Below are 55,121 nucleotides of genomic sequence, written 5' to 3'. Positions count from 1 at the left end.
ATGAGCAAACAGGATTACGACCGGGCCCTGTGGGCACCTGGCCCTTGGACTTTGCTCTGTGCTTTCTACCTCCTCAAAATGTGAGGGAACCAACTAACTGCTGTGCTTCACAAGAAAAGTCAAGTCACATTCAAACTCATGGAGAAATGCTCCCAGAAACTGCTAGTTAAAAAATGTTCTTTGCTTTCTTTGCCAATAAATTTAGACCTCAAAGCCATCAAAAGCGTAGAGTTATAATCACAGGACTGTTTATATGTTTATATGTGGTGTGGGGGACTCATCTTATTGTTCAGCAAGTTGATTGAGGTGTGTGGTTTGTTTCAAGCACTTTTTTTCACCCAGAGAGGACTCTTATGTCACCCAGGATGAAGAAAAAAGGAAGGGGGACTGAGTGGGAGACTCTGCTCCTGTCTGCATGTGTAATTTGATGAATCTACCACGTCCCCTTGGTCCCACTGTGTGTTTTCACATCATACCCTGGACCTCTGGATGTCTCTCTCGCTTCTCTGCATCCCCTTGGCTGTGCCTCTGAGACTGCCGCTGAGGTGACCTGTGACCTGGCCTTTCCTGCTGAGGGCAGTGGGTCTCTGCTCTTTGTGAGGTGTCTGCCTTCCAAGGAGTGACTCTGCGTCAGGTGAGCAAAGGTCAGCCTGAGCCTGTGGAACCTTGTGACCTGTGATGGCTGCTTCTAGTAGTCCCTAAATCGTGGCTTAGCGTGACTAAGCAAGAGACTCGAGAGCAGAAGCTGGTTGTGAGCAAGAAAGGGTTATCTCGTGTAAGGTGCTTTTTTGGCCACAGGTAACAGAATGTGCCACCATTCACTATCTTACATTGCCTGAAGTCCAGAGGCAAGGGCTTCTGGGGATGGTTCCTGGGCTCAACTGTCACCCTTGGCCAGCCAGTGCCCATCTCTTGGCTCAGTCCTCCTCAGCGTATTGTCCTGGTTATTCCTAAGGCTTGTGTCCTCCTGATGTCAAGGTGGTTGTCACAGTTCCAAGCATTGCATGTAGCCATACAACATTTTGCTAAAGATGTTGGCATCGGGGGTATATTTTATTTGTTTCCTTTGTCACTGTAACACATTACCGCAACACAAATTTATCATCTCACAACTCTGGAGATCAGAAGTCCAAAATGGGTCTCACTGGGCTAAAATCAAGGTGTTGGCAGGGCTGCATTCCTTCTAGAAGCTCTAGGGGAGAACACATTGCCTTGCCTTTTCCGGCTTCTAGAGACCGCCTGCATTCCTTGGCTCGTGGCCTGTTCCTCTGTCATCAAAGCCAGTAGTGTAGCATCTTCAAGTCTCTCTCTGATTCTGACCTCTGCTTCCATTATCTCATTGCCTTCTCTGACTCTGACTCTCCTGTCCCTTCTTAAATGAGGACGATTGTGATGACATTGGGGCCACCACAAGTAATCCGTGATACTCTCCCATCTCGAGATCCTTAATTACACCTATAAAGTCCCTTTTGCCCTGTAAGATAACGTACTCACGTGTTCCAGGCATTAGGATGTGGGCATCTTTGGGGAGCCATTACACTACCCACCATGGGGAAGGAATAAAATCTCTTCGGAAGCCCGCTTGTAGACTTTCTCAGATCCCGTTGGCCAGGACTGACGTGTGTCCATGTCCTGGCGGTGAGAAAAGCTGGAAAAGAGTGGCTGGCATTTTAGGATCTGTAGAGGAAGCTGGACTCTCCACAGTGAAGGACTCTCCACAGCCACAGTGGCTGGCACAGAAGTCTGTGTGGGTGAAGCTCATCTGCCCCAGAGGCCTCTCAAGTTGGTTTGTGAGGCCACACGCCCAATCTGAGAGCAGCTGCTGCTGGAAGTTTCTGGACTTGCTGCCAGCAGAGATCCAGAACTGAAGGAAGTCTCAACATATAGGGAGCATCAAGGAGATGGGGGTCCCGGTAGAGGGTTTGATGGTAGTGCTGGAAAGGAAAAGGGGCATTTCTGTGAGTGTAAGGGAAAAGCAGGCACTCTCCCTTGGGTCCAGGAGGAAAGCTAGCATTTCAGAGGATTCTCATAAAGGCAGAGGGAGAAGAAGGTCTTCAGGATTCACATGTGGGATCTTACTGCTCATCTCTTCCCCAGAACACTCCAGATGCTCTTCTGCATCTACGGGTGAGGTTGCCTCCCAACCCCAGCTTTGCAAAGGATTCTAGTTGAAGCTTCTGAGGTTTGCATCATCCTTGGAGTATGGATGCTTCGCAGGCTTTTTAATCCTGTGTGGACCCCGGCTGTGCCCCTAGAGTGTGAAGATGCACACAAGTCTTCACGCTACCTCTCAAAGGTGATGGTAGAATGCCATTTGTGAAACATTGGTGAGTTAGTATCAGGCTCTCTGATTTGTTTGAAGTGACAGCATTTGAATCATGCAGGAAAAAAATGGTGGCATGTTCTTCAGCCCTCTTCTGTGAATGCTATAAAATTACACATATATCGACCCCCATGATTCTAAAAGATGAGTGATCTCTGCATGACCCTTCAAATTTGGTGTTCTCTGATTCATATATGGTGTAAAAAGATAGATATGCTGTTGTCATTAACATTTACATTTTATTATCTATGGCAATCATTTCTATGAGACATTGTTCATCAGGCCTAGACCTGAGTCCCAGTAAGTGGTGTTTCTGTGGCAAATCAAGGGCGTACGTGAAGCATACCTGCTCCCACCTGCTCCTCCGTGACTGCAGGGACCCACAATGCAAAGTCTGATTACATCCAGGTACCTGTTTATGGGTCAAAAATAACTTGTGGATCCTGCCTCCTTTGCAGTTTATTTCTTTTTTTTTTTCTTTTGTGAGGAAGATCAGCCCTGAGCTAACATCCTTGCTAATCCTCCTCTTTTTGCTGAGGAAGACTGGCTCTGAGCTAACATCTATTGCCAATCCTCCTCCTTTTTTTCCCCCAAAGCTCCAGTAGATAGTTGTATGTCATAGTTGCACATCCTTCTAGTTGCTGTATGTGGGGATGCCACCTCAGCACGGCCGGAGAAGCGGTGCGTTGGTGCGCGCCCGGGATCTGAACCTGGGCTACCAGTAGTGGAGCGCATGCACCCAACCGCTAAGCCATGGGGCTGGCCCCTGCAGTTTATTTCTGATGTCAAATAAAATGGAATTCCAACCAACAGCTTTCCCATATTATGTTCAATGAGTTTTTCTAATCTATTTGAATTTCCTGGTGTCAAATAAGGTGAAAGCCATAATTGGAAGCCTGCCAACATTGACCCTCTTTGTCGTGTTCTCTAGTGTGAGTCCTCTTGCGTTGACTGGTGAGAGCGCCTCCTGAAGGCTCGTCCTGCTGCTGCATGTACTGGGTTCTTCCCAGTATGAGTTCTCTGACGGAGCCTCACAAGTGCTGAGCTGTGGTTAAAGCCTTTCCCACAATGACTGTATCCATAGGTTTCTCTCCGTTGTGCATTCTGTGATGTCGAGTAAGGAAGGAGAAAAGCGTGAAACCTTTCCCTGAATGATTACATTGTAGGGTTTTTCTCCTTTATAGACTCTTAGGTGTAGAGTAAAGCCATCACTCCTTAAAAATAATTTCCTGAATTCACCGCAAGTATAAAGTTTCTCCTAAGTCGAAATTCTCTCGTACTGAGTATGGGAAAATTTGTGCCTCTGCATTTATAGGGTTTTTCTCCTGTGTGACTTCTGAAACTTACTGAGAGGCTGTCTTTCTCAGTAAATACTCTCCCGCACTAACACATTTGTAAGGTTTGTCTCCTGGGTGAATTTGCTCATAGTTAAAAGGATTGAGCTCTGTTCAGACTTCTCTACACGTTGCATTTACATAATCTCTCTCGACTATGAGTTCTCTGATGTCATTGTACATCAGAGACGGAAGGACTGAGTGGAGGAAGGATTGAGTTCTAATTAACCTCCCGCAAATTCATTATTCTTGCAGTCTCTGTCCTGGATCAGCGTTTCCTGCAGGGCCGGATCTTCCGCTTGTCTCGCCTGGTTCTCCTGCTGCTGCTTCAAGTGGGCTTCACATTCCTGGTGCCTGCCAAATGTGGAGAGATATAGTCCCTCCCTTGTGAATCTTTCTATTTTCAGGGTCACATATGGTTCTAAGAGAAATGCCTTGCTTTCTGGTTAACTCCTTACTTTTGATTCTAGTTGCTCAACCTGGGGGAAAAAAAAACATAATTTTAAGTGTTTAGAGAAAAACTCCTGGAGAGAATATAGTGAGATCAAGTGAAGAAGCACATCTGAAACATGTGGATTTGTTTTCAAATCTGCCTTGCAAGGAGTGAATGAGCTGTGAGCGGAGATGAGCCTAGCCCCTTGAGGTGTGAGGGGTTGATAGGTCGTCTCTGCTCTGGATCACCCCTCACTCTCTTTTTCCAGATGCTCTTCTAGACTCCAGTTCTTTGGGGACTGGTCCTGAGCCCTCTTCTGTCTCCTGCCAGTGCAATTTCTTTCATTCCCCTGGATTCAAATGCCATCTGAACGTTGATGAATCATAGTTCTGTAACTTCACCCCAGATTCTTTTCTGAGCATTGGACACATTCATTTGCCTACTGGGCATCTCTGCTTATTCTGCAACCATAACCTGTCAAAACTGAACACGATCCCACATCCGCACCAGCTCTTACCGCAGCTGCTCCCTGTCAGTGGACAGCATCACCACCAACCCACTTCCTTGTGCCAGGAGCCAAGGACCCCTCCACCTCCTTGAATCGATCACCAGATTTTGAGTCCACCGTAAATACATTGAATTGGTCCCCTTTCTGTTTCCATTGACCCATCCTAGGCTGAGTCACTGCACTTCTCAGTGGAACTACTGAAGTAGTGGCATCACTGTCATCCCTTCTTCTGTCCAGACCCCTGTCCCAACACATCCAGAGTGATCTTACAAAAATGTAAACCAGGTCACGCCATTTTCCTGCTTAAACTCAACCAATGGTTTCCCACTGTCTTTGTAACTTTTTGTGGAATATCCCCCTCCACTCTGCTGATGACTCCCTCCTGGCAAGTTTCCTGTCTGTCTGTCTATCCCTTTAGCCTCGGCACCTGGCCAGGAGAGCCATGACTATCTGTCGCCTGACTGTCTGAGGTCACCTTCACTCCTCACCACTTCACACGTAGTTGACTTCCAAGTCGAGATCATGAACCTCCAGCTTCTAAATTTCCAAGCTTGTGATGAAACATCTGCAGGAGATCTTTCCCACACAGCAGGCAGTGACCATGTAATGATGTAAATCAGACCGCGTCACTCTCCTGGGTAACCCCTCCTCCGGGGGCTTCCCATTGCATTCAGAACGAAGCCTAAACCCCCAAGGAAAGCCCACAAGGCCTGGTGCATCTGAGCCTCATTGCACCTGCCCCTCACCCTTCTGTTCCCTCCTCTCACCCATCCGTTCTGACCTCACCGCCTGCCATCAGTTTCTTGATTGCACCAAATTCTTTCCACCTCAGAGCCTTTGTTAGAGCTTCCTTCTGCCAAAATGCTCTTCCCCAGCTCATCATATGCTGGCACCTTCTCATGCTTGAGAGGTCAGATTCAAGTTGACCTCCTCAGAGAGGCCTTCTTGGACTGTGTAGTGGGCTTAGTAATAGTCCCCAAAGATGTCCACATACTAATCCACAGAACCTAAGATTATATTACCTAACGTGGCAAAAGGGACTTTGCAGATGTAATTAAATTAAGGAGCTTGCGATGGAGAGATTATCCTGGATTATCTGGGTGGGCCCAATGTAATCACAAGGGTCCTTAAAAGTGGAAGAGAGTGGCTGGCCTGGTGGCGGAGTGGTTAAGTTCATGTGCTCTGCTTCAGCGGCCTGGGGTTCAAATCCCAGGTGCAGACCTATGCACTGCTCATCAAACCATGCTGTGGTAGTGTCCCACATACAAAAATAGAGGAAGATGAACACAGATGTTAGCTCAGGGCCAATCTTCCTCACCAAAAACAAAACAAAACAAAACAAAAAACTAGAAGAGGAATGCAGAAGAGTCAGAATCAGAGAAGGAGTTTTGATGATGGAGTCAGAGGTTGGAGTGATTTAGGGTCACGAACAAAGCAATGCAAGTGGCCTCTAGAAGGTGGAAAAAGCAAGGAAATGGATTCTCCCGGAGAGCCTCGAGGAGGAACACTAACCCATTTTAGACTTATGACCTCCGGAATTGTAAGATAATAAATGTGTGTTGCTTTAAGCCCCTAAATTTGTGGTAATTGGTTACAGCAGCCACAGAAAACTCATGCAAACCATATGATCTCAAGTTCCTTCCCCTTTGCTCCCTCATAGTTCCGTGTTCTTTTCACTTGCCATGTTTATCAGGAAATGTGACAATGACTTGTACCTGTGAAGATTTTCCAGGGAAGATGTAGCCCCTGGCACAACAGCTGCCTGCCACAGAGAGGAGCTGAGTGGTGCTGGTAAATGAACAGAGGGGATGGTGTTAAAAGGAACTGTGAGGGACGAGTCTGGACCCTGTTACCTCATACTTGGATTATTGAAGCAGAGTCTTAATCTGCTCTCTTTAATGTTTTGTCTGTGACTCACACTGATGCTGAAGTAATCTTCCTACACCCCAGGAACATCGTATCTTCAGGACACTCTAACCCAGTGATCTTGAACTCTGATCCCTCCAGCACGGTGACCGGAGCTCATTGGCAGCCATGGGGCTTCCACTTTTCTCCTTACTGAATTACTTGAGTGTTCAAGTGAGAGACATAAGAGATGCATGTAGCCTACAGTCCTCAAGGAAGATTCAACCAAGGGACATGCAGCCGCAGCCCTCAAGGAATCTTTCGTGGAGGAGGGACAGAGTGGAGATACCAGGGCAGGAATGACTCTGGGCAGGGAAGAAGGCTGGCCTGCAAACTTCAGGGAGCACAGATGACAGAAAAGCATCCTGAATTGCACCATGAGGGTGTGATCAGCAGAATCCAGACCCTGGGAAACTTTACAGTCCCACAGCCCAGGTTTCACAACAGCTCAAGTAAAAGGAAAGGAAACGGATGGTGGTGTGGTTTGCAGCCTCCAAGATGACCTCTAGTGATCCCCACCAGAGTTCACACTTTCCCATGGTTCCCTCCTCCCATGCTGTTCCCTCCTCCCAACAGACCATGGGTTGGTCTGTGTGACTCACAGGATGTGGCAGAAGTGATGGTACATCACTTCCAGGAGTAGATTATAAAAGACATCGTGGCTTTAGTCTTTTTTTTTTAATGGCTCCATTATAGTCAATTTTTTTTTGAGGAAGGTTGGCCCTGAGCTAACATCTGTTGTCAATCTTCCTCTTTTTTTTTTCTTTTTTCTCCCCAAAGCCCCAATACATAGTTGTGTATCATAGGTGTAGGGTTTTAGCTCTTCTGTGTGGGACGCTGCCTCAGCATGACTTAGATGAGCAGTGCATAGGTCCGCCCCCAGGATCCAAACCGGCGAACCCCGGGCCACCAAAACAGAATGTTCGAACTTAACTGCTATGCCACAGGGTCGGCCCCATGGCTTTAGTCTTTTTTTTTCTTTCTTTCTTTCTTTTTTTTTTTTGTGAGGAAGATAGGCCCTGAGCTAACATCCATGCCAATCCTCCTCTTTTTGCTGGGGAATACTGGCCCTGAGCTAATATCTGTGCCAATCTTCCTCCACTTGACGTGGGATGCTGCCACAGCACAGGCTGATAAGTGTGCTCTCCAGATCTGAACCCTGGCCGCCAGCAGTGGAGCACACACACTTAACCGCTACGCCACGGTGCCGGCCCCCCCATGGCTTTAGTCTTGATTGTTTCTCTCTCTCTTCTTGCTCTGGAGGAAGCCAGCTGCCATGCTATGAGGATACTCAAGTAGCCATGTGGAGAGGCTCAAGTAATGAGGAACTGAGGCCTCTTGCCAACAACCACATAAATAAACTTGTAGGTGTGTCCTCTATCACAGTTAGGGCTTCATATGACCGCAGCCCTGGCTAATATCTTGATTACAACCTTGTGAAAGACTCTGAGGTAGATCCATCCGGTTAAGCTGCTCCCAAGTTCTTGACCTGCAGAAACTGTGAGGATATCAAATGTTTGTTGTTTTAAACTAGGAGTCAGAAAACTGCAGCCTCCAGGCCTAATCCAGTCTGCTGCCTTTTTTTGGGTGGCCCACAAACAATAATTTTACATTTCTAAAAAAATCAAATCAAAAGAATTGTACTTTGTGATGTGTGAAAATTATATGAGATTCAAATTTCAGTGTCCATAGAGTTTTATGGGAACACAGCCATGCCCATTCCCTACTTATTGTCTGTGGCTGTTTCTGTGTTACAAAAGCAGGGTTGGTAGTTGCCACAGAGGCTGTGTGGCCCACCAAAGCTAAAATATTTACTATTTGGCCCTTTGTAGAAAAAGTTTGCTAGCATTATTTTCAGCCACTATGTTTTGGGGTACTTTCTTACACAGCAGTGGATGACTAATACACCATATCTCCCTGCCCCTCAGTTTTGGACCAAGACATGAGACTTACTTTGGCAAACAAGATGTTAGCAGTTGTGATGTGAGGAGAGGCTGGGAATGTGCTGACATTGCCAGACTTACCCTTTCATGCTTCTGCCATTGCCATGACAAGAACGTGACCTAGCTAACCTGCTAGTCTAAGGGGATGGAGGCAAGGGGCGCAGATCTGCTCCTCACCTGAGCCTGAAGGCCAGCTCAGCTGAGCCCAGCCTAGATCAGCAGATGCCCTGGTGACCTGCGGACATATGAGCCAGAATAAATGACTATTGTCTTAAGCAACTGAATTTTGGGGGCAGTTTGTTGCACAATCTCATTGTGGTAACAACGGACCAATATGTATTCCCAGCAGCAATATAAACAAGAGCTTTTCCCCTTGGCTTATGGCCAACACAGGAATGGTCATTGTTTTTTTTGTTGTTGTTTGTTGTGAAATTTCTGTTGTACAGTATTGTTTATCAGTCACCATATAAATGTGCCTCTTCACCCCTTGTGCCCACCCACCACCCCCTTGCCCCTGGTAACCACCAAACAGTTCTCTCTGTCCATGTGTTAGTTTATCTTCCACTTATGAGTGAAATCATGCAGTGTTTGTCTTTCTTTTTCTGGCTTATTTCACTTAACATAATACCCTCCAGGTCTATCCATGTTGTTGCAAATGGGATGATTTTGTCTTTTTTTATGGCCGAGTAGTATTCCATTGTATATATATATATATACCACATCTTCTTTATCCAATCATCAGTCGAGGGACGCTTGGGTTGCTTCCATGTCTTAGCTCTAGTGAATAATGCTGCAATGAACATAGGGATACACAAGCCTCTTTGGATTGTTGATTTCGGGTTCATTGGGTAGATACCCAGTAGTGGGATAGCTGGGTCATAAGGTATTTCTATTTTTAATTTCTTGAGGAATCTCCATACTGTTTCCCATAGAGGCTGCACCAGTTTGCATTCCCACCAGCAGTGGATTAGGGTTCCCATTTCTCCACAGCCTCTCCAGCATTTGTCGTTTTTTGTCTTGGTGATTAAAGCCATTCTAACGGGTGTAAGATGATATCTTAGTGCAGTTTTGATTTGCATTTCCCTGATGATTAGTGATATTGAGCATCTTTTCATGTGCCTGTGGGCCAGCTGTATATCTTCTTTGGAGAAGTGTGTGTTCATTTCCTCTGCCCATTTTTTGCTCGGGTTGTTTTTTTGTTGTTCAGTTGTGTGATTTCTTTATATATTATGGAGATTAATCCTTTGTCGGATATATGGTTTGCAAATATTTCTTCCCAGCTGGTGGGTTGCTTATTCATTTTGATACTGGTTTCATTTGCCTTGTAGAAGCTCTTTAATCTGATGAAGTCCCACTTGTTTATTTTTTCTTTTGTTTCCCTTGTCGGAGTAGACATGGAATTCGAAAAGATCCCTTTATGAATTGGTCTTTATTGTTAATCTTGATATAATGTTACATGATAACAAGAAAAATTCTACATGGTATGATCTTAACTAGGGCAAAAAAAAAAAAAAAAAAGCGCAAGGAGAAGAAAACGAGCGAAAGAAAATACGCTACAATGTTCACAGAGATCATGTTCCAAATAGGACTCGTGCAGTTGTCACCAGTAGTAACTCACTGTATGTCGTTGAGGAAAGAAAGGGAATTTGTTCTGGAGTCCAAGAAAGCACTGAAGAGCTTTGCGACTACAAAGCCAGCTCCTGGCCTGCAGCTGCCAGCACTTCCGCTCCCTGCGAGGAGAGCTTCTCATTAATGGGCCCAGCTTGTCTCTCTGCTGGATCCCAGGCTCCCAACTATAGCAGTGGGGTGAGGGAGGGCGGGCTGTGAATGGCCCAACTGAGGTCGGGCGCCCACATCTGCACCCACGAGCCAGAGCAGGACGTGGGTCCTGCTGCACTGACCTGGCCGCGTGCCCGACCCCTCGGGGACGTGCTGGGTGGGGGTGCTGCAGGAGAGGCAGATGTTGAGGAGGAAAATGGGAGTCCCCACAGGCTGTCCTCAGGGAGGCCCTGGGGTAATTTCCTTCCACTTTTCTCTTTTTACCAAACATTTCAAAATGAATTTTAATGAAGAATATTAATTTAAGAAGATTAAACTGTATTTCTCATTGATAAGGTCTTTTAAAAATTTAAATTCTGTAAGCCAATTATATGGTGCCAAAGTCAAAATTAGGGAACAATATATGCTCAGAGAAGTCCCCCTCCCACCCTTGTCCTTTCTACCCTGCTTCCTGTACCACCTGAGGATAAGTCATTTTGCATTCATTTTTGGTATATTCTTCCATTGTTCTTTAAATATATATTTATGAATAAATATATAAACAAATGTGGACATATATGTATATCACATGAATAGATAGATATACATACATTTCACATAAATATACCTCCTCCCCACCCCCACAGGGAGGCCTTGCAAGTCACTAGCAACATGCAGGGACATGTAATCCTCCTTCAGGGAGAGCAGTGAAAAATTGGGACCAACAATTCATTTGATTTATTTTCAGTCAATGAACATGCATTAAGCACCTAGTATGTGCCAGGTATGAGGGTGAAGGAAAGAGCTGGGCAGATATCTGGGGGAAGAGTGTTCCAGGCAAGGGGGAACATCACGTGCAAAGGCCCTGAGGTGGGAGCATACTGTGCATATTTGAGCACCAGGGAGAGGACCAGTGTGGCTGGAGCTGAGTGAGGCAGAGGGAAGGGAGTGGACAGTGGGCTCAGAAAGGCCAGAGGGGCTGACCTGGCCAGGCCTTGCATGCTGTGATGTAGACTTTGGCACCACTTAGGCTGTAGTGTGGACTTTTACCCTTAGGGAGCTGAGAGCCCTTGAATACTCTGAGCAGAGGAGGGAGGTGCCATAGGAACTCTCTGGCTGCTGTGGGGAAATAGACGTGGGGACAAGGATAGAAGCAGGGAGGTTGGTGACACGATCACTGTAGGAGATGCTGGCAGCCAGGCAGACAGTAGGAGTGCCTGCCTTCTGGGTAGGTAGGAGTACGACGCCGGCAGACCTGCTGCCCAGTCCGGTGTAGGATGTGAATTCGGGGAGTCCAGATACCGGTGAGGTGTCGGCCTGCACCGGGGAAGAACAGAAACGCTGGTGACGGAGACACGCACGGCTGGGAGAGGAGCGGGATCGAGGGCAGTAAGATGCTCATTAGACCTTCAGGTGGAGTGTCAAGGAGGCAGTGACTGTTTTAGGCTGGAGGTCAGGGAAGAGCCTAGGCTGGTATTATACACTGGGGGTCATCAGCAATAGAGAATCTGAAAAAAATGAGGCGCAGACCAGAGGAAGGGGTAGGAGGAGAGTGCCATGGGCTGAGGAGTCCGATTCTGGGAGGAGCTGGTGTGAGGAGGGGCCGGCGGGCAGCAACTGACTTCCTTTCCCACCCTGAGGCACTTTGGCCTTTGTGGGCTCTTTCCTCCATCAAAAAATATAAAAAATTATATTTTATAACTACATTGCTATAAAGAGGAATATAATCCAGATTGAATTATATTCATTTTTTTCTTCTAATTTTAAAAGAAAAGATACATTTTTGTGGACCCTTAAAAGTATCGTGAGACCTGGGCACTGTGCCTGCTGTGCCTGATGGAGAAGTCTAGGCACTGACTGAAGATCAGAGGCCGCACACCAAGTGGCTAGAACCTGATGGAGCTGGGGGCAGGGCTCTGAGCAGCCGTGGCTTTGTATATTGAGTGAAGAATCTTATTCTTTAAGAGCAATACATGAAATGACAGAGGAGAAGGCACCAAATAAACTGAGGGACCTTATTATTTCAGAGCAGTACGTGTACTGACGGAGAAGGAGGCACCAAGGAGAGAGACGGTCTGGTTGCTGCCGGGGTTCCCCTTCAAGGAGGGACTGCTGTTAGCTGCCGACTCCTTCGAGAGCCATAGTCACGCTCCTTTCCCAGCAGCCTCTGGCCACTAAGCAAGCAAGGCTGGGGTCCAAGGGCCTGGGTGTTTGCCCCAAACACGACAATCCTCTACGGGCGGTCTTTGCTCTGGAGCTTATCGCTGGGCAGCAGTGTGGTCTGATAGCACCTCCTGCCCAATCCTGCTTTCTCCCTTTTTTTCTTTCTTTTACCAGTGTTATTCCCCAATAAACCTTTTTGCACTTCTAACTCCATCTCAGTGTATGCTGACCTCAAACTGGCACACTTGAAGCCAGGCAGTTAGGAAAATCAGAGGAAAAGGAGGCAGGGGTGCTGGTACGTAAAAGTTCATGCACATTTATGGGATAAACAGACTCCAGCATAGAAAGAGATAAACAATATGAAGTGACCAGTTGCAAAAGAGATGTGGTAGCTGATGAAAAGACATACAGGAAATGTGCGAACTTGCTGGTTATTAAGGACATGCAAGGTAAATCGATGATGCATTTCAGTGTCTGGATTGGATATTGTGGTAGGCAGAATTCTAAGATGGCACTCATGATTTCCACCTCCTGGTGTCACATGATGATTAGTTTACGTTGTATGGCAAAGATGACGGGATTTTGAAGATGTAATTAAGGTCCCAAATCAGTTGACTTGAAGCTAATTGAAAGGGAGATTATTCTGGGTAGGCCTTAGTCAGAAGCCTTTAAAAGAGTGCTCAGTTTGAGACTGTCCTGCTGGCCTGGAAGAATCAAGCTGCTGTGAGCTCTGCGGCTGCAAGGAAATGTGTTCAGTCACACCCTGAGTGAGCTTGGACGCAGATTCTTCCCCAGTCAAGTTTATGGATGAGAATGTGGCCCACTGACACCTTGGTTGCAGCCTTTGGAGACCCTAAGACAGAGGACCCAGTGAAGCTATGCCAGACTCCTGACTCATAGGAACTGAGGTAATAACCACACATTGTTTTAAGCTGCTAAGTTCATGGTAGCTTGTCACCCTGCAACAGAAAACAATAGACATGAAAGGCTGCAAGAAAGTGAGTCCCTGCTGGTGAGTGTGGGTGGCAGTGACCTTCTCCACACTGTAGGTGGCAGATGTATGAAGGGAAATTTCATAATATGCAACTAAAACTGTTTAGAATGTTCATACTACTCTCCTAGCATTTAGGAATTCCACTTGTAGCAGTTCCTCCTAAAAGAGCCTTGGTAGGTAGTAACGAGAGCGAATGTGCACAGAGGGTTTACTGTATGCAGAGGGCAAGGGTATTAGCAAATACAGACCTCACACAGCCTCTAGTTACTCCTATTTTCAAATGATAAAGGTGAGTTTTAGGAAGTTGAAGTCTTTTGACTTGAGTTATGGAGCTAGAAATCATCTATGCTAATCTGAGGAGAAGCTGTGTCTGAAACCATAGTCCCTCTTAATCCTATTTGTCATAAAAATAAACCCAGTAATGGATAGTGATAAAGCACATATTATCAAATGTTAATTGTCTAATCTAGGGGCTGGGTACATGGATGTTCACACAATTCTGTTAGGTTTTTTTTGAACATTTGAAAGTGTTCTTAATAGAATGTCGAGGAAAGGTAAATCCAATAAATGCAATGTTTTTAAGGTTCATATATCTTTGGCTGTGGGAATTACCCCTCAGTTTCTAGACAACTATCTCTAAGCCGTTGATATTTATTGTATTAAAAAAATACTCTGGCAGGAATACCTAGGGCGGCCCAAAGTAAATTTCAGTCCCAGGATAAGTACAGTAGTTATCTACCGCCCCCTACAGGCCAGCGTCGGTGCTCTGCATGAAGGCGTGAACCGCAGCGAGCACTGCGAGGGGTTTCAGGTTCTTGTCGGCCCGTTGCTGGAGCGTGAACACCGCGGGTGATTTTTCCTTTCATCTGTGGGGTCACTGTAAAGCCTGGCGACGCCGAAATCCTCCCTGAGCGCCGTGAAGACCCTGACATCCGAGATCCGCTGTCATTCCCCTTGTCGTCGATAGAGGGCGCCGCCACCGCCGCGGCTACCGCGACCTGCCGGAGGAGGTGGTGCACCGCGCCGCGAGGCCGCCTGGGAGATGTAGGCGGCGGGGGGATACGCACGCGCAGGACAGCCCGGAGCGGGTGCGCATGCGCAGTGGCGGGGCGGGCGCCTGCTGTTGCGGGAGGGAGCTGGGGTGAGCGTGGCGCTGGCCTGGCGGCTGCTGGGTGAAACTGCGCAGGGAGCGCTCCGGCATGGTGGCGGCGGTGCAGCCGGAAGAGCCCGGGGCGGGGCGCGGGCGGCTCGAGTGGGGCCCGGGGCCGGCAGCTGGCAGTGAGTGGAGGGCGTCCCCCAGATCCCGCCTTCTGGGCGGGGGCCTCCCTTGCTCCCGGTGCGACCCCACCTCCCCGCAAGACCTCCACCCTCCGGGTCCGAGCATCGCTGGTGGCGGACACCCTCTGGCGCGTGGATATCCGTGCACGTCTTTCTTCCCACACACACACAGCGCTCCCCTCCTCGAGGAAAACCCCAACTCCTGTCCAGTCACAGGAGCCTGCTCAGTTCCAGGACCCCTCTGGATCCAAGCTAAGGCGCAGGTTCTGAGCCCTCCCCCACTCCCAATGTCAGTGGTGAGCAGGGACAGGAGCCTCACAAGACAAGGCAACCTCAGTGACAGCACTCACGAAACCCTGCCCTGACCGTAGAGGAGGCTCCTTCAGATCCTTAGTCTTCCCTCTGGGAGTAGCCCCCATTCTGTCTTCTGGGGTCCCTGGCCTGGCCTCTGGGAGGCCCTTTCTCTAGTCTCCTGCAAGTGGGCATCGCAAATACACAAATCAAGAAATAAAATATTAACACCAGACACCCTAGATGCCTCCTTTGTGTTCCATTCCGGTCAATTATCACCTCTGCTCCAAAGGTTTACAAACACTGTCCTGACTTCTATTGCCATGGATTCCTTTTGCCAGTTTTTGAACTTTATATGAATGGAGTCCTGAAATATGTATTCTTTTGTCTGTCTTCTTTTGCTCAACACTGTGTTTGTGAGATTCATCCATTTTATTGTATGTGGCACTTTGTTTGGTCCAGTATTTCATTACATGAAGATGCCAAACTCAGTTCATTTTGTTGCTAGACATTTGGCTGGATACTGCTTTGGGACTTTTATGAGTAATGCTATTATGAACATTCCTGAACACAGCTTTGGGTGCATCTTAGTTTGCATTTCTGGTTGGGAATATGCCTAGGAGTGGAATTGCTGGGTTAACAACAGGTTATCCTGTTGTTGAGCTTTACTAGATGCTGCCAAACAGTTTTCCAAAGTGCTTACACTACTTTGTCCTCCTACAAGTAGTCTGTGAGGGTTCCACTTGCTCTACGTTCTTGACAACACAAAGGTGCTGAGTCCTTTTAATTTTAGCCATTCTGGTAGGTGTGAAGTGGTATGTCATGGGTTTTAAAAAACTTAGCATTATTGAAGTATAATTTATGAATAATAAAATGCATCCATTTTAAGCAAACAGTTCAATGTGTTTTGACAAATGTACACAATTCTATAACCTGCAACACATCCAAGATAGAGAACATTTCCATCACCCTAAAAGTTACCAGTGTCCCTTTGTAGTTGATTCCCTCCCCCCACTCAAGACCCTTGCAGTTCTGATCTGCTTTCTGTCACTATAGTTTTGTCCGTTCTAAAGTTTCATCATTTCTGGTGCTGGTCAAACTGGTGCAAGCTAATTACAGCCTGTCTCTCCCACTGACTACAACTGAAATCTCCAGATAGAATACAAAAACAACTACTTACGGACTCTGAAAAGTAAACAATAGCAGGCAGACTGGGAACTGAAACCAAAACTTGAATAATGATCTGTATGTAACAGAGGTGTCCTTTGTGGTTTTTTTCTCCGAGTTTTGACATAAGAGCAGGCCAAATCCTGGAACTGTACGCAGACAGCAAAATCCAGGAAAACCCCCCCTTTCTAGCCAAAGGACCAGAAAAAGAAGCCTTAGTTGAACAAAGAGTTTCAGGGAATCCTATTTTCTTGCTCTTTTCACCCACCACATTGCCTGGAAGGCATACCCCATTGCATGGAACAGCACAATACCACAAGGGGCTAAAACTTTGAAAGAAAGCTGTTTCTCTGGCTAGAGAAAGCAGGAAAATCGGCTGCTGTTGTCCAAAGACTGGGGAAAATCTCAATTATTTTTTTCTCTCACTGCTACACCCCAAAGGTGGCTCCAGTGGCACAGAACTGAATTCTGAAAGAAACTCATTTTTTCTGGCCAGAGAAACTAGGAACAAAAGCTGCTGGGTGCCAAAAAATGTGGAGGGAAATCCTGGTGAGGAGAGGAGCTGAAGAAGAGGATCCACAAATTCCGTGTATGAACTGATGAAGTCCTATGGGACAATATCAAAAGGTCTAAAGTTGTGCCACTAAAGCATCAGGAGAGGAGAAAGAGATTGGTGCAGGAAAAAAATGCTTGAAGAACTAATGGCTACAAACTCCTCCAATTTGGTAAAAGACATTAATTTACAAAATCAGGAAGCTCAGTCATCCTCAACAGAAAACCATGCCCAGACACATCATAATCAAACTGCTAGGAACCACCGCTGTCCCCTTGGCCAGAAAAAAAAAATTATTGAAAGCAACCAGCAAAAAAACAAAAAAACAAAAAACATTTCATATAAGGGAACAATGATTCAAGTGATGGTGGATTTCACGGTAGAAACCGTGAAATGGTAGACAGAAGCTTCAGGAGAGTGGGAAAACATCTTTAAAGTGCTGAAAGAAAAAAAAAACTGTCAAATGAAAGTTCCATATCTAGCAAAAATATCCTTCAGGAATGAAGCAAAAGAAAGGCATTCGCAGACAAAGAAAAAGTAAGAGAATTCATCACCAGCAGAACCTGCTCTATAAAGATGCTAGAGGAAATTCTTCAGGCTGAAGGGAAATGATAGCAGAGGGATAACTGGAATTTCAGGAATGAAGGAAGAGCAACAGAAATGGTAACTGTGGGTAAATATAATAACTCTCCTCTTAAATTCATTAAAATATACACAAATGTTGAAAGCAAAAATTATAACATTGCCTGAGGGTTTTTCAATGTGCATAGATACAATACATATGGGTAAAGGAATCTATGTGGCTGTAAGGCATCTATATTTTACTTGAAGTATAAAATATTAACTCTTAGTAGACTACGAGAAGTTAGATATGTATATCATAATCACTAGAGAAACCATTAAAAAATAATACAAAGATATATAGCTAAAATGCCAGTAGATAAACTAAGATGAAATGCTATGAAATATTCAAATAATTCAGAGAAGGCAGGAAGGGGGAAAGAGGAACAAAAAACAAAAGCGACAGACAGAAAACAATAAAATGGTAGGCCTAAATTCAACTTCATCAATAATTACATTAGAAGTGAATGATCTAAACACACCAATTAAAAAACAGAAATTGTCAGATTGGATAAAAAAACAAACAAAAATAAACCCAAATGTATGGTATCTACAAGAATCTCAGCTTAAATACAATGATATAGGTAGTTTAAATGTAAAAGTATGGAAAAATATACATGGCAAACACTGATCAAAAGAAAGCTGGAGTGGCTATGTTGTTATCAGACATAGCAGACTTCTGAGCAAAGAAAGTTACCAGGGATAAGGAAGGATACCACATAATGATAAAAGGTCTAATTCATCAAGAAGACATAACAATCCTAAATATGTAAGTGCCTAACAACAGAGCTCCAAAATAAATGAAGCAAAAACTGGTAGAATTAAAAGAGAACTAGACCCGTAATTATAGTTGGAGACGTTAACATTCCTCTCTCTATAATTAATAGAACAAGTTGACAGATGATCAGTAAGGATATGGAAGATTTGAACACCACTAATAACCAACTTCACTAATTTGTGATTTGCCCCATCATAAACCACATTTCTGGTCCCCAGTTCTTTTCCTATACTCTTTTTACAACAACTGAATCACAATACTGTTTAATATAATTTTTGCTTACTATATGGTGAACTTATTTTCATATGAATAAATACAGGACTAAAGTTTTCTTCCTGAATTTTTTTTAGAAATCAGTCTTACAGAAAAGTTGCATAAATAGTAGAATTCTGTATACCTTTCAGCAGCTTTCCCTAATCTTAACATTTTATGTAACAATATCTTTATCAAAACCAGGAAATTACCACTGGTTCAATATTAATGACTAAACTACAGACTTTATTTCAATTTTATATTTCTCCCCTAATGTCTGTTTTTGTTCCAGGATCCCACATTGCATCTATTTGTCATGTCTCCTCAGTCTCCTCCAATCTGTGACAGTTCCTCAGTCTTTCCCTGTCTTTCATGACCTTGACTCTTGTGCAGAATACTGCTTAGTTATTTTGTAGAACGTCTCTGTTTGGGTTTGTCTCATGTTTTTCATGATTAGATTGAGTGGTGCATTTTTGTCTAGAATTCCAGAAAAGTGATGGTTAAGGTCGTGCCTCCCAGGTTTCTCCACTGTCAAGTTACTGGTTTTCCCTTTATAATTAAAAAATATATTAAGGGAGAATCATCTCCTCACCCATGACTCAGCCTGTGCTGGGGGATCCCGGCCTAGTACCCTGGGCCTCATGTCCTGCCTGGGCTACTCTGGGGGTCCCACTATCCAACCCCGACGTTAATGCTGGATGGGGGGAGTATGGGTATTTATTATTTTTGTATGTATCCAAATTATTTATTATTGGAATTATTTTATTTTATACCCACACATACATAAAATTGAGAGCATTTATTTCTTTTCAAAGCACATTTTCTAACTGCTTATTACTTATTTTTATATATTGATTTTCCCATAACACATACATTGATTTGTATTATTAATCGTCTCAAATCCTTAACTATCGTATTAATTACGAAAATGCATAGCTTGTTTTATTTCTCAGTAATTATACTCTCAATGAATAATGAGGTGCACTTATCTGAATTTTAACATATTTTTCCCCAAAATTAAAAAAATTATGAATTATGATTTAGAATTATTTTGGCACACTATGCAGTACACAAAGATAAGGCTCTACAGTAATGATGGCATCGAATTAAAACCACAGGAGAAAATAAATACCCGTGAGTCGGTAGAGATACCAATAAGTAACTGAATAAGTGAATAAATAAACGGGGGGGGGGGAGAAGCGGCGCTCTTCCTGACAGCACTCTCGGTAGACCAGCGCGCCGAGCGACGGAGGCGGGAGGGTGGGGTCACAGCCGCCTGGGCTGGAGCTGAAGGGTCGGGCGGAAGTGAGTCGAGAACCCCCGGACCGACCTGGGCCCTGGATGAGGGAACTAGACTCCCGGGGCGACTCGGAGCAGAGGTGAAAGGTCGGGAACGCCCCCCTCCACGCCGTGCGCTGGGTGAGGCCGCGGGGCCTCCGGGAACGCGCGCATCCGGGTCCCGGCGCGCGCAGGCGCGCCCGCTCCAAACATGGCTACCGCCTCTTCTCGCCTGCCTGAGGTGAGTCCAGTCGAGTCCGTCGGCCCTTCGGTGCCTCGGTTTCCCCCAGAGGGCGATGTATTGGGGGGTCAGTCGGGTCCTGGTGGGGCATGAGCAGCGCGTCTGCCGGCGGGTTTCGCGCGGGCAGTGGTCGCGTCCGGCTCGTAGGAGCCTTCGCGAGTGAGGACGTCCCCCGGCGTGTGTGGACGCCCCCCCTGGCGGGTGTGGACGCCTCCTCCGGCTGGTGACGATGCCCTCCCTGCCGGAGTGGACGCCCCGGGCAGGTGAGGACGCCGCAGCTCCTTCCTTCGTGTCGCTCGTGGGTTCTGCGCTCGTATCCGGCCAGTCGTTCCACCAGGACCGTTTTGCGCGGCCTGCTGGCTGTCCCGTCCTGGCCGCTGGGGCGGCCCCTGGGTCTGCAGCCGGGTGTGGGAGGGCCGGTGTCGGCATCGGTGGGTCTCGGGCCAAGTGGCCCCGTTGCGCCCGTGGCCTGTGCCGTTTCCCGCTGAGTCCCGCAGGTGTCAGATCGCTTGTTTTTTTCTCGCCTAACATCTGCAAAATCGCTGCGGTTCCCAGTGAGGGCCGCGGTTTTCCTCCTATTTAGTGGCCGTTTCGCTTTCCTCTTCTTTGCTTTAGTGATTCGTTGCCTTAGCGCCTCTTCCGCCGATAGTTTATGATAAAAGTTCATGTAGAAAAGTTGTGCGACCTTATACCGAGCCGTTAACATCTGCTGTCCTTGCTGTATCCCGTATATTTTCCTCTGTCCGTCCTTTTAGCCACCTATTAATCTCTTTTGAGATACATTCAAAGTAAGTTGCAGATATTACAGCGCTTCCCCCTCAAACACCTCACTGTGCTTAACATCAGAGTTCAGTATTGCTTTTTAAAATTTTTGAGGCAAAATTGACTTACAGTGAAATGCGCAGAACTTCATTGCACCACTGGGTGAGTTTTGACAAATGCAACCCAAACCTTTATCAAAATTACCGTCACCTCAGAAAGATCCCTTATCCATGCCAATTTAAAAAATTTGGTTGTTAGAGACTTGGGCCTGTAGAAATGTTTTTGAGTGCCAAGCCTTTGTCTATTTTTCCCCCCACAGCGAGTAACTTTTCCTCCATTCTATTGCTCATTTCTCTCCTTTCCTCCCCCAACTTTTTATTTTGAAATGTTTCACATCTATGGAAAAGTTGCAGGAATAGTTCAATGAACACTTGTAAAACCATCCAGATTCTCAAGTTATTAACACTTTGCCACATTAGCTATACTTTTCTTTTCTCCCTGCCACACACACACACAGACACACACACTCACTCACGCTCTCTCTCTCTCTCTATATATATTTTTTATACACATACACCAAGAGGATAAAAGGTTTATTACTTACATAATGAGACTGTCTTGAAAGACCAGGGCAGGCTTCCCAAGGTGATCCAAAAATAGCCTGAGAGCAGGAAAAGGAAACTGACTGGGCTTTTATTGTGGTTAGAGAGTGGAGCTGGAAGGAGGGTAGCCTTGCATTTTTGGGGGCTGCATGATTTGAATTTCCCACCAACACCAAGGAGAAGGCACTCAGGCTTCTTGTTAGCTTGTCAAGATGTGGGGCGGAAGGAGAAGGGGCACTAGGTGGTAGTCGGGGGGCTTGAAAGCTGTCAGCAGTCAATCATCAAAAATGGAGTCAGACTCTGTATCACAATTGGTAGTCAGGTGGGTGACTTTCTTGGGACAGGGCTAATGTTGGTGGCAAACAATTTGTTTTTGTTAAAGAATGCATCATTTGAACAAATAAAATAAACATTACCATTTGTGGTCCACAGAGATGGCGGGAACCATGGGGATGGAGTTGAACAGGTAAGGTCTGGCAAGCACTGATATCAACATCCAGGCATCGGGCCTAAGTAGATCCCTCAGCAAGGTCATAGAGACTGGAGATAAATAAAGCCATTCAGAGGTGAGTGCCTGTGAATAGAATTCTACACAAGCTTGGCACATCCCCATAAAACTGTTACTTCTTTCATGAAGTCTTAAGGTACCAGAAATGTGTCAGGTGGGGTCTAGACCAGTGGTTCTGATGCTCACAAACTCAAGAGCTGCTTATTTTTTTAAAACAGCTTTATTGAGATATAATTCACATATCATACAGTTCACCTACTTAAGGTATACAATTCAGTCGTTTTTAGTATATTCACTATGTTGTGCATCGATCACCAATATCAATTTTAGAATATTTTCATCATCTCAAGAAAGAAAACCCATGACCATTAGCAATCACTCCCCATCATCTCCATTCCTCCCAGCCCTAGGCAATCACTAATCTACTTTCTGTGTGTATGCATTTCTTTATTCTAGAAATGTCGTATAAATGGCCATATGGCATGAAGTCCTTTGTTTTGGCTTCTTTCACTCAGCATGATGTTTTCAAGGTTCATCCACGTTATAGTATATATCAGTACTTAGTTCATTTTTATGGGTGATATTCCATAAATTCCGTTATATGGAATATTATATGGTAATATTCCATTGTATGGATATACCACATTTTGTTTATCCATTCATCACTTGATGGACATTTGAGTTGCTTCCACTTTTTGGATCTTAAGAATAATGCTTCTATAAACATTCACATACAAGTTTTTTGTGTGTGTGTGGACATATGTTTTCATTTCTCTTGGATAACTACCTTGAAGTGGAACTGATTATGGCCATCCTAGGGAGTGTAATGTGGTGTCTCACTGTGGTTTTGATTTGTTTTTCCCTGATGGTTAATGATGTTGAGCAGAGCATCTTTTTGTTGTGCTTATTGACTGTTTGTATATCTTCTTTGGAGAACTGTTTGTTTGGATCCTTTGCCCATTTTTTAAATGGGTTATTGATCTTTTTGTTATTGAGTTATAAGAGTTATTTATTTATTCTGGATACCACTTCCTTATCAGATATGTGATTTGCAAATATTTTATCCTATTCTTTGGGTTGTCTTTTCACTTTCTTAGTGATGTTCTTTGAAGCACAAAACGTTTTAATTTTGATTGGTCCAATTTATCTCCTTTTTTAATCACTTGTGTTTTTGATATTGTATCCAAATTTCTGAAGATTTATGCCTGTGTTTTTCTTTTAAGATTTTTGTAGTTTTAGTGCTTATGTTTAGGCTTGTGATCCATTTTGAGTTAATTTTTGTGTAATGCTCACTCCTTATGATCAGTATTTTGCAATGTGCCTTTTACCATCCTGAAAAGAATTGTATAGATAATATTAAATATCCATATAGTTAAAAAAATTCTAAAGTCCTACGTGTATGTAAAGAATCAATACGAGGCAAGGCATTTGTATTAAAAATATGTTTATATTTCCATATTTAAATGCTTGAGCACAGCTACCCTAGAAGACATAGGAAGCAGTCTGGTGCTGGAGACTGCAGGTTTGGATTAACAGAAATAGGACAGTCAATTCATCGTCTTCAGTGAAATTGAATGAGACGAGGTATGGATGGATGTTGCTGAACAGTGAGTGTTGGGGAAGTGGACCCAGACCAGATGTATTAAATAGGAAAGGAAGAAAGACAGTACCTTGGTGGAACCAGGTTCTAAGCGCTTACACAGTTAGGCAACCCGGGCTGTCAGATGAACTGGGTCTTATCCACACGCTAAGGGTCATTCACCCCCTGTGTTATGACCTGAACAGCATCAGGACACAGAAAATAGTTCTCCAGACCTGAAGTCCAAGCATGTGCTGGGGCGACATTCAGTGTGTAGAAAGCCTTGGAGACCACCTTCTTTGATGACCATGGAGAAAGAAGGACAGGCTGGGAAAAATTAGTAAATCTGGGTCTTCAGAGAAGTAGAGTGAGTGGTGGACATTTGAGGACAGGGTCAGAGGAAGAGTAGGGGAAAAACGGAACCCTCAAAATATATGAGCAGCATCAAGATCAATTTTTTACAACATAATTTTTTTTTTTTTTTTTTAATTTTTATTTATTTATTTTTCCCCCAAAGCCCCAGTAGATAGTTGTCTGTCATAGTTGCACATCCTTCTAGTTGCTGTATGTGGGACGCAGCCTCAGCATGGCCGGAGAAGCGGTGTGTCGGTGCACGCCCGGGATCCGAACCCGGGCTGCCAGCATCGGAGCACACGCACTTAACCGCTAAGCCACGGGGCCGGCCCTACAACATAATTTTTGTATCATTGTACTGCTAGAAATAGTAATACACAAATATGTATGAGGTCAATAATATGAGAAAGTTTTAGAACAACCGTAATTAATGAAATGCAGTGCAATTACCGCATTAAATGCCCTGATTTATTGCTGTTTCCCCAAAGCCTGTCCTAATGTCCCCCGTATCCTGGTGATCATTCGTTCTTCTTGCAATAACCTCCCTATGGCACTCCGTCCTCATTGACTGAGAGTTTGGTTGGAATAGCCAGTTTTCGTCAAGGAGAGAGATGCAGAATAGGGAATGAGTTCCTGAATTCAGAGCAGTACCTGGATTTCCTTTCAGCCTCCTTCTCCTAAGTGAAGGCACCTTTTTTCTAATGTCCTGTAACACGTTCTTGTTCTGTTCTCAAGTTCCCTGGGTGGATACCTGCAGGACTTTGGTCCACAGGCTGGTCAGGCATCGTATGGGGCAATCCCAGGCACGGTAGCAAATCTGCATCCGCAGCCCAGGCCCTTCAGATGCTAGCGGCTCCCCTGCCTCCATCTCGGTGACGACCTAACACCCACAGATGTCCAAATGCCCCCAGGGGAAGTACTGCCAAGGTCGAGAGCTGCAGGTCAGGGTGGGGGAGACGTGTCCCGTTATAGGGGACACGTCAGTGCTTAGCACTGCTGGCATTGTTCTTGAAGGTGTAAATTTACTTATAGCTTTATTGAGATATGTCATAGACCATATGATTCATCCATTCAAAGTGCACAATCATTGGCTTTTAGTGTATTCACAGAGTTGTGCAACCATCACCACTAGGCAATTCCAAAACGTTTTTATTCGCCCAAGAAGAAACCTGTACCCATTAGCAGTCACTCCCCATTCCCCCTCCTCCGAGCCCCTGGCAACCATGAATCGACTTTTAGTCTGTATGGAATTGCTGTTCTGGACATTTCATATAAGTGAGATCATACAATATGTAGTCTTTTGTGTCTTGAGTTCTTTCACTGAGCATGTTTTTAAGGTTCATCTATGTTGTTGAGGCATGTATCAGTGCTTCATTCCTTCTTCTGGCTGAAGAGTATTCCGTTCTGTGGATTTCCACATTTTGTTTATGCATTCATCAGTTGATGCACATTTATTTAGGTTGTTTTTGCTTTTTGTTTATCATGAGTAGTGCTTCTGTGAACTCATAATTCATGTATCAATTTATGTGTAGACGTATGTTTGCATTTTTCTTGAGTAGATACCTAGGAGTGGAATTGCTGGGTCATATGATAACTCTATGTTTAACTTTTCGAGAAACTGTTAGACTGTTTTCCAAAGCAGCTGCACCGTTTTACATTCCCACCAACAGTATGTGAGAGTTCCAGTTTCTCCACATCCTCACACTTGTTATTGTCTTTATTTTGATATTGGCCACACTTTTGGGTGTGAATGGTATCTCATGTAGTTTTTGGCATTTCTCTAATGACTGATGATGTTGATCATCTTTTCATGTGCTTGTTGGCCATCTGTATGTTTTCTCGGGAGAAATGTCTATTCATATCCTTTGCCTATTTTTAGAATTTGGATTGTCTTGTTATTATTGAGTTGTAAGAGTTTTTTATATCTTCTGTATACAAGTCCTTTATCAGATGTATGTTTGTAAGTATTTTCTCCCATTTGATGGGTTGTCTTTTCACTTTCTTGGTGGTGTCTAAGTCTTATTTTAATAAAGGAAGTATCTGTTATTGATAAAATGGACATTCCTTTTGTTCCTCAAGGTCCGTTCCTCTCCACACCCCCAAGATAGTCATGATCACAGCTTTGGTAGGTGTCTTGCCAGGCGATTTTAATATTTTTACTTCCAGAATATTTTGTGTCTAAGAAATTTCCCTAAGTGGTATCATCCTATACATGTCTGACTTATCTCATTTCTCTTAAGTGCACACATGCACCCTCCTCCTACAGACCTCTAGGGATATGCTCTCCATCTTTTGTTTTCACAGGACAGCCACAGGCCACCCAGGCCCCAGTGTACTCAGAAGGCCCAGTATAGGAAACATGTGGCATGGTGACAGGGCAGCCTCAGGAGGCCTTTTCAGTAGGAGCATCCAGGAGTGACAGCTGAGGGCATGGTCCTTCTGACCAGCCGGCCACTCCACATCACTGTTGAAGGCTGCGGACTTAGCAGGTGTCTGTGGTCTTGGTCTTGGCTCCAAAGTGAACAATTCTGATGTTTCCTCATTAGGTGTGATGTTTACCTTAATTCCCTGTGTTCTTAGTTATTAAGAATTTTCATCATGAGTTGGAGCTTTCCTTAAAGTGCTTTCTGAATTTATTGACATAGAGTAAAAGAGTCTGCTACTTTAATCTGAGAGCATTTTGATCATGAGTCTGGGTGAGATTTCAGATTGCTTTCTGAATTTATTCAGATAGAGTGTCGGGGGATATCTTCTACTTTTATGTGAAAATATGGGGAATTGTATCAATAGATGTTCTAATGTTTCACAGTCCTTGCATTCCTAGGATAAATCCAACAGTTCCATTTTGGTAACTTTCTGTTTCTTAGTTAAATCCTCTTTTCATGACTAATATCACTTATGTGCGCCTTCCTGCTCTTTTTTTATGATCACTCTTGCCAAAAGCATGTCTATATCTTTAGTCTTTTAAAAAACAGACTTTTGGTGTTTTTCATCTTCTTGGCTGTTTCTTTGTTTTCAGTTTCTGTAACTTCTGCTCTTACCTTTATTACCACCTTCCTTCTACCTCCTGTTGGCTTACTCCATGGTTCTTTCCCTTAAGTCTTAAGTTGAAGAGTGAGCTCACTAACCTTCACTCTTCTTTTTTTAATATAAGCATTAAAGACCAACATCTTTCGCCAGGAGCTACGTAGCTGCATCCTCATTTGTCATGTTTTCAGATGTACCATTTCCATAGCTGTTCAGTTCTAGGTGTTTTCTAATTTCTGTCACGATTTCTGTTTGATCTGTGAATTATTGAGAAATAGGCTTTGTTTTTCCAAATAAATAGGGCTTTGTTTTACTTACAGTTTTTCTTGTATTTGGTTTTCTTTCTGTTTCTGGTTTTTAACTTGATCATATTTGTGGTCCAGAGGCTGTGGTCTGGCCTTTGCTGAACTTGTTCTTTGGCCTGGTTTATGGCCAGTGTTAGCAAATGTTCTACTTGTGCTTGGAAAGTGTTTGGCTCTAACTGTTGGTATGTGGCTCTTCATCCAGCTGTGTGATCAGGCTGGCTAATTACATTCTCTCCTGCTTATCTCTATTCAGTTTTTCTGAATTTCCGTTTCTGAAAGAGATTCATTAAAACCTCCCGGGATGGTTGGATTTGCCGATTTCGACTTGCAGTCCTGGCTGACTTTGCTCTGTGTTTTGAGGTATGCTGTTACTGTGGGCATCTTTGCCATTGTTACGTTGACCTGTTATCATACTTGAAGTTTATTGTTGGTTAGCAAAGAGCCATAAAATCTTTGGTTAGCGTTTGTCTGTTCCAAACTTTTGATTTTGTCTTCTGTGTCCTTTTGCTTTAGGTGTGTCTGTCACAAACACATTTTTAATGTCATTTAATACAGTGTCTTTATCTGCCCATCAAGGCCATTTACATTTATTGTTATTGGTGATATCCTATTTCATACTTTGTGTTAAGCTGTCCATTCTCTGCTTTCTCCCCTTACCACCCTCTTCTGGATTGATTTGGTTTTCTTTTCTTTATTATTCTTCCCTCCTACAACAAAGTTTTTCCACCTCAGCACTATTGACGTTTGGGGCTGGATTATTCTGTGTTGTGAGGGGCTGTCCTGTGGATTAAAGGGTGTTTAGCAGCATCCCTGGCCTCTACCCCTAGATGCCAGTAGCATCTGCCTCCCAGTCAGGACAACCAAAAACGTCTCCAGACATTGTCAAGTGTCCTTTGGGGTAAAACTGTCCCTAGTTGAAAACCACTGCTCTGTGGGTTTGGAAGTTGTACACAACATTTATGCTTTGATTCCTGACTTGACCCGGTCTGACGTGAATCATGAACAATATAAGGACGTCAGGATACTGAATTTTGTTACCCCTTCCCCACTCACAGGCCACTGCCTTCCAGTTTTTAGTCCATCCTGTTGTTAACCCCTGAGTCATTGTTATTGTTGTGTTTTATATGGTCATCGCTGGATTTGATTTAAATACACATTCATCATTTCTGGGTTTTGCCCTGAAGAACAGCTTTTTCTGATTCTTTTAGCTAGTGTCCTTGGAGATAAACTCTGCTTTTGCTTTTTTGAAGCTGTCTTTATCTTACTGTTACTCTTGAGCAATAGTGTATCTGACAGTTTTTCCCTCAGCACTCTGAAAGTAACCTTCAGGTTCCTATTTTTACTATCAAGTGGCTGTCATGATACTTTTCATTCCTTCACCGGTGGTCTGTCTGCTCCCTGCTAACCTTTAACACTGTCTCCTTAGGTATAGATTGAAGTCTGTTTGTGCTTGTGACTCATGCTTTATGCTCATCTCAGTCTGAGATGCCTACAAGTGGAATTGCTGGGTGGTGGAATGTGCCTATTTTATATTTCGATGGCTGCTGCTGAGTGGATTGACTACTTTACATGCCCACCAACTCTTTTCCTGCATGACCTGCCCAATTTTTATATTATGACACCTCATTTTATTTTTACTCAGGTGAAATGTGTATATTTTTTGTTCTTAAACTTGCAGTTTGTAATTGCCTGAACGATGGTGAGAATGAACAGATATTCATGTTTTCAGGACATTTCTATTTTCTCTCTGTGAAGTGCCTCTTTGTATCCTTTACCCATTTTTTCTATTTTTTTCCTCTCCAAAGCCCCAGTACATGGTTGTGTATCCTAGTTGTAAATCATTCTAGTTCTTCTATGTGAGCCGCCACCACAGCATGGTAACTGACGGACAGGTGGTGTGGTTCTGCAACGGGAAAGTGAACCTGGGCTGCCAAAGCCGTGAGTGCCAAAGTTTAGCCCATCAGGGCTGGCTCCCCGTTTTTTTCTTTTTTGTGCCGTTCTGCAAGAATTCTTTATAGATCTTGGGAACTGTTCCTTTGTCTCTTTTATATTTTATAATATTGTCTCTCTCTTTTATAATTTATAATATTGTCTCAAACCACAGTCAAAACTGTGTTTTGACTCTTATTGTTTCTTTTGTTGTATAGAAGTTTTCTTTGTTTTGTTACTGTTTTTGTTTTTTTGCTGAGGAAGATTCACCCAGAGCTAACATCTGTTGTCAGTCTTCCTCTTTTTTTTGCTTGAGGAAGATTAGCCCTGAGCTAAGATCTGTGCCAGTCTTCCTCTGTTTTGTATATGGGTTGCTGCCACAGCATGGCTGATGAGTGGTGTAGGTCCGTGCCTGGGATCCGAACCCGCGAACCTGGGCTGGTGAAGCCACGTGTGCTGAACTTAACCACTACACCATGGGGTCGGCCCCTGTTGTATGGAAGTTTTTAATGTTGATATCAAAGTTTTTAGTCTTTGTCTGTATGGTCTTTGCTTGTTAAGCCTTGTTGAACAAGAACTGCCTCATTCATGGAGGTATCCTACATAATTTAAACTTTAATTTATGTTGAAGTCTTTATCCATCTGGAATTTTTTAAGAATATTTTTTCTGAGGTAAGGGTCTAATTTCATTTTACCTAAAAATAATATGGAGAGCCAGTTGTCTTGCTATCATGAAGTCAAAGGGGTGGGAGGGTGGTTAGAGGAAAACTGATAATGGTGAAGACACTGGCAGCCACTTACAGAGCGCTGTCCATTCTCCAGCTCAGAGCCAGCCTCAGACATGATATAATTCTCATAATAACCCCATGGGGTGGTCATTGACAGATCTAGAACTTGCAAGTCACTGAGCCTGCGCTGCATCCCATCTGTGAAGGCAGAACTCTGACACAAAGCTGGGGTGAGAACTGCTCATTCAGTGCTGGGGGTAAGCACATTGTGACGTCGAGGCTTTGAAAATGTGTACCAACTGTTGATACGAGCAATGGGTGAAGGGGCCAAGCACACAGTGGCTGAGATGGTGTTCCAGTATGAGCAGTGATGCCTGGCCTCTGGTCTCCCACGTCTCAGGCTAACCCCATTGGTGATATTTACCCCCAGTACCGTTCCTCTGGCCTGTTTTCTGGGAGGATGAAAATGCCATGTGGCTCTCCTTTCTTTTCTCTCTTCTCTTTTCTTTTCTGTTCTTGGCTCCACTCTTGGCTCTCACTTTATCTCTCCCTTGTATAGATGTGAATTTGAAAAAACAAGTAAAAATGACACCCACACGCCTGGCCTGTCATCCTTTTTCATTCCTCTTCCAGATGTAGCTTCATGTACTTAAGTCTGTCTTTTTTCATTCTTTACTTTTCAGCCTGGAACACGAGATTGAAAATGACAGCTCAGAAAATGCCTGAGGAAGAACTGTCCTGTGATGTGGAAATGGAAGGATTTATGAGAGAGGGTCCCTATTTCTCCATTCTAGGTGACCATTGGGACTGCAAAAACCAGGAGGGACATTTGAGTCAATCAGCTTTAACTCGGGAGAAACCAGGGGCTAAGGAAGCAGTTTGTGAATATCCTGGATTTGGGGAGCATTTGAGTGCAAGCTCAGACCTTCCACCCTCTCAGAGAGTTGCTACAACAAATGGTTTCCATATATCTGACTCAGATGTTAAGAGTTTTGATTGTGACCCAGCTTTAAATAGTTGTCAGAAAAGTTATATAGCTAAGAGAACTGGTGACAGTGATGCCTGTGGAAAAGCCTTCAACCATTCCATGGAAGTTATTCAACTTGTAAGAAATCAAATGAGAGAGAAACCCTATAAGTACCCTGAAAGTGTTAAATCTTTCAACCATTTTACCCCTCTTGGTGAACAAAAAATAATGAAAAGAGGGAAGAAACTATATGAAGGTAAGGCCTTTGGGGACATCTTTACCCTGAGTTCATCTGTGAATGAAAACAGGAGGAGTCACCCTGGAGAGAAGCTGTATAAGTGTACTGAATGTGGCAAATGCTTCAAACGGAACTCTTCTCTCGTCTTACATCACCGAACTCACACTGGAGAGAGACCTTATACCTGCAACGAGTGTGGGAAATCCTTCTCCAAGAACTACAACCTGATTGTGCATCAGAGAATCCATACAGGGGAGAAGCCCTATAAATGCAGTAAATGTGGGAAAGCCTTCAGTGATGGGTCGGCTCTGACACAACACCAGAGAATTCACACTGGGGAGAAACCTTATGAATGTCTAGAATGTGGAAAAACCTTCAACCGAAATTCATCCCTGATTCTGCATCAAAGGACTCATACAGGGGAAAAGCCGTATAGATGTAATGAGTGTGGGAAACCTTTCACTGATATCTCGCACCTCACCGTGCATCTCAGAATCCATACCGGGGAGAAGCCCTACGAATGTAGCAAATGCGGAAAGGCTTTTCGGGATGGCTCTTACCTCACCCAGCATGAGAGGACTCACACTGGAGAGAAGCCCTTTGAATGTGTGGAGTGCGGGAAATCCTTCAACCGTAACTCTCACCTCATCGTGCATCAAAAAATCCATTCTGGGGAGAAACCCTACGAATGTAAAGAGTGTGGTAAAACTTTCATTGAGAGTGCTTACCTCATCAGGCACCAGAGAATTCACACTGGCGAGAAGCCCTATGGCTGTGACCAGTGTCAGAAACTTTTCAGGAATATCGCTGGTCTCATCCGGCACCAGAGGACTCATACTGGCGAGAAGCCCTATGAGTGTAATCAGTGTGGCAAAGCTTTCAGGGACAGCTCCTGTCTGACCAAGCACCAGAGAATCCACACTAAGGAAACCCCATACCAGTGTCCAGAATGTGGAAAGTCCTTCAAGCAGAACTCTCACCTGGTGGTACATCAGAGACTCCATAGCAGGGAGGGTCCCAGCCAGTGTCCTCAGTGTGGGAAAAGGTTCAGAAGGAGCTCGTCCCTCATCCGACATCAAAGAGCACACCCTGGAGAGCAACCCGTGGAAACATAATGAATGCGGGCCACACTCGTCTCCCAACTAGCTCTCAAAAACTATGTGAAGGAGGAATGTCTTCAGGGGAGACTCCTTCCTGTCAGTAGAAAAGAATTCTTTAAGCTCTCCAGTAAACTGACGAACATGAGACATTCCTTAGTCGAACTATTAAGTCTATACATTAGGGAACTCCTGGAGAGAATATAGGGTGGTGATAAATGTGGAAAAGGCTTCAGGGACGATTCAGCCGGTCCCAAACATGATAGTGTGTACACTGGAATAAAGCCTGTGAATGTCAGGAAAATACTTCCCTGGGGATACCCGCCCACTCCTGCGTCAGAGTGCTTCAACTGGACAGAACCTGTGAGTAATCGATATGAGGAATCCTTTAATAGAGAATGTCTGCCTTATTGTGCAGAAGCAGACTCTTAGTGGAATCAGGTGTAATCAGTGAGAGAAGCTTCCGCAGGAGCTCTTACTGTCTTTTCTGTATCAGCAAAGACATCCTGGTGGGAGACCCCACACAATGCTCCACCCCACTGCAACTGCAGAATGATAGTTAGATTTTGCTGTTTGAATGTATTTCCGTGTTACAGTCCTGCCAGATGCTGAGGACTCGTTTCAGGAGGGGCAACTGCAAGGGGAAGTTGCTTGTGAATGAAGAGTGATGTCATCTCTCTGAAGAAAAGACTGAAGCAGGTTTGTACTAAGATGGAGAGGGCTGCTGCTGAGAAATGTGATGCGTTGCTTTAGTTGTTGAAACAAAAACATACTGAATAGTTAACGTTTATGTTATCACCCCCATTGTTGTTCATTTAGGACTCTTCTGATTTGTTCCATGTAGCCATCCTGAACCGTAATTATAAAGGTTTTGTTGCCATATTGAAAATGCTGATAATATGGCAGGCAACAAAAAAAAGGCATACAGTAGAAGATTTGCTGTTATTACAGCCATGTAAAGATATGTGCACATATGGGCCAGCCCTGTGGCTTGGTGGTTAAGTGCGCGCGCTGCGATGCTGGTGGCCCGGGTTCGGATCCCGGGTGCGCATCGAGGCACCACTTCTCCGTTCATCCTGAGGCAAGTCCCACATACAGCAACTAGAAGGATGTGCAGCTACGACATACAACTATCCACTGGGGCTTTGGGGGGAAAAAATAAAAATAAATAAAATCTTTAAAAAAAAAAAAAAAGATATGTGCACATATGGAAGTAGACTGGAAGTTGATCTTGGAGAAATAAACTTGTGCTTTTCTTAGGGGACTGCAATTGTGTATGATTTTTTCTCCATTACAAATCATACATTGTTGCTATAGTGATTTGATAAGGAATAAAAAGGTGAGGCCAAAAGGAGGTGAATTTTGGGTTTCTTTGGACCGTTTTTACCAGAAGGGGCTAGATCAGGGTCACGGGGCAGCTGTAAGCATGGATGGGGGCATCCAGCAGGAGCTTCTCTGGAATCAGAGCATCCCACAGCCCAGGGCATAAGAAGAATTTCCTTCTTTGGGACTTGGATTATAAGTGGGTGTCATCGTGGAGGAGAGAGTGGGTCTCAGGGAAGGGGGAGTAGGAGGCTGCAGAGAGGTCCTGGATGACCTGGGGACGTCCCTCCTGAGGCAGCGTGTTGCTGGCCGAGTGAGCCGAGTAAGCTGGTTGGCACAGCCTCAGAGCCCTGGGTGGCTCCCCTGGAATGTTGACTTGCTCCTATGGAGGGAGAGTCTGATTAAGGCGACTGAGCCGTGTGATAATACATTTGTGTTGTGTTAAGCTGCTAGTTCATGGTAATTTGTTACGGCAACAATAGAAGACTAATGCAAACATTAAAGAAGATTCTCGCCTGCCCTTTCCCTCTCTCTTCTGGTCCACCTTGTGCTCTCTTGGCCTGCTCCTGGCTGAGACTCCAGCAGGGCCACTGCTGGTCCCCACCTCGCTTTCTTACAAAGGAGCAAGAGGATCCCTTTGGGGCAGTGCAGAAGGAAGCCTCTCCACTTACAGCAGCCCTTGCTAAAACTGGATGCTGGGCTTCATCTACACCAGGGCCGACGGCTGAAGCTGGGAGAGGCCCGTGGCCTGTGAGAGACCCCGTGCATCGTCCCTTACAAACCCTGCCTGACTCACGGCCGGCAGGGCTAGTTTTAACCATTCTTGTCCAGACCCAGGCCCTTCTCTGTCCTCCCATTGGCTAGGTTGCAGTACTTCATTAACACAACAATCAGGAACTCCCTTGATAGACGGAATGATGGCCTCCCAAATATGTCTACATCCTAATCCCTGGAACCTTCGATTGTTACTTTATATGGCAAAAGGACTTTGAAGGAGTGATTAAGTTAAAGATGAGGAGCTTATCCTGGGTTATATGGTGGGCTCAGTGTCATCACAGGGGTCCTTATAAGGGGAGGGTCAGAGTCAGAGAAGGAGATGTGACAGTGGAACCAGAAGTTAGAGTAATGTGTTTTGAAGGTCGAGAGAGGTGCCACAAGCCAAGAAATACAGGCAGCTTCTAGAAGCTGGAAAAGGCAAGGAGACATTCTCCCCTAGAGCCTCTGGAAGGAACCAGCCCTGCCGACACCGTGGTTGTTAGCCCAGTGAAAGTGATTCTGGACTAAAGGCCTCCAGAACTGTAAGAGAATAAATGTGTGCAGTTTTAAGCCACACAGTTTGTGGTAAGTTGTTATAGCAGCCATAGGAAACTAATACCCTCCTGTTTCTACTTCTGTTGGACCTTTAATCACCCCTGCTCCTGCTCAGTGAAGTATTTGGTGTATGTTCCCTTGCCCGGCAAGTTGTTAAACCCAGCTTGAAAAAACGAAAAACCAGGCCTGCTTGGTGGCGCAAGCAGTTAGGTGCTCGTGCTCCGCTTCGGTGGGCCAGGGTTCATGGGTTCGGGTCCCGGGTGCGCACCAACACACTGTGTGTCATGCCATGCTGTGGCGGCGTCCTGTATAAAGTAGAGGAAGATGGGCACGAATGTTAGCTCAGGGCTGATCTTCCTCACCAAAAAAAAAAAATAAATAAATCGAAAAACCTCTGGTGGTCTCTGTCTACTTCTTTGAGAGTAGGCATGGCCTGCTCAGCCGGGTGCCCTTTGGGCATCCACACAGCCCTGAATTCCAGAACTAGTCTAGAGAGTTAAGTCCTATTAATGAACAGCCATCAGTGAAAAGAAATTGCAGAAAAGTTAAGGAAGAGATGCCCCTTACCTCTCTGTCTACCTCCCACCCCCTTGGTTAGCTGAGGGGAAGGCAGCTCTCAGCATCCTAAAAGAAGTCCAGAGCCTAAGAATGTGTTTGGAAGTTCCAGATGTGCTCTCTCATCCAATATGGAGACTTGGGATATTCATAACTGTTGCCACCACGTTCCTAGTTCCTCTTAATCCACATCCATCTTTGCAGTCTTTTTCTTTTTTTTTTTGTTTTGTGAGGAAGATTAGCCCTGAGCTAACATCTGTTGCCAATCCTCCTCTTTTTGCTGAGGAAGATTGGCCCCGGGCTAACATCTGTGCCCTTCTTCCTCTACTTTGTATGGGATGCCGCCACAGAATGGCTTGACAAGTGTTACGTTGGTCCGTGACCAGGATCCGAACCTGCGAACCCTGGGCCACTGAAGCAGAGCACGCAAAGTTAACTGCTATGCCACTGGACTGGCCCCAGGTTTTTTTTGCTGAGGAAGATTGGCCCTGAGCTAACATCTATGCCCATCTCTCTCTGTTTTGTATGTGGGATGCCGCCACAGCATGGCTTGATGAGCAGTGCATTGGTCTGCACCTGGGATTCGAACCTGCGAGCCCTGGGCTGCCAAAGCAGAGCACACCAACTTTACCACTATGCCACTGGGCCGGCCCCAGTCTTTATATTCATTGATGCATAACATCTCAGAAAAGAAAGTGGGCCTGGAGTGCCATAGAGGCAGAAAAAGGAGGGAGTTGTCCACGAATCTTAGGGGAGACATGAGGAAGGATGGAGTAATTAAGGAAGGGTGGAGCCCCTCTCTACCTGGGTCTGATCACGGAATATGTGAGAGTGGGGTGGTCTTTTGCGTGGTTGGCTGTTCTGGGAACACGGAAGGGTGAGGGAATTTCTCCAGGAGCACAGATCTCAGATAAAGTTCAGTATTGTCCATTGTGTCTCAGTTCAGGGTACTGTGACAAGATACACAAGGGGGGAGCTTAAACAACAGACATTGGTATCTCAGTTCTGGAGGCTGAAAGTGCAAGATCAAGGTGCTGGCAGATTTGTATCTGGCAAGAGCCGCCTCCTGGCACGTAGATGGCTGTTCTCTTGCTGTGTCCTCACGTGGTGGATGGGCAAGAGAGCTCTCTGGGGTCTCTTATAAAAGGGCGCCAGTCGCATTCACGAGGGCTCCACCTTTAGATCTAGTCGCCTCCCAGAGGTCCCACCTGGGAGGTTAGGAGTTCAACGTGAATTGGAGGGGGACCACAAACGGTACCTAGGTTTTCATTTCTCTTGGGTAAACACCTAGGAGTGTCGTTTCTGGGTCATACGGTAAGTCTACGTTGAACTTTGTAAGAAACGGCAAAGCTCCTTTCCAAAGTGGTTGTACCATTTTGCTTTCCCACCAGCAACAAAGGAGACTTCCTGTTGCTCTGCATCCTTGCCAGCACTTGAAATCTCATTTTTATGTTTGTCATTCTGATATGTGGATAGAGGCTATGAAAGTAGTTTTAACCTCTAAAAAGGCAGTAATTCTGGTGGTTGGTTTTATCTGTCACCTTCAGGTAAGTTACGATGCAGTAACAAATGACAGCAAGAGCCTAGGGACTCACGACACCAAAGTCGCATGTCTCTTGCACCTTGGCTGCCACCTACTCCGTGTTCCCGTCACCCCAGGCAGGGCTGTTGGAGCAGCCTCTCCGCCTAGGGCATTGCTGGCCTCGGCAGAGGGGAAGGAGAACAGGTGGATCCACGTCGAGGCTCTGAATGCTTCTCAGAAGTGGCACCCTGCACTTCCACTCACCTGTCACTGCCAGGGCCAGCCCCCCACCAAGCCTGAAGTCACAGGCAGGGATGTGTAATCCTCCCTGGGGGGAGGCAGCAGATATTTTCAGCCATAATACAGGTTACCTCAGTTGTCTGTCTGTATAATTTTTTTGGCCTGGCAATAATGTTTTACTCAATAGTCCCTATCACCTCCCTGGCCTCACCTTCTCGCTTCTAGCCATCTGTCACTCTCTTCCAGGCTCAGTGGCCTTCCTGCTCTTCCTCAGACATGCCAGGCGTGTTCTCATCTCAGAGCCTCTGCAGTCACTGTTCCCTCTGTGGGCATCCTCTTCCCTCAGTGCCTTCGGGCTCACTTCCTCACCTCCTGCAGTTCATGACACGTCACCCTCTCAGTGAGGCCCTCCCTGACTTCTCTTATTTAGAGTTGCAACCATCCCTGCCCAGCACACGTGCTCCCCATACTCTTTCCCTGCTTTTTGTCTCCCCAAGGCATCAACCGCTGTCTGATTGACACACGATGCATTGTACTTGTTAATCTCCACTCTGGACTGTAAACACCTTGTGTTTTCTGCTGTATCCCTGGCCCTTAGATATTGCAGCAGGTACTCAGTAAATGTTTGTTGAACTAAGAGTTACATGGAGGTGAACCAGCACGAGTGAACAGTGGGCAGCCACACCTTGGGTGCATATCTTTGTTTTTTGATTCTAAAGTATTCCCTGCTCACTGAAAGAAAAGACTTGAAACGTACAGAAAAATAGGAAATTAAGAAATCGCAACCAGCATCTCACCTGTCACCAGCAATCGTTATTAATGCCTTGGAAAACATCTTCCAGTTCATCCATTCAATCAACAAACATTTGATGAGCATCTCAGGTGTCTGCATATGTTATGAGAGGTTCAGGGATTCGATCGGAGATGTAAAAGACACTTTTCATTCCAAACAAATGGACTGAAGGTATATTTTATTATATAGAGGATAGTAAAGGCGATAGTCTGCAAATAGATCCGAATAGGTCAAATATTATGAGGGAAAAAATATCAGCGAGGGCAGTAGGACCGGAGGTGGAATCCCTTTGTGGGCCACAGTGGGAGAAGAGGCTTCCCTGGAGAAGAGGTGGGGGTGGGGTGCAAGGCAGCCTCTGCCGAATAAAAAAATCCACGTTTACAAGGGCAACACTTAAGACCCCAAGAGATAATCGGGTTGAGGGTATGTGTAACCAAGTCCCAGGAGAAGAAAATAGCAAATACATCAGTATATGGACGTCTAGGCTGAGACTGCCCAAAGGAATTAAACTCAATCAGTGGTTATTTCCGGTAAAATAGATTAAACAGTTTTTAAGTTAAAAGATTTTTTAAGTGTATGTCCAATTCAGTTTTTAGTATTTTCACGAGGTTGTGCAGTCATCACCATTCTGTAATTCCACCATTACCCCCCAAAAGAAACCAAATACCAATTAGCAGTCACTCCTCATTTCCTCCTTCCCCCAGTGCCTGCTAACTGCTAACCTACTTTCTTTCTCTATGGATTTGACTACCCTGGACATTTCATATGAATGGAATCATACCATATGTGGTCCTTTGTGTCTGGCTTATTTCGCTTAGCATAATGTTGTCAAGGTTCATCCATGTTGTAGCATGTGTCAGGACTTCATTCCTTTCTATTTCATCATATGGCTGTACCACATTGTGTTTATCCATTCATCAATTGATGGACATCTGGGTTGTTTCCACTTTTTGACTATTATGAATAATGCTGCTATGATCATTCATATACAAGGTTTTGTGTGGATATATGCTTTAAATACTTGAGTAGATACCTTGGAGTGGAATTGCTGGGTTTAACCTTTTCAGGGACTGCCAACCTTGTCCACAACAGCTGTACCGTTTTATCTTCCCACCAACAATGTACAAGTATTCTGATTTCTCCACATTCTTACTAACACTTGTTATTGTCTTTTTGATTATAGCCATCCTAGTGGGTATGAAGTAATATCTCATGGTTTTGTAAACATTTTTAAATAGTTAAAATCCAGGTCACACTATACATCAGGAATTAAAAAACTTTTCTGTAAAGTGCAAGATAATAAACATTTTAGGCCTTGCAAACCATGTAGTCTCTGCCACAACTGCTCAACTCCACTGTTGTAGTGTGAAAGCGCCTGTAGACAATTTGTAAGCAAATGGGCATGGTTGTATTCCAATAAAATTTTATTTATGGACTCTGAAATTTGAATTTCATATAATTTTCACACGTCATGAAATACTATTCTTTTGATTTTTTTCCAACCATTCAAAAATGTAAAATCCATCCTTAGCTCTCGGACCGTACAAAAAGCAGGTGCTGGATTTGACCTGGGGGCAGTAGTGTGATGACCCCTGCTGTACAAAACATCAGTTCCTGAGGATTGCAGCTCTGATGTGAAAGGCAAAAGAGTTCAGAGGGAAATACAGAACATCTTTGAGATCTTGGTATAGGCAAACAATTCTTAACCAAACCAAGTAAGATTAATAAACCTGGCTATATTAAAACTAAGAATTTGTGTTCCTTAGAAAGCAGTATTATGTAAGTGAAAAGGCAAGCGACAGAGTGCGAGAAGGTAATTATTGCTCATACACCCAACAAAGGACTGGTATGCAGAATACATAAAGAACTCAGCATTTCAATAAAAAAGAAAGCGCAGTAGAAAAATTGGCAAATCACTTGAATAGGTCCCCTCACGAACGCCCCGCCCCCAGCGCCCGGCGTAGGAGAAGCCTCATCCAGGAATCCAGCGCGCGCATGCGCAGAGTAGGGCGGCGCGCCGACGTGCACGCTCTGGTGTGAGTTGCGCCCGCGCGGTTTCCGGGGCTTCGGTTTCGCCCCAGGTCGCGGAGCCGAGTCCTAGGCCTGGCTGTGGGAGCGTTGAGGCGGGTGCACGGCGGCTGGGACTGCGCGGCGGCCCAGCTCCGGGCGGGGCGGGGCGGGCGAGGGCGCGGCTGGGGTCCCGGGAGGCTGGGCAGAGGACACCTGTCTGCGGGGCGCCGACCCCTCCCGTCTCCGTCCCAGTGGGATGCCGACCCCTCAGCCCTCCCTGCGGGGCGCCGACCCTTCTCTTCCTCTCCTCGCGTGGGCGACCCCCTCGTCCCCTCCCCGCGTGAGGACGCTCAGAGGGCACACCCCTTCTCTCTCCCTGCCCTGGTGCGGACGCCCCTGCCTCTGCTCTTCCTCCTCACAGGATCCGGGCTTGAACACCCTATTCTGTTCTCTGTGTCGTCTCCGTGTCGCCCCCCCGCCGAGGATGCTTTCCCCTCTTTTCGTCTTCTTCCCCCACCCCCCACCCGTTCCCCTTCTGAAGACAGATCCCCTCCCTGCGCCTTTGGGGTATCTGTGAATGTTTCTTTCTTCTCCTTACCCTCTGTGAACTCTCCCTTCCAGGCTTCCCCCACCCTCCAACCCCTGGTCACGGACTGGGCTGCCCCTCCCCACAGGCCCCTGATGCCCTGAAGCTGCCTCCCGGGGACAACACCTCAGACTTTGGGGTCCTCAGCTGAGCCTCTGGTCTCCCGCAAACCCAGTCCTTCCGGTGTCTGTAAATGGCAGCTGCTGCTTCTGCCCACAGTCCTCAACGTCCACCTTGATGCTTCTTTTTCTCTAACCCGCATGTCATCTCTGCCTGAAAATCCCAGGCCTGTACCTCTAGATATTTCCAGAATTCAACCACTTCACCACCCCCTTCTCCCTGTAACAGGCATCTCCTCCCTGCTCCCCTGCCTCTGCCCTCCGCACCATCTGTTCCCTGTTGGTAGCCAGTGGGAGCCTGACAGGTCCTGTGTTAGATCCTGTCCCCTCTGCTCTGAGTCCTCCATGGCTCCCACTCAGTAACAGCCAGAATCTTCACGAGCCCTAGAACTGGGGCTGCTGGGTTGGGGTGAAGAGGAGCTTGCATCAGAGTGAAATCTGAGCCCTGCCCCTTCCTTGGGCAATGTCTTCCCTGAATCTGCTTGGTTTCTGACTTGTAGACGGTAGGTAGAGATTGGGACAGTCAGGGACCCCAGCACTAACTCGGAAAACTGGCCCAGGTCTGTGTGCTTCCTGAGTTTGCAGACTGTTTGATAGCGACAGATTTTGCATTTTGTCCTTTTTCTGTGTCTTCCCCGCTAGAGTGCCCGCTCCACCAGGCGGGGATCTTCAGCTGTCTCATCCACTGCTGAATCGTCCCTGCCTAGAACAGGGCCTGGCACACAGTAGGTGTGCCAGCAACTAAGCAGTTGCTGAGTGAATGAAAAGGGCCATCCCCTTGTGACCACAAGAGGGAGCTGGCCCTTGTCCAAGAGACTTGAGATCACAGAGGGGGTATGTGATGCATCCAGCAAACACTTCTCCGTTGTCCCCATAGCCTCGTGCAATGTGAGGGGTGGTTTGTGTGTTTTTGGAATTGACATGCTTGATGTGTAAACCTCTGCAACCTGCTTCTCTCACCAACCTTTCAGTACCAGATGGAGCTTTCTGCACATACTTTTTCAGTGCTGTGTAGTATTCCACCTTGTGAATATGCCACAGTTTATTTGTCCCCTCTACCCCACCCCCTTTGATGGATATCTTGGAAGCTTGCAGTTTTTCAACATTCCCAGCAGTGCTTTAGGGAGCATCTTGAGTGTGTCCTTGTAGAACCGGTAAGGGTTTCTCCAGCCTCGTGGTTTTCAAACTTTTTTGACCCAGGCATTGGAAGAAACGCATTTACATCACTACTCACATACATATGTAACAAGCAAAAGTTTGATGAAACAACACTTATTAAGTGTGAGGTCTTGTTTTGTTAGTTTTGAATTTTAATTTACATCATTGTAAAAAGAATGCCAGTGTTGACCCATCACATTGCTTTGCATTTTAAATTTTTATTTCAACCCAAAATTGTTCTCCAAAGAGGTGTGCCGTGTTTTAACAGGTCTAATAAAGACCTGTTAATGATGTGGAAACTACCCATAATATAATGTTAACTGGGAAAAATGAAAAGAGGACCCAAAATTGTATTTACAGTTTGACTACAACTATGTCAAAATGATTCTCTGGGAAGAAAACTGCAAGTAAATGCACCCAAGACTTAATTTTCTTTGTACTTTATGTTTTCCAAGTTTTCTCTGTGTGTATTATATTCATTTTATAGAGTCTTTTTTTTTTTTTTTTACGAGGAGGACTAGGCCTGAGCTAACATCCGAAGCCAATCCTCTCCCTTTTTTTTTTTTTTGTGAGGAAGATCAGCCCTGAGCTAACATCCATGCTAATCCTCTTTTTGCTGAGGAAGACCGGCTCTGAGCTAACATCTATTGCCAGTCCTTCTCCTTTTTTTCCCCCAAAACCCCAGTGGATAGTTGTATGTCATAGTTGCACATCCTTCTAGTTGCTGTAGCAGCTAGTAGCGGAGTGCACACACTTTACCGCTAAGCCACGGGGCCGGCCCTCCCCTTTTTTCTTGGGGAAGATTGTCCCTGGGCCTACTGTATGTGGGACGCCGCCACAGCATGGCTTAACAAGCGGTGCGATGGTGCGCGCCTGGGATCCGAACCTGTGAGCTCTGGGCTGCTGCAGCGGAGCGTGCGCACTTAACCGCTGCGCCACCGGGCTGGCCCTATAGAGATTTTTTTTTTTTTTTCCCCAAAGCCCCAGTAGATAGTTGTATGTCATAGCTGCACATCCTTCTAGTTGCTGTATGTGGGACGCGGCCTCAGCATGGCCGGAGAAGCGGTGCATCGGTGCATGCCCGGGATCCGAACCCGGGCCGCCAGCAGCAGAGCGCTCGCACTTAGCCGCTAAGCCACAGGGCCGGCCCTATAGAGATATTTTTAATAGTAAAATATTTGAATGGAATTTGACGCAAGTTTTATTTAAATAGGATCCTCCCCTGTTGAATCTAAAATAGAATTCTGTTTGCCTTACTTCCATTTACTTGCAGCTTTTCAGAAGCATATTTAGCTCATAGAGCAAAGAGATTAAATAAATAGCTTTCAACTTGAATCACTTGCCAGCTGTTGGGAGCAGCTGGAGAGCTAGGTAATTCTGGAGCTGGCTTCAGGAAACTGAGTGGTTTGGACGGCTCTGCCCCAGCTTGACCCTAGTTCGTCAAGTTGTTTTTTTCTGCATCAAAACCTACTGTGCAGAAGGGATTTTACAAGTCAGCATTTTCCCAGGGTGGGAATTCCTTGGTTTCCTTACAACTCTTAGCTAGGTTCTTGTTTTTTCCCCCTTCTAATACCTATAACCATCTCTTGAACACCTTTTGAGGAAGTTGTTGTAAATTCATTCTTACCTAGCTGTTAATGAGTGCTGATGCTTGAAGTAGTATCTCTGCCTGGAAGCATTGATGTTTCTCCTGTCTACTTTCTATTTTGACAAGTTTCTAAAATACTAACAGAGAAGTTGAAAAAAGAATATGATGGACACCCATCACCCATCACCTAGATTTATATGCATGCAGTATATGACAGGTATTATGTGTTTATGACATATGTGTGTATATGTGTATTTATACATATTTGTGTATATATGTTTTTGTCTATGGGGGTGTGTATGTATGTATATGTATTTGTGTGTACATCTGTGTGTATATAGGTGTGCATACAGCTTCATATGTGCATATATGTGTATATTTCTGTGTATGTGTGTATATGTATGTTTATGAGTATATTTATGTGTGTATGCATGTATATTTACTCGTGTGTATATATGTATATTTCTTTACGTGTGGGTAACCATTTGAAAATAAGTACAGTTGTGACACTTCACCCCTAAATATTTCAGGAGATTTATTCTAAGAATAAAGATATTCTTCCATACAACCATAATGCTATCATCACACCTAGAAAACTAGCAATAATTTGCTGTTACCATCTGATAACCCATCTCTATTCAAATTTCCCCAATTGTCCCTCATGCCTTTTATTGCTGTTATTTTTGAGCGAGGTCCCATGTTTTTGTTTTGTTTTCTTTACACTATTTTTATTTTGAAATAATTATAGATTCACAGGGAGTTGTGAAGAAATGGACAGAGAGGTCCTGTGCACCTCTCACTAGCCTCTCCCCTGTTGACATCTCGCACAACTGTAGGACAGTGTCAAGACCAGGGCATTGACATTGGTACTATCCACCGAGTTTATTCAAATTTCACTCGCACGTACATGTACTCATTAGTGTACGTTGTAGCTCTGTGCCATTTTAGGCTGTGTAGCCTGGTGGAACCACCACAATCAAGATACTTGACTCTACCCCACTGCAAGACTCCCTCATGCTCCCCCTGTATAGCCTCTCCTACTCCCAACTCTCCATCCCTAACCCCTGGCAACCACTGATCTATTCTCCTCTATGATTGTTCTTTGACAGGTGTTGTTTATATAGATGGAGTCATGAAGTATGTATCCTTTTGAGATTGGCTTTTTTCGCTCAGCATTATTTCCTTGTGGTCCATCCAAGTTGTTGCGTGTATCAGTAGTTTCTTCCTTTTTAATGCTGAGTAGTATTTCACGGTATGGATGTATCACAGTTTGTTTAATCATTTACCCTTGAAGGACATTAGGGTAGTTTCCAGTTTTTGGTTATTATTCATGTGCTGGTTTTTGTGTGAACCTTCATAAATCTTCATTTCTCTGGGATATATGCCCGAGAGTGCAATTGCTGCATTATATGGTAGGTTCATTTTTAGTTTTATAAGAAACTGCCAAACTATTTTCCAGAGTGTCTGTCCCATTTTACATTCCCACCACCAATGTATGAGGGATCAAGTTTCTGTAAGTTCTCACTAGCATTTGGTGTTCTTAGTATATTTTTAAGCCATTCTGATAGGTATGTGGTGATATTGTGGTTTTAATTTGCATTTCTATAATAGCTGATGATGTTGAACATGTTTTCTTGTGCTCATTTGCCATCTGTATGTCTTCTTCTGTGAAATGGCTGTGCATGTCTTTTGCCCGTTTTCTAATTGCATTTTTTGTTTTTAAATATTGAGTTTTGAGAGTTCTTTATATATTCTAGATAACAAGTCCTTTGTCAGGTATGTGATTTGCAGATATCTTCTACCAGTCTGTGATTTGTTTTTCATTCTCTGAACAGGATCTTTTTCAGAGCAAATGTTTTAATTTTGATGAGGTCCAAATTATTAATTTTTCCTTTTATGGATCATGCTTTTGGTGTCAAGTCTAAGAAGAACTCTTTGCCTAGTCTTGGGTACCAAAGATTTTCTCCAGTGTTTTTTTTTTTTTTTTTTTTTTCAGATTTGCCCTGAGCTGGTATCTGTTGCCAGTCTCCCTCTATTTTGTATGTGAGCTGCTGCCACAGCATGGCCACTGACAGATGAGTGGTGTAGGTGCATGCCTGGGAACCAAACCTGGGCCACGGAAGCAGAATGCGCTGAACTTAACTGCAGGGCCATCAGGCCTGGCCCTGGTGTTTTTTTTTTTCCCTTAGAAGTTTTATAGTTTTAGGTTTAACATTTAAGTACGTGATCCATTTTGAGTTAATTTTTATATCTAGTGTAAGGTAAGTGTCCCCTTTATTCTTTGGTTTGTGTATATCCAGTTTCCTCAGCACTATTTGTTGAAAAGACTGTCCTTTCCCATTAAGTGGTCTTGGCATCCTTGTTGAAATTCATCATTTAACCATATATGGGAGGGTTTATTTCTGGGCTCTCTGTTCTATTCTCTTGGTCTGTATGCCTGTCTTTATGCCAGTTCCACACTGTTTTGATTACTGTAGCTTTGTAATAAAAATTCCTGATTTTGAAATCAGGAAGTGAGAAACCTCCAACTTTGTTCTTCTGTTTCAGCATTGTTTTGGCTGTTCCTTTGGTTTTGGGGTTCCTTGAGGTTCCATATGAATTTTAAGATGGATTTTTTTTTATTTCTACATAAAACATCATTGTTTTTTGTGTGTGTGTATGAGGAAGATTAGCCCTGAGCTAACATCTGTTGCCAATCCTCCTCTTTTTGCTGAGGAAGATTGGCTCTGGGCTAACGTCTGGGCCCATCTTCCTCTACTTCACATGTGGGACGCCTGCCACAGCATGGCTTGATGAGTGGTGTGTAGGTCTGTGCCTGGGACCCGAACCTGTGAACCCCGAGCCCCCGAAGTGGAGTACGTGGACTTAACTACTACGCCACGGTGCTGGTCCCCACTGGGTTTCTTTTATAGGGATTACATTGACTGTAGATAGCTTTGGGTAGTGTTGACATCTTAACAATGTTAAGTCTTCCAATCCATGAAAACAGGATGTCTTTCCACTTACTTGTGTTGTCTTTAATTTCTTTCAGCAGTGTTTTGTAGTTTTGAGTGTATAAGTCTTTTGCCTTCTTGGTTAAATCCTAAGTTCCTAAATATTTTATTATTTCTGATGCTATTGTAAATGAAATTGTTTTCTTAATTTATTTTTCAGATTGTTCATTGTTAGTGTATAGAAGTGCTACTGATTTTTGTGTGTTGTTTTGTATTTTGCAACTTGGCTGAATTTTTTTATTCTGACAGGTTTGTGTGTGTGTGTGTGTGTGTAAGTAATCTTTAGTGTAGATCATGTCGTCTACAAATAGAGATAATTTTACCTCTTCCTTTCAGATTTTGATGCCTTTTATTTCTTTTTCTTGCCTAATAGCTCTGGCTAGAACTTCCAACACTGTGTTTAATAGAAGTGGTGAAAGTGGACATCTTTGTGATCTTAGGGGAAAAGCTTTCAATCTTTCACCATTGAGTATGATGTTAGCTGTGAGTTTTTCATATATAGGCTTTATTATGTTGAAGTAGTTTCCTTCTGTTCCTAATTCGTTGGGTGTTTTTATCATGAAAAAGTGTTAAATTTTGTCCAGTGCTTTTCCTGCATCAGTTGAGATGATCATGTGGTTTTTTCCTTTATTCTGTTAATGTGGTCTGTTACATTGATTGATTTTCATAGGTTGAACCATCTTTGCATTCCAGGAATAAATCCCACTTGGTCATGGTGTATAATCCTTTAAATATGCTGTTGAATTTGGTTTGTTAGTGTTTTGTTGAGGATTTTGGCATCAGTATTCATGAGGAATATTGGTTTGTCGTTTTCTTGTAGTGTGCTTGACTGGCTTTAGTATCAGTAATGCTGGCCTCATAGAATGAAGTAGGAACTGTTCTCTCCTCAGTTTTTTAGGGGAATTAGAGAAGGATTGGTGTTAATTGTTCCTTAAATGTTTGGTCCAGTTTGCTTGCCATATGAATGACTCTGAGAGCTTTCGTTGAACAACACAAGCTCAACACCAGAACGTGCAGATGGTGCGATCCTGCCCACGTGCAGTTCAGGGCTAAACAGAGCAGTCTGTGGCAGTGAGGCTACAGTAGTGGTTACCTGCCAGGAGGTGGGGATGCTTTATGTCATGATCTCTGGTTGCGCGGCTGTCTACACGTAGGAAAACTCATAGAGACACATCTAAAGACTCAGTGAATGGCTCACTTTGGATTTATTGTATCTAAGTTATACCTCAACTTAAAATAAAAAATGAATGACTGTAGCTTGGACCACAGTAGCAGTGGTGGAGGAGATGTGAAGTGGTGGGAACTGGATGTATTTGAAGGTCAGAGCTGACACAGTAGATGTGACTTTTGAGAAAAGGAGCAAAGTGGAAGATATCACCCAGGTTTCTGGCCTGCTCCCCTGGGAAAATGGAGTAGCCATTTACTGGGAGGGGTAAGACTGAGGGAAGAGCAGCACGAGTAGGTGGGAATTGCAGGAGTAGGAGTCAGGCATGCAGCTTTTGGTCTCTGTAGTCTGCAGTGCCTGGCAGAGCTGAGAGTTAGTGAGGGGTGGGCAGTCCAGTATGCAAATCTGGATTCAGAGGAGCCACGTGGTGGGAGAGGTGAGGTCAGCACGATAGCGCGAGCCTAGTGTACTGTGCTGATTTGGGAGAGCAAGGCAGAGAGGCAGGAGAGAGGAGGAGAAAACTCTTGTTTGGACAGATGGAGAACAAGGCATCACCAGACATCGGAGAAGCGTCTCGGAGACCGTTGGAGATCAGGCGTCTCCTTGATGAGGGGATGGCAGAAATATGGCTAGATTCTTTTTCTTTTCTTTTCTTTTCTTTTTTTTTTTTTTGTGAGGAAGATCAGCCCTGAGCTAACATCCATGCCAGTCCTCCACTTTTTGCTGAGGAACACTGGCCCTGAGCTAACATCTGTGCCGATCTTCCTCCACTTTATGTAGGATGCTGCCACGGCATGGCCTGACAAGCGGTGCGTCGGTGTGTGCCCAGGATCTGAACCTGGGCCACCAGCAGCAGAGTGTGCGCACTTAACCACCACGCCACGGGGCCGGCCCAGATAGATTCTTTCTGAAGCCCCAGAAAACACAGTTGCAGATGATGCGCGATTATGTATAGAAACCAACAGCTTTGCTGTTTGCACAGTTGCTGGTTCTCCTTGATCATCTTGTTTCTTAGCAGCGTGAACCAGCATTTCTCAATGGGAGTTAGTACCCAGAGTAAACCCCACCTTGGCTGTGGTGCCGCTGGCTCTTCAGTGACTCTGAACTGCCTGGGGGGTTAGCAAGGATCTAGACCATGCTTTCACTCGCCTCCGTCACTGCAAAGGTTTCTGTTATTATTTCTCTGGTTTGCTTTTTTATACTGAGTATGGGAAGCCAAACCCAAGAAGTGCATCTCCTGGAGTGCGTCTGCACTACCTGGACATTCGGCTCAATTCCTCCTTCCTCGAACTCCCCAAATCTGGTCATTTTCCTAGCTTGCCAGGAGGACCTTCCTCTCTTTCTACAAAGCTGTAAGACACGGAACAGGTTCCAGGCTGTTCCCTATGAGCTTCGTGTAGCTGCTGCCACAGAGGAAGGCTAACCCTTGTTCTTTCATGGTGGGCGTGCCACGTAGTGGCCTTGTCACATGGTAGGATTTATTCTCAAAAGTGGCACTTCAGACATGCTTAATTGCACAATTGATTTGTCAAGCTATATCCTGTTAAAAATGAGGGCCAATTCTTTTAGAACTTCTGCAGATAACCACATTGCTGTTACAAGTAAAGAAGCTCAGGGGAACTGGTTACTCTTGAATTCTGAGGAGTCAATGAGAATGAGAAACCATTTAAACAATATTTTACTACACAAAGGGTTGGAAGTAGATCATATAACCATCAGAAGATGAAATAGTAAAAATAATACCAAATATTCCAAAGAAATAACCACCGTGAGAATTCCTCCACCAATTTGTTCAGTCTTAATTAATTCTTATTTCACTGGCTATTGGTGCAGCAGTCCACTTTTGTAGAGTCATCACTTGCTTTGGCACTAAAAGTCATACTGGAGATCCTGACTCTGCCCCTCAGTTCAGTCTAACAGTTGTCTAGGGGATAGCAACTCACAATCCCATACCCATGAGGTATTGTAATTAGAAGTACCTGGTTTGCTCGTTGCCGTGGAGGCTCTGAGACTGCCCTTGTAGAAGACCTAGTTTCTATTCTGTGGCTTTTAGCAGAGTCTCTAGGCAGGAAAGCTGAAAGCACTGGTGGCGATGAGAAAATGGAAGGGTTGCGGTTTATTCCTGGAACCAGCAATGTCAGCACAGAGTGGAAGACATACTCTGTTGGGGTGCAGTGCAGGGTTTTTGGGGTGGTGGGAGCCAGCTTTCCCCTGAGGGGATGGACATTTCTGCACAGGGAGGCCCTTGGCAAATCTCCACAATCTTCCCACCTTTCCTGTGAACACTCTCTGAAACATGTTTATATTGTTGACATTTCACCAAGATAGAATTAGGTAGATTAGGAGTCAAGACATCTTGAAATTTTTGTTTCTCTTAATATGGTGTCTGATTTTGGAAATGCAAACCCAGAGACTTATCAGAGGTGATTGGCCTCTTGAGAGGAGCGTGGCTGCCCAAGGCCAGTTACTGTCGTAGCTGGGCTGCCTCTTCATTAAAGTGATGATTCAGGATTTAAGAATCAACGTGGCAACAAAATAACATGGCAGAAAGCAGCACAGTTGTCGGGAACCCTGGTTCTTTCAGAAAAGGGGACCTTTGTTTTTCATTAATGAGAGAATAACAAAGTCACCCTGAAGCATAGAGAGGTATTTGGTGAGGTGCAGAGCCTCTGCTGCCTGGGCCAATGACACAGAAAGGAAAAAGAAACGTGGAAGATGGATGAGAGATGAAAGCATTGGGAGGAGCCCTGGGTGGAACATGAGTAGTCATCAGAGAGGCAAGATTTCAGTTTCCACGAGTATGACATCTGTCCTCCTGTAATACCTTTTATTAAAGTCATTTTCACTTGGGAGGAATCAGGATCCTCAGGAGACAAAGAAGGCATTAAAATCATTACCCTGGGCAGGGGCGGGAGGTGGGTGTGGTTATAAAAGGGAACGCATGGTAGAGATGCTCTTGGTGTTGACTGGTGTGTACATGAGAACCTCCATAGGTGATAAAACTTAGTGTATATCTAGGCTTGTAGAACGTAATGCACACACAGACAAATGAGGACAACCACAGTTGGGGCAGTGTGATAGGATTGGTGGGTCATATGGAAGTCAGAATCCTGGTTGTGATATTTTACTGTAGTTTTGCAAAATGTCACCATTGGGGGGAAGTAAACAAAGTGTACAAAGCATCGTTCTGTATTCTTTCTTACAAGTGCATGAGAATCTACAATTATTTCAATAAAAATTTCAATAAAAATAAACTAATCAGTACTCCATCTGGAGTTGTCTCCACAGCCTGAGACACATTGTACTCGACTGTTGGCATCCCTGGCCTAAGGGGAGGACTGGGCCGTGAGGAAGAAGCCCAGAGGTCAGAGTGAGCTTGGGTTTATGTACGCGAGACCCTGGTGTGATACGAGAAGAGGACACGGATTTATGGGCAGACATGGAGAGATTGTGATTCCTGACAAGGGCCATGCGTGTGAGGAGTCCAGAGGGTCTGCAGTAGAGGCAGCTCTCTGTTGTGCTGTGCCTAGATCTGGTCCAGCCAGGAGTCCAGAGAGAGAATGAAGATGGGTTATCTGGAGTGAGACATTCTCCAGGAGCTGTGAATCCGTTCACCTGTTTGAGAGTGTGGTAACAGCCGTGGTCATGGAGAACCTATGGGTGCATCACGGAGCTCTCTCCAGTACTTTATAAGGCAGTTGAGCCAGAGTTCAGCTAGGATCACGAGGCCACCAAACTGCACTCTGTCTCGTGCCTTACATGCTCTCTCAGTGAAGCCTGTAGTGGCTGAGGTCTGTGCATGGATCTGAGGTTGGGGAGCTGTATGTTCACTCACCCCATTAAGAATTGAGCTGCAGATGGGGTCATTGGATGGTGAGACAGATGGGAAGGTGAGCAGCTTGTGGCAGCAGGTGGGATCATAATAAATGGTCTTGGTGTTCCTGACATACGGTCGGGGGGGGGGGTCAGCATACTGCTCACTTAGTGCTTCAGGGAGGGAGGAGGGGAGGTTTCTCCTTAAAAGTCCCCCCCCTTCTGGTGGGCCAGCCCTCTTTAGTAGATATTCTTCACCCTCTGTTAAGATTAAAAATCTCTAAATCTATTTTTATCCTCTATAAATGGCTCCGTCCTTCATCATCTTCAAATTCCGTTTCCACCCTTCAGGTCCATATCTGAACAAATCCACATATGCCTGACTGATTTCTTATTTGGGGGTATGTGTATAGTTTTTTAAAACTTTCCACGGAAATGTAATATACATGCTGAAAAATATACATAAGTGTACAGCTCAGAATTTTCACAAAGTAAAGGCACTGTGCACTTTGGGTCTGACTTCTTTCATTCAACATTATGCTTGAGGGATTAACCCATATTGTTTTGTGTACTTTTAGTTTGTTCACTTCTATTGATGCGTAGTATTCCATCATGTGACTAAACCACAATTTATTCATCCAGTCCCCAGTTCTTGGACTTTTGGGTCGTGTCCAGTTTCAGGTTCTTATGAACCATGTTGCTGTGAATGTGTGAACACATTTCTCTTGGCTGTACACCTATGAATGGAATTGCTGTAGTAGGGTGGGTATAGGATCTGTTTTAGTAGACATGCGCCTGGCCAATTTTAACATTTGTGTGCCACTATTTTAACTCTTTTTTTCTCTAAGAATTCAAATATTTTCTCCCTCCCCCCACCCCCAGCCTGGGAAACAAGTCAAAATGGAAGCATCAAGTCAGGATGTTGTTGGGGAAGAACCAACCAATTTCATGAAAATGGAAAGATTCAGGATGGATGATTCCTGTTTGTATACTTTAGGAGAAATCTGGGAATGTGAGGACCAGGTGCAAATGCTCCATAACCCAGAGAACCATTTGAGGCACGCAGCATCCACCCAGAAGAACACAGAGGGTCTAGAGAGAGGTTCTGGTCATCATGAATGTGGAGAAAGCATGAGTCTCTGCTCAGTCCTCGCTCCATCTCAGAAAGGTCCCACAACAAAAGCTTTCTGTGAATACAACTCAGATGTTAGGCATTCCAGTTATATATGTAATTGTTGGAAAAGCTGTGAAGGTCACATGCTTGATGAAAATGGTGACTGTAGAGCAGCCGTCAGCCAGGCGGCTCAGCTGGGCCACCTTGGTGGAGATCTAGGAGGAGATGAGCCCTCCAGATGTACTGAAAGTGGTGATTCCTACAGCTGTTGTGCACCACTTTGTGAACAGGGTGGAATCATCAGAGAAAGGCAGCCACACAGAGGGGAGGGCTGTGACGAGGTGTCTGATTAGGGCACATGCCCTGATGAGCAGAAGAGAAGTAACTCTGGAGACAAATGCTATGACTGCAGGGACTGTGGACGGTCCTTCAGACAGAAATCTCACTTCCTTGGGCACCAGAGGACTCACACTGGAGAGAGACCTTATACCTGTAATGAGTGTGGGAAATCCTTCTCCAAGAACTACAACCTGATTGTGCATCAGAGAATCCACACAGGAGAGAAGCCCTATAAATGCAGTAAATGTGGGAAAGCCTTCAGTGCTGGCTCTGCCTTTATCAAGCATGAGAGGAGCCACACAGGAGAGAAGCCCTATGAATGTGACTGGTGTGGGAAGTCCTTCAGCTGCCACTCTTCCCTTGTTTTGCATCACAGAACTCATATTGGAGAAAAGCCTTTCAAATGTGACGAGCGTGAAAAATCCTTCCCTGATGTCTCCCACCTTATTGTCCATCTCAGAATTCACACTGGAGCGAAGCCCTATGTATGTACTGAATGTGGAAAGGCATTCGTCGATGGCTCATACCTAGTTAAACATGGGAGAATTCACACTGGAGGAAAACCCTATAAGTGTGTGGATTTTGGAAAATTATTCAATCACAATGGTCACCTCATCGTGCATCAAAAAATCCATTCTGGAAAGAAACCCTACCAGTGTGAAGAATGTGGGAAAACTGTCATCGAGAGCGCTTACCTCATCAGGCACCAGAGAATTCACACTGGCGAGAAGCCCTATGGCTGTGACCGGTGTCAGAAACTTCAGGAACATCACTGGTCTCATCCGGCATCAGAGGACTCATACTGGCGAGAAGCCCTATGAGTGTAATCAGTGTGGCAAAGCTTTCAGGGACAGCTCCTGTCTGACCAAGCACCAGAGAATCCATGCTTGAGAGGCCCTGCAACAGTGTGTCCCATGTGGGCAAGGTTTCCAGAGCAGCCGTGCTCTTATCAGACACCAGCGTTGGCACACTAGAGAGAGACTTCTGGGGACTCAATGAATGTGATGATGGCTCTGTCTGATTCTCTTTACTTGCCCACTGTCAGAGACTTTATATTGAAGAGCAGCTCTTTGAAAATAATACAATTCATCCTTTGCTCCTTGGAACAGAAACCCTTGACGTTGTGTCCATATTAGCAATTGGGAGAATTCTTCTGCCATGCTGCTGGACTTACTGGAAAGAAACTCTAGAAACAGAACAAATGTGTTAAGACTTTCAGGGATTGTTGAACCTTTGCTAAACATGAGACTGTGACACATCTCTGTTTTGTGTGGAACCTTTTTTTTTTTTTTTGTGAGAAAGATTAGCCCTGAGCTAACATCCGTGCTAATCCTCCTCTTTTCGCTGAGGAAGACCGGCTCTGAGCTAACATCTATTGCCAATCCTCCTCCTTTTTTTTTTCCCCAAAGCCCCAGCAGGTAGTTGTATGTCATAGTTGCAGATCCTTCTAGTTGCTGTATGTGGGATGCGGCCTCAGCATGGCCGGAGAAGCGGTGCGTCGGTGCACGCCCAGGATCCGAACCTCGGCTGCCAGTAGCGGAGCGCACGCACTTAACCGCTAAGCCACGGGGCCGGCCCGGAACCTTTTGAATGATGGTGACAGGGTTGAGAGAAGGGTCCAGGGTGGCAGGGGGAGACTGACTTCTCATGGCTTTTCTTTCTGATGTTACATGACGTGCATGTGATGTGTAAATCAAAACCGAGGAATGGCATGAATGTGGAAAGCATTTAAACTGGAACTCTTGCCTTTCTTTGCATCAAAAGATTTGGTTAATGTGATGAGTTTGAGGTTTCAGTAAGAACTCCTGCTGAAACTCTTGGGGAGAAAGAGTGAATTTTTGAATTGGCCAATATAGAATGATAATTTGGAAAAATCTCCTAAGTTGACGCTAACCTTAGTGTGATAAGAAAACTCATACTAGAGACATAGCAAACATACTCCATGTGGGAAAGCTTCCAGTTGGAGATATGATCTTCCAGAGTAGTGCTATCTGATAGAATAATCTGAGCCACATATATAATTTCAAATTCTTTAGTGGCCACATTAAAAAAAGTGAAAAGGGGCTGGCCTGGTGGTGTAGCAGTTAAGTTCACGCGCTCTGCTTCAGCAGCCCAGGGTTTGCCGGTTCAGATCCTAGGCGTGGACCTATTCACCACTCATCAAGCCATGCTGAGGTGGTGTCCCACATAGAGCAACTAGAAGGACAACTATGACATACAACTATGTACTGGGGCTTTTGGGAGAAAAAAGGAAAACAAAAAACAAAAGAAAAAGAGGAAGATTGGCAACAGATGTTAGCTCAGGGCCAATCTTCCTCAAAACAAAAGAAAACAAAAAGTGAAAAGAAAAATGTCAATAACATTTTATTTTAGCACCTATATCCCAAGTACTGTCATTTAAGCATATGGCATTCGCTACATGTCAGATTCTTTGTAACAGCACGTCCAGTGGCTACTTCATTGGGCAGCACAACTTGAGTGCATCAGAGAAAAAGTTCTGGAGAGAACCCTCTTATAGGATATTTGTCCCATTAAAACCCATGGTCAGGTTTTTAACACATTTCTAGAAAAAATGT

The 55,121-nt window shown here is 44.8% G+C and overlaps 2 protein-coding genes across 2 annotated transcripts; both read left to right on the top strand.

Moving 5' to 3' along the window:
* Positions 1 to 19,893: 19,893 nt before the first annotated feature.
* LOC131397556 (zinc finger protein 329) lies at positions 19,894 to 32,888 on the top strand. Its single transcript, XM_058530654.1, has 2 exons — positions 19,894 to 20,083; positions 30,298 to 32,888. Exons 1-2 carry the CDS (start codon positions 20,050 to 20,052, stop codon positions 31,932 to 31,934), a joined length of 1,671 nt encoding a protein of 556 aa, XP_058386637.1. The 5' UTR covers positions 19,894 to 20,049; the 3' UTR covers positions 31,935 to 32,888.
* Positions 32,889 to 51,136: 18,248 nt separating this feature from the next.
* Positions 51,137 to 54,896, top strand: LOC131397762 (zinc finger protein 329-like). The gene is given in 3 exon segments (XM_058530812.1): positions 51,137 to 51,169; positions 52,560 to 53,302; positions 53,304 to 54,896. Coding segments are annotated over 3 exon segments (909 nt in total). The 3' UTR covers positions 53,437 to 54,896.
* Positions 54,897 to 55,121: the final 225 nt, after the last annotated feature.

The sequence above is a fragment of the Diceros bicornis genome, chromosome 34, assembly GCF_020826845.1.
Source record: "Diceros bicornis minor isolate mBicDic1 chromosome 34, mDicBic1.mat.cur, whole genome shotgun sequence".
Lineage (NCBI taxonomy): Eukaryota > Metazoa > Chordata > Mammalia > Perissodactyla > Rhinocerotidae > Diceros > Diceros bicornis.
The sequence above is the reverse complement of the archived record's forward strand: the minus strand, read 5'-3'. Positions and strand labels throughout refer to the sequence as shown.

Coding starts and splice junctions, on each gene's coding strand:
- LOC131397556 (XM_058530654.1), top strand. CDS start 20,050: ATGCCCTCCCTGCCGGAGTGGACGCCCCGGGCAG. Junction 20,084..30,297: donor GGAGTGGACGCCCCGGGCAG/GTGAGGACGCCG, acceptor TTTACTTTTCAG/CCTGGAACACGAGATTGAAA.